The sequence below is a fragment of the Puma concolor genome, chromosome C1 (assembly GCF_028749965.1).
Source record: "Puma concolor isolate L17-30 chromosome C1, mPumCon1.1.hap2, whole genome shotgun sequence".
In the NCBI taxonomy this organism is placed as follows: Eukaryota; Metazoa; Chordata; class Mammalia; order Carnivora; family Felidae; genus Puma; species Puma concolor.
In genome coordinates this window covers 18,388,280-18,459,919 of record NC_141674.1, presented here as the reverse complement: position 1 = coordinate 18,459,919, position 71,640 = coordinate 18,388,280, and the positions used below count along the sequence as shown (strand labels likewise).

General features: G+C 44.6%; 1 protein-coding gene across 9 annotated transcripts; it reads right to left on the bottom strand.

Annotated features, from left to right (window-relative positions):
- Positions 1 to 22,559: 22,559 nt before the first annotated feature.
- On the bottom strand, positions 22,560 to 54,653 carry SRRM1 (serine and arginine repetitive matrix 1). 9 transcript variants are annotated; one of them, XM_086716062.1, is made up of 18 exons: positions 54,500 to 54,653; positions 51,523 to 51,612; positions 51,147 to 51,269; positions 48,851 to 49,021; positions 48,162 to 48,277; positions 46,639 to 46,842; positions 45,806 to 46,000; positions 45,107 to 45,226; positions 42,984 to 43,258; positions 37,759 to 37,839; positions 36,646 to 36,732; positions 33,754 to 33,898; positions 33,321 to 33,362; positions 29,221 to 29,331; positions 26,696 to 27,160; positions 25,927 to 26,122; positions 24,204 to 24,413; positions 22,560 to 23,389 (listed from the first exon to the last, which is right to left on the bottom strand). In XM_086716062.1, the coding sequence occupies exons 1-18, from the start codon at positions 54,518 to 54,520 to the stop codon at positions 23,285 to 23,287; spliced, it is 2,757 nt and encodes a 918-aa protein (XP_086572188.1). In that variant the 5' UTR covers positions 54,521 to 54,653; the 3' UTR covers positions 22,560 to 23,284. The 9 variants fall into 9 exon arrangements, with proteins under 9 accessions (XP_086572188.1, XP_086572192.1, XP_086572189.1 ...); XM_086716066.1 differs by having other exon boundaries at positions 33,754 to 33,874; XM_086716063.1 differs by having other exon boundaries at positions 36,646 to 36,729.
- Positions 54,654 to 71,640: the final 16,987 nt, after the last annotated feature.

Here is a 71,640-nt window from a genome sequence, read left to right as displayed (position 1 = left end):
CCCGGCCAAACTTGGAGAGCTGTGGAGGGAAAGGCAGGGCAGCGAGGCCGTCCAGGAAAGGTTGTGAGGTTTGGGGGTGGGCGGTGAGAAAGGAAAGAGTTTCTTACGGTGTCAGCCCAGACTGCCAGAGACCTTCCAGACTGGGCCTGTGGTGATGTGTCATAACAGCTCACTACTATTTCTTGAGTACTTTACTAAGCGTTGGGCGCATTATCTCATTTAGTCCTCCTAACAACCACATAAGGCCGATGTTATCCGTCGAGCTTTCTTGTACAATTGTACAGGTTGTTCACTGCACAGGGGACCCAGGCAAGGGACGGGTGAAGGCCCAAACGCACCCAGTGCTGTACTCACCAGCTGTATCCCTGCAGACCTGTGTCTGTACAAAGGTCCCATTCCCCTTACGTTTCAGCTGAGGGAAGGCAGGCTCTGAGAAGACGAAATGACTTGTCCGAGGGTCCCGTAACTAATAAAACACAGAGAGGGGCGCCTGGGTGGCTCAGTCGGTTGGGCGTCTGACTTCGGCTCGGGTCATGATCTCACGGTTCGTGAGTTCGAGCCCCGCGTCGGGCTCTGTGCTGACAGCTCGGAGCCTGGAGCCTGCTTCGGATTCTGGGTCTCCCTGTCTCTCCGCCCCTCCCTCACTCACGCTCGTCTCTCTCTCTCTCTCTCTCTCTCTCAAAAATAAATAAATGTTAAAAAAAAAAAAATTAAAGAAAAAAACTAATAAAACACAGAGGATTCAGACTCAAGGTCTGTCTGACTCTGAAACCTCTCACTTAACCACAACACTGTCTGTGTCCAGGCCTGTTCACTTATCCCCCTACCTTCCTCTTTCCTTAGGACCCAACTGTTCCCAGTCTGCAGTGCGGTGGGAGGCAGGACACCTGGGTCACACTCCGAGCTCTACCTCTTATCCACGTTTCCTCTCCACACCTCACTCTCCTCATCTGTAAAGTGGGTATGTCACTTAGAGCTCTTTAGGAGTAAGCAACAGAAACCAACTTGGGCGGGGGAGGGGGGCGGCACTTGGGTGGCACAGTGGGTCGGTTGGGTGTCTGACTCTTGATCTCGGCTCAGGTTGCGATCTCGTGGTCCGTGAGTTGGAGCCCCGCTTGGGATTCTGTCTCCCCTTCTCTCTGCTCCTCTCCGCCTTGGGCTCACTCGCTCTCAAAGTAGATAAATAAACTTCAAACGAAAAACAAAAAAGAAACCAACCTTGGCTTGCTTCAGCGACGACGGCAGCAAAGGAATGTGCTGGAAGGATCTGAGGCTGCCTATAGAATGGAGGGAGGACGTAAACCAGGCCTAGGAAAGGCCAGAAATCTTAGCCACTCAGGGATCCAGCAGTGGGGATAGGGACGGGCACCTTTAGATTAGTTCTGGAAGGAATCAACCAGGCTCCGTTATCGGAAGGGGAATGGTTGTAGCAGCCCCAGAAAACTCATGCCCACCTCAGGGAGGAGGACGGCCTGTTGGTAGGGACAACCTGAATCAAGTGAACTCTGGCTGGGGAGAAGCCCCTCGAAGGCGGCAGAGTAGCATAAGACATACGGAAGCATCATGGATCCCTGCCCTTCTTATCCAGTCATTTCTGACTTTGCCCCCGACTGGTCATACGTCCTTGGGCAAGTCACTTTTCCTTCTGGAGCAGAACTTTCCTCATCCATAGAAAGAAAGTGATTATCTTTAAGGCCTTTAGTAGCCCATCCCAGAGGAATTTGGGATGCGAAAAGATATTCCTGGGAGCAATTCCTCAACCCGAAAGAATGAATCAGGAACAGTGGAATTTCAGGCATCCGTGAAGATGGTATTGGGCGGGGTTCTGTTTGTCACACCAAGTGGAGACACCCTCGCGTCCCCTGGGAGGCTGAGCGCGGAGAGGGGTAGCACAGGCACGGTGCCCCAACCTCCTGCCTCCAGGACTTTGCCATGAAGGGGCTCCGGAGCTTCTCGCTCAGGGGCAAGGGGCGGGTCACTTTTGAGATTTCAGCCACTGGAAGTTTCCAGGCAGAGGAAAATACAAGCCGGCCGACAGGAGACACGGGGCCTCTGGACCGCTCGTGTCACAGAGCCTTTGTTGAAGGGACACACGGATTTGGGACAGTGGACTGAGGCACTGTGCGAAGAGGGCATCAGTTCTCTCTGGGCCTCGGTTTCTACTTCTGTCAAACGGGGTGAGGTCACTGTTGTACCAGCCTCCTGGGGCCTTTCTGAGGGTCAAATAGGAAAATACGTATGAAAGGAAACCTGAGGTGGGGGTGGTGCCTGGGTGGCTCAGTTGGTTACTGCGCCTGACTCTTGATTCTGGCTCCGGTCATGATCCGGTGGTTTGTGAGTTCGAGCCCCGCATCGGGCTCTGCACTGACAGCACGGAGCCTGCGTGGGATTCTCTGTCTTCTCTCTCTCTGTCCTTCCCCCGACACGTGTACTCGCTCTTTCTCAAAAAATAAATAAGAAAGAAAGAAGAAAGAAAGAAAGAAAGAAAGAAAGAAAGAAAGAAAGAAAGAAAGCGAAAGGAAGGAAGGAAGGAAGGAAGCCTGAAGAAACATAGGGCGCCCAGCTGCTGAATAAGGACTTGAGCGTGAGCTTCATGGGCCAAGGCCTGTATCCGCCTCGTTCCCTGCTGTATCCTCAGTGCAGTTTCGCATCCAGCATACAGCAGGTGCCCCCAAATCATTTGTCGAATATTACCAGCTAACACGTCATATGGACTTATGTTCTAAGCACTGTTCTAAGAATTTTCCACGGATGTACTCCTTTAATCTTGATGACCACACGGGTTCCGTTGCTGCCATCTCCATTTAGAGGTAAAGACACTGAGGCACAGAGACTGAGTCACCTGCCCACGGCTGTGCCCTTGTAAGAGGGGGAGTGGGGCTTTGAACCCCCGGCGGTCTGGCTCTAGGGTCTGTGATCTTACGCCTAACTACACCTGTGTGAATGGCTAACTCACAGAGTAAATACATGAATTAACGACTGTGGGTATTTACGAATGAGCTCGGGGGTTCAGACTTCTCAGAGCTTTGCTTTGGGAACGGGAGCTGAAGCTCCTCTCTCTCTCTCTCTCTCTCTTTTTATTACTCTGTCAGCAGGTTCTGGTATTTACGGAAGGCACATTGCAAAGGCAACGCCGTTTGTCCCCAAGTGGTCTTATCACCTTCCTCCGAACCTGTTCACCCACCCTCTCCCTCCCCCCAATTTCAGCTCCAGCTGCCACTGAGGACAGTTGCCCAGGACAGAAACTTCTGAGTCACCGCTGACACCTTCCTTTCTCTCACCTGGACAGTCTCTGGGCCCTCCTCAAGGTCACAGCAGAAACCTTATCTCATACCGAGTTCATCCAGATGTCACCCCGGTCGTCCAGGTATAACGACTTGCTGAGGCCCCCCTGTGTTTTAAGCTTTCATGAAAAGTTGGCTCCCCTAGGGGCATCTGGGTGGCTCAGTCGGCTGAGCGTCCGACTCCAGCTCAGGTCATGATCTGACACTCCGTGAGTTCGAGCCCCGCGTCAGGCTCTGTGCTGACAGCCCAGAGCCTGGAGCCTGCTTCAGATTCTGCGTCTCCCTCTCTCTCTGCCCCTCCCCTGCTCATGCTCTGTCTCTCTCTGTCTCAAAAATAAATAGAAACATTAAAAAAAAAAAAAAAAGTTGGTTCCTCTAGCCTATCCCACTGTGACAGGATTCATAGCTTGTCTCCTGGTCCGGTTAGACTATTGCTGCAAAATGAATCAACTAAAACTTAGCAGCGTGAAACAACATCATGTTATTATTTTTTTCTCACAGCTCTGTGGGTCTGGTGGGCCTAACGAGGGGCTCTCTCTCTCTCAGGGTTTTTCGCGTGTATGCAGTCACGGTGAATGGAGTTGGAGTGTTCTAGAAGCTTCCTCACGCACACATCTGGCAGCTGACACTGGTTGTCACTAGAATCGCAGTTGGGACTGTTGGCCAGCACACCTACACGTGGCCTTCCAGTGTGCCCTGGGCAGAGCTCGGTGGCTGGATTCCAAGAATAAGTGTCTCTAGAAACGGGAGGTGGAACCTACCAGTCTCTTAAGATTTAGGTCACTTCTTTTTTTTTTTTTTTAATTTTTTTTTTTTACATTTATTCATTTTTGAGAGACAGAGAGAGACAGGGCACGAGTGGGGGAGGGGCAGAGAGAGAGAGGGAGACACAGAATCCGAAGCAGGCTCCAGGTTCCGAGCCATCAGCACGGAGCCCGACGCGGGGCTCGAACTCACAAACTGTGAGGTCATGACCTGAGCTGAAGTCTGACGCTTAACCGACTGAGCCACCCAGGCGCCCCAAGATTTAGCTCACTTCTATGGTATTCTATTGGCCAAGCAGTCACAGAACCAGTATTCGAGGGGAGGGTCAGAGCATTTGGGGGCCACGTTTCAGAGCCACCACACCTGATCTCTCTGGGGACCCTTGTGGAGGGGTCGTTTCCCCTCATTCACTGCAATCCCTCCTTTCCGTACCACCTTCTTCTGCTGGATATAACACCCTGCAGCTCTCAACTCCCTTAAAAGCTCTTTCTACTCCACTGGCAGCCCAAAGGTCAACGCCCCTTGCTCTCGATTTTTCCCAAGGTCATGTGTCGAGATGCAGGAGACTCGTACTGACTCACCGAGGGGTGATTCACGCATGATGGGCGAGAATCCCTACGCTGCCTGCGGCTGCGTGCGGATGACTTCTAGCCGCACGTCGGCCCTCTCTGCCCTCCAGCGTCCTTCAGCCACCCTGGGGCCCCCATCCTCCCTCCTGCCTGGGCTGCATCTTCCCACCAGGCTGCCAGACCCTCCCCCACCCTCAACACACCCACCTCGACTCTTTCAACTGCCTCTCTCAACTCCACACCGTTTAGCACCCTGAACAATGAACTTCTCAGCCCCCTTCTTCCCAGTGCATCCCAGCTGCCCTCAGGGAGGGCTCTCTTTCCACACAGTATCTTCGTAGCCAAGAGAGCTGCCGAACACAGGCGGGTCCCTCCCCTAAGGGGAATCCAGCTACCAGAATGTTCCCCCTGCTTCACTTGGATTTGGAAGGACCCTAAGAGAGCCTCTCACTCAACATCCGACCCCTGGTCCTGGGAGCGGTATTCCTTCTCACACTGGTCACAGATGTGCCGTAGGGGTAGTGTGGCCAATCGTGTGCGGGGACTTCTGGTTAAGGTGGAACGGCCCCCTCTGACTGCAGTGCCATTAACTAGCACCTTCTACAAGCAAGGAAACCCTCTAATCACTTCCATGCTACATGGTAACCACCAGCCGCACATGTCTATGGAGCCCTTGAAATGTGGCTGGTGAGATGGAGGTAATGGACTTGAAACTTTAACTGATTTTAATTAATTTTAATTTCAGTAATCACATGTGGCTAGTGGCTACCATGTTGGACAGCCCAGCGTCAGAGTCTTTCATATTCCAGTAAGTGTTAAGTGGTTTTTCCCAACATGTTTACCAAGGATTCTCTCTCTCTCTCTCTCTCTTTCTCTCTCTTTCTCTCTCTTTATGGAGTGCATTTAACTCGTTTGTTTGTTTGTTTGTTCATCTGCAGTCTGGGAAATGCTCCTCTGGTCCGATCCTTATTTGGCAACCGATCCCAGGGAGCAGAAGGGACTTTCCCAAGGTGACACAGCAAGTCAGTTGCCCAGCTGAGACTTGAACTCAGACCTCTTCTCTCTCCTAGTCGAGCTTTGCCTCTCTGGCCTTTTGACAGCTTTCAGGGCCGAAGCCCAAAGAAAGGACAGACATTGAGTTTGCTTAATGTTCAAGTCTGTGACAGGACCTCACACATCCTTTCAATAACCCTGTCAGGTGGGAATTAGTCGCCCCAATATACGCATGGGGAAACTGAGGCTCAAAGAGAGGAAGCGACTTGCCCAAAGCCGTGTATGTGGCCATGCCTGAAATGAGCAGAGCTGAGTCCAAAACGTGCAATCAGCAGGAAAAAGGTGGGGAAGCGCCAGGAAGGAGAAGAATAAGCCTCCGAAAACAATGAACAGAGAATTGGGGTGGGGGCAGGAGCCCAGGGAACTGGCCCAGGCCCAGAGGAAAATCAGGATAAGCAGAGAAAACGTTTGCGTAAACCAGAGACAAAAACGACCCCGACCATCACAGCGCAGGGATGGGCAGGCCTCCGGTCTTGGGCGGCCGTTCTATAGGTTGGCTGGCACCCAATGGGGGGGGTGGCCGGGGCAGCTGGTGTGAATGCTCTGGCCAACAGGGGCTGCTCTGACAAGTTGGCGAGTGGGAGAACCAATCGGATCCTCTCTTCTGTGGGGTTTGGAGGTGAAAAGTTGTTTATAGCAGCCAAAGACACAGAATGAGCCAACGGTTGGGTAGCCTTGACCTAAACCTGTGTAAACGCTGCAGTCACAGACTTGAGCAAATGAGCAATGGCTCGTTGGAAAGAAAGGATGACATAAGAGCCTTCCACGAGTAATGAGTAATTAGGGACAATGCATAACATTGTGCTGTGTGGGTAGTAAGAGCTCCATCATGGAGATTATTCAAGACTTCTTGTCTGGGAAGATGGGGGCTGGGATGGGATCTAGACCAGCTGAATGGACTGGGGAGGCATCACTTCCTCCACCCTTCACATTGATCTTAGAGAAGCCGCGCCTGCTCCCACAGCCCTGGTCGTGGGCGGTGGGCGGTGGCCACCTGGGGGTGGCTGCCAGCCCCAGCTGGTCAATCAGGTTTATTCTTCTAGAATTTTCGATTGAGACCTAGACACCGGCTCCCGCTGAGTGCTTGAACTGAGGAGACCCAAAAAGCTGGGCTGGAGACAGCGGGGAGCCCTTCCAAAGCTAGTGGACAGGGGCAGGGGTAGGGGGTGGCGCGTAATGGCATTTCTTATTTTCTGGTTTTGTTTCTGGCCCCTTGGGAGCTCTGGCTGCAGTGCCTTGCCCTTGCCTCGCTCAAGGATCCTGCCAATATCCCCCATGCCCCCTCCCCCATTTATGCCTAAGTGGGCTGGGCTGAGCGGCCTCTGACCTTGCAGCTCGAGCAAGGCCTATGTGACCTTGTGTGTCTGGGTGTGAAGGGATAGGGTAACTTTTGTGCCCGTGAGAGCCCATGTGCTTGGTGAGGGTATATCTTTGTGGACAAACCACTTTTCTCTGACCCCCAGTCTTCCCACTTGTGTGGGAGGGGTTGGGGGAGGAGAGAAGAGGCTCTTATTTAAAAAAAAAAAAAAAATTAATGTTTATTTTTTCAGAGACAGAGCGGGAGTGGGGGAGAGGCAGAGAGAGAGGGAGACACAGAATCCAAAGCAGGCTCCAAGATGTCAGCATAGAGCCCGACGTGGGGCTCGAACTCACAGACCGTGAGATCATGACCTGAGCCGAAGTAGGACGCTCAACCGACTGAGCCACCCGGGCAACCCCCGAAGGGATTCTTCTGATGGCCAGCTTTCTGTTGCCAGGCTACGTGCCCTAGGAAAACCGCATTCACTCATTCATTCTGCAAACGTTCACTGAATACCTACTATATGCCAAGCATCGTTCTAGGCAGCAGGGATGAAGCAGTGAAAAAAACAGACAGAAACAAACAAAACCCTTTGTACAGATTGCCCTTAGTTTCCTTATCTGGAAAATAGTTGAACCAAAAACTCTTTGAGGTAACCCTAGGCTGTATCTGTCCACAGAACGCACCTGCCCCCGCCTATAAAACCCGAATCTGTACTTCAGGCTCCTGGAGGGGGTTGGGCAGGGGACCTGGAACCCGAGAGGGAGGCGGGTGGGCGGTGATGGCTCCTGGGCTCAGGTTGCAGACTCCGCCGGGCCTGCCAGCTGGCCTTGCCCTAGCCCCATTCCTGGCCACCCTTCCCCTGTTACTGCTCAGCTCTCCCTATTTGGCCCAGGGGCTGCCCCACCCACCCTCTCTGACTCACCTACCCGGGCTTCCCTCACACTCCACCCTTGACCTTTTGGTGGGGTGGGATCCTGGAACACCAGGCGGTTAAAATACCTGCCCCACCACTTTCTGGCCGTGTTACCTCAGGCAAGCTTCTTCTCCTCTCCTCGCCTCTGTGTTTCCCTCTGTGAAATGGGGATAATAATAGTACCTTACATCATAGGTGATGGAATCATACGTGGCTGGCACATGAAGTGTTCACGTTTTATGACACACAGGCTCCTAATGGAGCAATGGCGCTGGCCCGGGTTCCACAACAGGAGCCTCAGTTTTGTCCTCTATGGAATGAGGATAACGAAGATGTTGGAAGGATAACAGGCAAGGCAAAATGCCTCTGCGTGTTTTAGAATTCAGCTCTGCCTTGAACCAGACGGATCACTTTGAGCGAGTCTCGTCTCTTCTGAGGCAGACCCTTCCTTCCCCTCTTCCTCCCCCCCCCCCAAGGGGACTCCAGGAGAGCCCCGCCCCGGGAGAGCTCCCCTCTAGGAGAACCTGCCCCAGGAGGACCCACCCAAGGAAAGCCCCGCCCCAGGAGAGCCCCCACCACCCTACGCCCTTACCTCCCACCTCCACCCCTGCTCCAGAAGAGGTCTTGTCCCCTTACTCAATGGTTGGTTCAGGCAACCCTGGCCAATGGGAGGCAAGAGGAAGTCTGCGGGGCCGCCCTGGGAGGGTCTCCCCTCTCTTACAATGTGTCACAGGGAAGAGAGAGTTAGTTCGATGCTTGCCTCCGGACCGCCGCTGTGGGTCCCTGACACCTTTGCGGCCATTTGGGGACTGTGAGAGAGAGATGCGCCAAGGAGCCAAGAAAGGAGCTCACCAAGAGGGTAAGAGCCCTGTCCTGGTGGCCCGTGGAGTCCCTGAATTACTGAGTTGGAATTCGCCAAATCTAGAACTTTGGGGGGTTTGTCAGATAAATGTCTTTATCGTTTAAGCCACTTGGGGTTAGCTTATCTGTTGCTTGAAGCTGACAGAATCCTAACAGATAGACTCTCCTGAGCCTCAGTCTTCTTCTCTGGAAAGTGGAGATGATTCCCACCTCACGGTTGCTGTAAACATGATAGGAGGGCACATGTGTGAAAAGTCCAGTGGCCTCTGCATAAGCAGGGGCTCCCTCTTGTTTTTCTTCCGTGAGGCCAGGACCAGGTGCCCCTGGATAGCACGGCTGACTCACTTGCTCCCGCTGGGCTGGCCCCAGCTCCCCAGCGGGCGTCCCAGGCTGACTGGGTGTTCCCCATGGGTCCAGCACCGGGAGCGCCAACGCAAATATCACCCCCAACCACACCGTGAATCGAAGTAAGCCAGGGGACCGGCGCTGCTTCTCTCCACAGACACGTGGTGGCTAGGGGCCTGGACTCCGAGGCAGCCAGACCTCCGGTCTGAGTCACAGCGGTGTCACGGCCAAGATGTGTCATGGTTACATTCACTGCCTTATGGCTCAGCTGTTTGGTCTGTAAACTGGGAATAACAGTGGCACCTGCCTCACAGATGCGATTGAATGAACAAATGTGGTCAGATGCTTGGAACCAGTGAGCAGCTTCAAAACGGCAGTTCCCTTCATCCTCGATTCCCTAGCTTGGCCCGCGTCCAGCTTCCAGGTCCTTAAAAGCCTGTGACTTCAGCGGTCATCTGGTCCAACTTTGTCCTTTCTTTCTTTCTTTTTCTTTTTCTTTCTTTCTTGTCTTTCTTTCTGTCTTTTTTCAGTCTCTTTTTTCCTGTCTTTGTGACTTCCTTCCTTCCCTTCCCTATCTCTTTTTCTTTCTTTCTTTCTTTCTTTCTTTCTTTCTTTCTTTCTTTCTTGTCTGTCTTTCTTTCTGTCTTTTTTTTGGTCTTTCTCTTTCTTCCTGTCTTTCCGTCTTCCTTACTTTTGTCTTTCCTTCCTTCCTTCTCTCCTTCCTTCCTCTTTCTTTCTTTCTTTCTTTCTGTCTTTCTTGTCTTTGTCTTTTTCTTTCTTCCTGTCTTCTTTCTTTCTGTCTTTTTTCCAGTCTTTCTCTTTCTTCCTATCTTTGTGCCTTCCTTCCTTCCTTCCTTCCTTTTTCTTTCTTTCTTCTTTCTTTTTCTTCTTTCTTTCTTCCTTCCTTCCTTTCAGTAGTGCAACTTCTTCAGATAAAATCTTATGTGAAGGAACATTCATAGCTCTTCATTTATAATAGCTAAAAACTGAAACAATGCAAACTGCCCTCAACAGGTCAATGGATGAAGAAACTGGCATTTCCATGCGACAGAATACTACTCGGCATTACAAAGGGATGCGCCACGGATACATGTGCCAACAGAGATGAATCTCAAAGTACTTACGCTGAGTACAAGAAGTCAGACAGAAGAGAGCACGTACCGCAGGCTTCCGTTTACATAAAATTCTAGAAAATGCAAACTGGGATGCCTGCGTGGCTCAGTCCGTTAAGCGTCCACCTTTGGCTCAGGTCATGATCTTGTGGTTTGTGAGTTGGATCCCCGTGTCGGGCTCCCTGCTGTCAGCGCAGAGCCCGCTTTGGATCCTCTGTATCCCTGTCTCTCTGCCCCTTCCCCGCTCACGCTCTCTCTCTCTCTCAAAAATAATAAACATAAAAAAAAGAAAAGAAAAGGCAAACTGGTATATAATGAGAGAAGGCAGATCAGTGGTTCTTGGGTCACGGAAGGAATTAAAGGGCATGAGGCAACTCCTGAGGGGGATGCATATGTTCACTATCTTGATTGTGTTGATGGACAATGCTTTTCAAATTGTACGCTTTAAATATGTCAGTTTATTGCCTATCAGTTTCCCCCCAGTAAAGCTGTAGAAAACAAAACCAAACAGACATCTCAGGTGAAAGCCGAGCGTGTAAACGTTGAAAGTGAAGAACGGAGCCCCTCTGGGCGGTGGGAGCCGGGTCTGGAATGCCAGCTCGTGCCCTTGGCCTCTCCCCACCACTCAGGAATATCCACGGCACGCCTGGCCTCCACTGAGCGCAATCTGAAAAACCACAAAGGCTTCCGAGAAAGGGCCTTGCCCAAAGTCAGGCAGACCGAGCCGGGTGCAGCCAGGGGCAGAAGCCGGGTTTCCTTCCTGTGCAGCCGGACTCTTTCCACTAGACCCTGGGGGTCCAGTGGGTGTTCGTCAAAGACCTCAGGGAGGAGCCGGCGACACCGTCAGTTACTGGTCTGCTATACTCTGTGCTCAGCCCTACCCTGGGCTCTGAGGGGAGCACAGAAGCAAGCGGGCCCCGGTCTCTTGTGCTTAAACGAGCACTCAAGTCTCGCTGGAGGCAAGAAAGACCTGGAATTCAGGAGGAATCAGAGACACAAAATTATAAAGATGGCTTGGTGTCGAATCCCCGGGCTGGAGCACTGGCGACGGCCAACCAGGAGGACAGCGTGTGTAGAGGAAACTTTCTCAGGGCGCCTGGGAGGCTCAGTCGGTTAAGCGTCCGACTTCGGTTCAGGTCATGATCTCCCAGCTTGTGGGTTCGAGCCCCGCGTCGGACTCCGGGCTGACAGCCCAGAGCCTGGAGCCCGCTTCGGATTGTCTCTCCCTCCCTCTCTCTCTCTCTGTCCCTCCCTGCTCACGCTCTCTCTCCCTCTCTCAAAAATAAAAATGAACATTAAAATAAATTTTTTAATAAATAAAAACAAACACTGTTTCTCCAGCAGCCCAGGAAGAGGGACCGAGGGGCAGCACTTTGTGACAGGTGTGGGAGGTGGCTATTGTGGGAACCCAGGACGAGACTCAGGCCCCAGGACTGCAGTAGGCCAGTCCCCTCAAGCTAAAGTTCCTTATTTCAAAGTGCAGACACTGAGGCCCAGAGAGGGGAAGGGGCTGAACCAGAACTAGGACCCCGGCGTCCCCACTCCAAAGCTGCTGCCCCTCAGGAGGGCTGGGAAGTGGGTCTTCCCTCCTGGAGTCTGGTGTTTCTCTCCGTAGGACGGATGGTGGGGGCTGGACCTCAGGCTGGGTCCTGGTCAGTCAGACCAGGGCAGTGCAAAGACAGGGGCTGAGAGGGGAGGAATATAGCCAACCCATCCAGGCCTTTCTAGGGCTGATGCTGGGTCAGGCGATGACAGACTTCCTCGCCAGTGAGCCCTCTGGAATGCTTGGAACTCAGTGGTGACAGTCCAGAAGTTTCCCTTCCCCTAGAGGGCCCTGGAATGGAGGGAAAGTTCTAGATAAGCACCCAGGGCTTTGGCCTTTCATCCCGCCCTGCCTCCTCTCTCCCGGGGACTTTGAGTGTGCGGGGGCGGAAAGAGCCCCTCTGGGACGCGCGGCTGGGCCTCGTGAGCCTGCCCACTTCCTGCCCCACCTCCTGGGCTGGGCTTAAGGAAAATGACGATCTCTTACATTTAGACAACGCTTTGCAGCCCACAAGGAATGCTGACATCCTTCTTCACTAAAAATGTTCCTCCCCAATCCTCACAATGCAGGGGAGAATCATTATCCCCATTTCACAGACAAGGAAACAGAGGCCCGCAGAGATGCGTGGTTTTCCCTGGCCGCGGAATGAGTAAGGGCTCAGAGTTTGTTCAAGAACCCAAGGCTCCGGCCTAGCTTTGCTCCGGCCAATTCCTACCCTCACGCCCCTGTAAATACCAAGAGGGGGCGTCGCGTGATGAAAAGCACGGACAGGCTCTGAGACATTCAAGCTGCGTCGAGTCCCAACTCTACTGCTGACTTTTGCTGCATTTTCTATAGTTCCTTCACCCTCCGGGTTTCAGTTTCCTTATCTGTAAAAGGGGGTAATAATAGTAACCACCCATTAGGGTTGACGTGAGAATGAACACGACGGTCACACATGAGGTACTCGGCACATGGTGGGCAGAGAGCACTCAGTAAATGACAGTGGCTGTTTTGTCACAGACCCTGGAGGTGAAACCGTGTCGGGCCTGCGGCTCTCTGCCTTGTCCCGGCTCCTCACTGGCTGCCGGGAGGATCCAGCGGGACGGCAGCGTGTGGATTTATCTCCACCGTCATGTGAAACCACCACCCAAGACCCGACTGTCTGAAGTGAGGCTTCCTCCTTAAATTTCCGGTCTCCTTTGGACAGAAGGGAACTAGGAAGATCCCGAAGCATCTCAGACACGTGAAGTCCAATCTGCTACTTTCATACGGAGAGAACCCCGAGGCCCGGAGAGGAGCGGGGACTTGCTCAAGGGCACACAGCAAGGCAGGGTGGGAGACTGACCTAGAATTCTTGTGATTCTTCCGTCCCCGTCCCCTAAAGGAGGACTGACCAGGAGAAGCCTGCAAATTGTTGCCCAATGTTTAAGGGCAAATCCAGGATGTAAAGGTCGTGTCTTAACAGAAGCGGCAAGTGGAGAGAAGAACGTGCTGGGTCAGGAGTCAGGAGCAGTGGGGGTTTCCCACGGCCGCCTTCACCGGTGGCCACGGAGCCGGGGCACATACCTTGGTGTAGGATAAAGGACCAAAGGCACGGAGGGCCTGTCCTGCGTCTCCTGGAGCCTGGGCCCGGCGCTCAGCACCGCACTTCAGAGGGACACAGTCAAACCAGGCAGATCTAGAGGCGATAATAAAGATAAAACCACTCCCCGTGAGGCACTGGGGGCATTAATTAGGGTTCGTTCATTTGCGTGGATCAGAAAACCCAGCTCAAACTAGCTTAAACGATAAGGGGACTTAACCAACACTAACAAACTACCTACCTAACTCATAACGTATCAGAGAGTTCAGAGAAGGGTCCCGAGGTATGAGCTGCTCCAGAAGCTCGAGTGATGGCGCCACAACGATGACTTAAAACTAGTCTACAGGTTCTTTGACACTCCCTTCACAGGAAGCCTCATTATCCTCCCCCTCGAATTGTGGGTCCGACTTAGTCACCAGAGCCTAGAAAAAAAGTGGAAATGATAGCACACCGCTTCGGAGACTAGACCGTTGGTTCCTTGCCTCGTTCTTTCTCCTCACTCACTCCGGTGGAAACCGTCCGCCACGGAAAGGACCACCTAGCGAGGGACTGAGGCCTCCCGCCCGTGGCCACGTGAGTGCGCCATCTTGGAAGCGGATCCTCTGGGCCCAGTCAAGACTGCGGATGAGTGCAGCCCTCGCCGACCTCTCCCTACGAACTCGTGAGAGACCCCGAGCCGGAACCACCCGTCTAGGCCTCTTCGACCGTGTGGAGTGATTCGTTGCACAGAAATAGTTAATAAAACCACGGACTGGCTTCTATGCCTCTACAGAGTCTCCGGGTGCTGCCTTCCTCTGTACGTGGGCCTCATCCTCGAAAGGAATTCTCTTTTGGCAATGGCTGCCGTGCTTCTGCCCTCCTATCCCTGGCCCGGGTTGTCCAGGGAAGCAAGCCCTGCTGCTTCTCCGGACAAATCGCTGGCTCTGACTTAAGTGTCCACTGTTGTCCCTGGGAGTGTGGTGATGTGGTGCTTGGCCTAAGCCCTCTGAGCCCACTCTGGAGCTAGAGGTACCACCATCACCCAATCACACGGCCTCCCAACGGGGTCGAACACGGCTCTGATGGCTGGGGAGATGGGGAACCGATGCTGGGAAGCCGCGAAATCGCCATGACATCAAGGCAGTGGTGGTGGAATGATCAGGAACAGGGGGGTCCTCACCGGCCCCACAGCATCCTCCAGGGTATGGGGATAGCGGGGCTTAGAAGTTAAGGTGTGAGCTCTGGAGTCAGACAGGATCCAAATCCTAGTTCTACCGCTCACCAGCTTATGTGACGTCTCTGTGCCTCAGTTCCTTCATCTGTAAAATGGGGCTGGTGCGCCCAGGAACACAGGTGGAAGGAGGAGATGAGGTGCGGTGAAGGTTCGATAGATAAGTCCTATTATTCAAAATATTCACCGAGGGCTCACTACCGCTCAATTGTCTCTTGTCCCGGCCAGACCGAGAGGCACCCCCAAAGGAAGAAACTATGGGGTTGTCTTTGTCTCGGTAACCCCAGGGCCTGGCACACAGGCAGTACATGTGTGCATGGCCGAGATGAATCATTTGGAAAGGGAGTAAATGTTCTTTGTGCCTCCGAGGGACAGAGGGACAGAGCTAAGCCCAAGGCCAGTGCATGCAAGTTTTGGGAATCAGGATGCAATTTGCTCTAGAAAACTTTTTTTTTTTTTTTAATGTCTCTTGATCTTTGAGAGAGAGAGAGAGACAGAGTGCAAGCAGGGGAGGGGCAGAGAAAGAGGGAGACACAGACTCCAAAGCAGACTCCAGGCTCCGAGCTGTCGGCACAGAGTCCGATGCGGGGGTCGAACCCATAAACCGTGAGATCCTGACCTGAGCCAAAGACGGGACACTTAACGGACTGAACCACCCAGGCGCCCCTAAAGGAGAACTCTCAAATAAGAGTGGAGCTATCCATAGGTATACAAGAACCCAAAATGAAAGACGTATTTGCTGAGACTAAGCCTGTTTGCATGTCGTCTCCTTCGCTCCTCACAACCTTATGAGGTAACTACTCTGATTAGCCCCATTTCCCAGGTGAGGAAACTGATGCTCAGAACAATGGAGCTTGTTCACTAACTCGTTCACCAAATGAGTGCCCCGCCTGTGCCAGGCCCCGGGGATTCACTCATAAACAAAACAGACGGGGTTTAAGTGACACCTGCTAAACCAGGGGCAAAGCTGGGACGTTGGAGCCCAAGTGCATGACCATTACACGGCTTCCTTCCAGAAGAGGATCCTCCTAGAGTAGTGCGTTTCCAGCCACCAAAGGTGTGCGGGGTCAGAACTGGAGAGAGCTGGGGGGTAGCCGGGAAGAAATTCCAGTTTGGGATGTACTGGAGCCAGGGGGCTGCGAGGGCCCCTGTGGCCGTCAAGCTCTGGAACCCTGCGGGCAGCCTCTGAGCACTGGGGCCTCCCGCGGCCAGGAAGCAAGACAGGGATGGAGGGAAAGGGAAAAGAGAAGCCGGGGAAGCCCACCGAGGACTCCCTTGCAGGGCGGCAGCTCCCGCTGCAGGCAGCCGGGGTCGGGGCGCCACCTGGTGGAAGAATGTTAGAAAGCCGCTGAAACAGGCGTTAGAGACCCCGAGATGGAGGGATGAGAGGTGGAGCGACACACGAGTGTGTCGCAGGGCTGGGTCAGGAGCCCTTCCTCGGCGTGGCAGACCCTTCTGTGCACAATACTGTATTGAACGTGACACAGCGTAAGAACTTTTTTCCCCTCTACGTTGTAAATTCTCTGAAATCGCGACGCGTCTTTACAAATGAGTGGGATGCAGAGCGTAATGGATGGCATTGCAGCCTACAACGGCCAGCCCCCGGGATTTGACGAAACATGGTCGCAACTCCCGTTGGTGGGGTCCCCCTGATGTGCCGGGCACAAGCCAAGCCCTTCATCGTCTTAACTGAATCCGTGCCCAACTGACGGGAGAGGAAAGGGAGGCTGAGGGAGGTGAAGTTACCTGCCCCGTCCCAGCGTCCGTGGTTGAAAAGCTGGCCGCAGAACATTGTCCTTGTTCATTTCTGCACGGCCTTGCTGTCTCGATCCTATGCCTCCAGTCATATGGTTTTACTGCTGACTGGCCCTCTGTTCCCACCCCTTTCCTGTCAAATGCCGTGAGCACCAATGGGGCAGGGACTACGTTTTGTTCATGTTGGTCCTCCCCCAAGCCCTATGAGGGGCATACCATCGTTACTAATTTTCCTACAGAGCTAAGGGTTTCAACAGAGAAGCATCTAAAAATCTTTTTAAATCACTAGGTAAGACGTATACAAAAGGGAGAACTGTAGCTGTGGTTTGCTAATGGCATGGGGTGTTTTATCGAATTTCCAAATGTCCTGGTTATAGAAAACATTTACAATGTACTCTGCAATTTTAGTTTAGGATATGCCCAATGAAAAAAAGAACTATTAAACATTGTATATATACGGTATGAGCCTGATATGTCCTTCTAAATAGGTAAGAAAAAGACCTGGTTTGTTCCATGTATTAGAAGGGGGGAGCTCAGTGGTCACTGGGCGTAGTCAGGTAGAGAACTTAACCTGACACAGGTGCCCTTGGTTATATTAGGACGGTATGATTGCCAACAATTTTTTCTATTTTTGTTTCCCAAATTCTCTGAATGTCAGCATATATTTTCCTTATAATTAGAAAATATCATCTTATATACATTCCTAAGTCCAAAAAGGATTTGGACATTAGGAGAGAACATTCCAGAGAATGGCAAGAGAAAAACAAGAGAATTGAAGCGGGCGATCACAGGATAGGAGCCCCGAACCGGCCTTGAGCACCTGCCAGGTGCTCAGCAAACCCTGGCTGCTTGGGTAGATCCTGCCAGTCTGGGTGGGCTTCTCCCTCCTGGTGGGGCTGAGCCCAGTTAGACTTATTACCCCCCACTGGTCATGTCGGCTGTGTAGGCCAAAGCCTCTGTGCTTAAAATGCCAGAAGGGTCCCTGCCTGGTTGTGCACTAGGGAGGATCTTGAAAGAACAGATGTCGGGCTCTTGGATCCACCAACCTGCATGTGTCTAGATGGGGTTTCTCCTTCCATATTACCGATACCCACGGAAAGCTGCTTCACCCCTGCTCCCGAGGCACTTGGCAGATCTCGGTGGGTCTGCTTCCTCCCACCACAGCGTAAGGTTGGGTGCCATTCACAGCCCCCAGCCGAGGCAGGGCGATGAAGTGGGAAAGTACCTGGGGGAGTATTATTTACTATGATGTGTAGGGCCCTGGGGCAGTCTGTTCCTCTTTGTACTTTTTCTGTAGAAGACACGGGCTAGGCTAGATGGGTGGTTTTCACACGGTGTTTGGTTGCAGATCCCTTTATTCAGACAGAACACTACAGGAAAAGCCCAAAGTTGAAAGAAAAAAATACGTGTTTGTATGTACCTAGATACCTACGTATCAGAGTCAAGCACCTGCAAGGCTTACCTTTATCATCTCTCTGTCCTTCCACAAAGGTAGGTACGACCAGCAGCCCCGGTTTACAGAGAAAATCTGAACTGTAACCCCCCCCCCCCCACTTAGGGTGCTGCAGGGCAGTTTAAACACTGGTGGACCAGATGATCGGCGCGTGCGTGCGGCAGTGGCTTTCCACTTTGACTATGAATTAGACTACATTTTACATAGTAGCCCACTTACACATGTGCGCGTGGGAATAGACACGTCATGAAACGATACTTAGCCTGCTACAATTCACAGCCATGCTGGTTGTGATCCAGTAATCGTAAAATTATAATCCCCTACTGGCTCTCAACGTGCAGACTCCAAAACACTTCCTTAAAGTAGCTCCTACCCGAAGAGATTATGACTGCTTCCTCTGGTTAGCAGAGTCCACAGCCCTCTGCACGGATGCTGCCACTCTCCAGGATCTTGGGAGCATGCTGGCTGCCCCTCCCCTCTGATACACCTGCAATAAAAGGGGATCTTGGCAAAAACCTTTTAGGATATACTAGACAGATCTATTGAGAAAAAGATTGGGTTCTTTATCAGATGGTAGGAGGGACAGTATTTTTTTTTTTTTTTTAGTGTCTTTATTTGAGACAGACAGAAACAGAGCATGAGCAGGAGAGGGGCAGGGAGAGAGGGAGACACAGAATGTGAAGCAGGCTCCAGGCTCTGAGCTGTCAGCACACAGCCCTACGCGGGGCTCGAACCCAGACTGTGAGGTCATGACCCAAGCTGAAGTCGGACGCCCAACCGACTGAGCCACCCAGGTGCCCCGGGACAGTACTTTGTTTTTAATTTATTTTGAGAGAGAGAGAGAGAGAGAGTGAGAGTGAGAGTGAGAGAGCGAGCAGGGGAGGGGCAGAGACAGAGGGGGAGAGAAAGAGTCCCAAGCAGGCTCTGCACTGCCAGTGCGGAGCCCGACATGGAACTTGAACCCACAAACCGTGAGATCATGACCTGAGCTGAAATCAAGAGTTGGATGCCTAACCAGCTGAACCACCCAGGCGCCAGAGGAAGGACAATATTAACTAGACCTGCATCTACCCCTTACCTTAAGCAAGTCACACTGTCTGAGTCTTCTGATCTTCTTTATAAGAAGGGAACTAATTTTTGTTTAGCCCCAACCTGTGCAGGGAGTATGAGCACATGTCAAAGCACTTTACAAATGAATTATTAGCTCTCCTCTACAGACCCTGAGAGACCTGGATCCAACCTACAGAAATTTCAGAAAAATCTTCATGTAGATACAAACCAGCTTAAAAGAGTGCTATGGTGTATCGACAAATGAAGAGATGCTCAACATCACCAGCCATCAGGGAAATGCAAATCAAACCACAGTGACACCAACTAGGCTGGTGATAACAAATTGATACATAACAAGTGCTGGTAAGAATGCGGAAAAATTAGAACCCTTATACACTCCACGTAGGAATGTAAGATGGTGAGCTGCTTTGGGAAGGTCTAGCAGTTTCTAAAAAAGTTAAGTTACAGTATGACCCAGCAATTCCACTCCTAGGTGTATATACCCAAGAGAAAACATGTCCACATAAAAACTTACATGCAAATGTTCTTAGCAGCTTTATTCTTAATAGCCTGAAAGTGGAAACAGCCCAAATGTCCAGCTGATGGAGGGACAAACAAAATGTGATATAACCACATAAGGGAATACTATTTGGGAATTAAAGAAATGAAGTCCTGGGGTGCCTGGGTGGCTCAGTCGACTGAACGTCCGACTCTTGATTTTGGTCATGATCTCACGGTTTGTGGAATCGAGCCCCGCGTCTGGCTCTGCGTACTGACAATGCAAAGCCTGCTTGGAGTTCTCGCTCTCTCAAAATAAATAAATAAACTTAAAAAAAAAAAAAAAAAAAGTACCACCATGGTTGAACCTTAAAACATTATGCTAAATGAAAGAAGCCAGATACAAAAGGCCACATCTTGTGTGATTCCAATGAAATGTCCAGAATAGATGGATATATAGATGGGAGGTAGTTGTCAGGGGCTGGGGCTGAGGGGACTGTCAAGAGAATGAGAAGTGAACGCTACTGGGCAGCAGGTTTCTTTTTAGGACAATGAAAATGTTCTGGAATAGACAGTGGTGATAGTTGCACAACCTCGTGAATATACTAAATACCAATGAGTTGTATACTTTAAAATAGGAAATTTTAGGCTGAGTTACAACAAAAAGGAAGAAAATTGCATTGAATAGGGCGGTGATTGGTTAAAATCTTTTGTAGACGTGTAAACTAAAATTTGCATTACTAAAATGGATCCATGTGCTTAGCTAAAAAGTTGGGAACCTTTCTTTGTGCTATCAGTGGATTATACGTATCAACTAACACATTTAAAAAACCCTGAAACCACTCTGAGGTAGATTCCACCATTACTTCCCTTATAGAAGAGGAAATGGCAGGACTTAGGTCAAGTACAACTTGATGGAGGTTACACAGAAGGCTACGGTAGAAACCTTGGTCTACCAGAGTCTGTATGACGTTCTGTCCACTACGAAGTGTCTGCATGGTTACAGCCCCAGCGGGCAAATACTCCTTGGTGGCAGCAATCGCGGTCTTTTCATTTTCTTTACCTCAAACCCTACTTGCACCTGGCAAGTGCAGAGACAAGTCAGTTAAATGCATTCATCCATTTGTCAAATATCTGTGCTTCTACTGTGTAGCAGGCACTGGGAACACGGTCAGAGTTCCTAGGGACCAAAAACACGATCATTTCAGGTACTAATAATTGCTATATATGAAGACAAAGAAGGGGAGTTCAGGAAGACTGAGGAAAGCCAAGGAAGGAGATAAGCCACAAGGTCAGGAGCAGTGTCTCCCAGATGAAGGAACAGTGGCTGTGAAGGTCCTGAAAGAGCAACCAACTTTGATGGGTCACAGGGAGAGCAAGGTAGCAGGTTCGGCGCGAGACTGAAGGATGGAGGAGGTTGCCAAAGCAGACTCAACCCGGTGTGTCAGGTCTGGGAGGCCACAGTAAAAAATGTGGATTTTCCTCAGGGGCAGGAAGCTATCAGAGGGTCTTGAGCAGTACTGTGATCTGACTTAGGACTTGGGAACGGGATGGCCTCTGTGCCTAAGTACTGGAGCGTAGACGACACTGCTCCTAACAGTAGTCACTCCAACTCTGAGTAAATGAAGTCGACGTGGACCGAAAGAAGAAGATGGGGAGAAGACCAGAGGGCGGCATCAAAAATACTCTACTTTGGATACGTTCAGTATCTCTTTTAGACCCCCGAAGCGAGGTAACCAGTAGGTGGCTGGACAGGGTCTAGGTGAGGGGGAAGTTCAGACTAGAAAGTAACCGACAAACTAACAGAAAGAGGACATTTAAAGTCAAGGGATGAGGAATTAAATGTAGGGAAATCCACCAAGGACTAAGACAAACTTCCATCACGTTATGTTTGAAAGAAGCCATTAGATATAAAAGGACCAACTGATGAGACACGAGGGAAACTAGGGTTGAAACCAGTGGCATCTCCTAGCACCCAAGTGCAGTGTTTCAAAGGAGGCATGAGCGACTGAGCCAAATCCAGCCAAAGGCCAGTAAAGGATCAAGAACCGATCTTTCAGTTTGGCAGAATGGAGGCTACTGCTAACCCTACCGAGCAATCTCAAGTGGAGAATGAAGGCATACTGAATGAACGGGAAAAGTAAATAAATGGACCGACCGAATGAATGACTGGCTAGATAGGTCCAAGTACCCAGTGATGCACACTGGTTAGCTCACACTGGAAGGGATTAAGTCATCAACGACCATTTTAGAAACTGCACATTCTGCGCTTTCCTTAAATAACAGAATTATAAAATCGAAAGGAAGTTACGTGAAAGATGCTTAGACTTAAGTTACAGCACACACATAAGATTCTGTTACGATCATAGATTCTAGTTCACTACAGAAGCAGCTTCATTAACTGAGCTTCTGCCTTTTTACAAATTACTCTAAAAACCCACGGTAAAAACAGCCCCTTTATGACCATGTCCTTCAGGTAAAAACCATCCCACAGAAGTTTCCTGAAGTTAAGATGTGTAGGCATTTTCTTTTTTTTTTTTTTTTTTTTTTTTTTTTTTTAATTTTTTTTTTTTTTCAACGTTTTATTTTATTTTTGGGACAGAGAGAGACAGAGCATGAACGGGGGAGGAGCAGAGAGAGAGGGAGACACAGAATCGGAAACAGGCTCCAGGCTCTGAGCCGTCAGCCCAGAGCCTGACGCGGGGCTCGAACTCACGGACCGCGAGATCGTGACCTGGCTGAAGTCGGACGCTTAACCGACTGCGCCACCCAGGCGCCCCGGCATTTTCTATGTGTAGGCATATACATAGATACTGCTCTGCTTGAGGTGCCGAGTCGACTCTGCCCTGTCCGTTATATATTACCATACACTCGCCCTTCATAGCACGTACCACATCAATTAAAATAAAGACGGCAGAATAATTTCACCACCTTTTACTTTCCTTGCTCAATCTTTACTGTGTCAAAGGTGCCAAGAGGGTAAAAATATAGGCTTAACTGTAACATTTTTTTAAAAAAGGCGAGTTCCCACAGTATTGAGACGATTAAGTAAAAGTGAGTGGCAAACGTTTTTAAATTTAGAAATTTATTCTGTTTAATCCACAAGCTTTATATAGCTTTAGTTTAAAAAAAAAAAAAAACAAAAAAACAAAACAAAAACAGTGAAAACAAGACACTATTTCAAAGTCTGGGCCCTTCCAGCCTTCCAAATATGAGAGAGCTCTGAAAGTTGTATATACCAGTTGGAAGAACAAGACAAAATTATGAATGGAGCCGTGACATTTCATAAAACAAACTTTTATATAACTGAAGGATCCTTCCTGGGACTAGTTAATTGCCTTTACACAAAAAACACAACAGAATAGAATGAAATTCCAGTGTTCCAAATCAACTTGTTACACATCCATATAAACCCACAGTGTCCTGGCAAACAACATGCTTTCATTTTCCGTCTCATCCTAGAGCTCGAATCTGGATTCATTTCAGCAGAGACTCCACAGGCAACAGGAAAGATTGTGGCATCAAAATGTTCATTTATACTTTTGTGGTAGTTCAACAGTGGTCTTATTTCTGGGCTAGCTTGCAAACCATACAAGGTTGGAAGCATCATAACTTAAATGGGTGCTAAGACTCAAATGAGAAAAAATAAAGGGGAAAAAAAAAACCGAAAAGAAAGGAAAACCTCTGGGAATAGCCAAGGCCTTTAAAGAAACCATAAGAATGCCAACAATATTGAAACCCCCTTTTTTAAAAAGGGGATTTTTTTTGGCTTAAAATATTTCACTCTAAATGAAATTTATGTCAGCTGTCAATGAAAGAATGTCACTAATACACTGTGGACACCTTTTGCAATGTAAATCCATGCCCTTTTTTTTTACATGGTGAACTTCAACCTAGCAATTATTACAACAAATGTTATAGTCTAAAGCTCAAACACATTTTAGCAATTTTGAAATTGAATTGCGTACAAACCAAATAAAATGTACATCGTAACACACATTCCCACCTAAGACTGTGGGGACACTTGAGCCTTCCGCATCGACCTCAGCGCCTTTTCACGCAGGTGCTTTTCTAAGTCATCGAGGTTGTCTTCGGGCTCACTTTCGGTCTCCTAAAACCAGAGGAGTCACACTGGTGAGTCTTGAGAAACTGGCGAAAAGGTGTGGGGTGCAGGGCAGAGCCACATCGTGGCAGCAGCTGCACAACTCTATGAATACACTAAAAACCCCTGAATCATATAGTTTCTTTTTTTTTTAAGTTTTATTTTTGGGGCGCCAGGGTGGGTCAGTCGGTTGAGCGTCCAACTTCTGCTCGGGTCACGGTCTCATGGTGAATTCAAGCCCCGCATCGGGTTTGCTGCTGTTGGCACAGAACCCACTTTGCATCCTCTCTTCCCCCTTCTCTGTCCCTCCCCTGCTCGCGCTCTCCCTCTCAAAACTAAACTAAAAAAATGTTAAAAGCGTTATTTTTAAGTAATCTCCACCCACAACGTGGGGGTCAAACTCACGACCCTCAAGATCAAGAGTTGCATACTCTACCAACTAAGCCAACCAGGTGCTTCTGAATCACGCACTGTCAATGAGTAGATGGCATGTTAATTATACCTTAAAGTTATTTTTTAAATACACATTAAGCTTTTGGTAGCCATTCATACTCTTTTCCTTAGTCTTGGCAAATTCCTGTTCTTGGTAGATCATCAAGGAATAGACCAGAAGACAGCTAACAGCCAAGGAGTCAATTACTGTAAAAAATTAGTTAGGATGCCTGGGTGGCTCAGTCAGTTAAGCATCTGACTTCGGCTCAGGTCGTGATCTCACGGTTCGTGAGCTTGAGCCCCGCTTCTCCGTCCCTCGCCCACTTGTGCCCTCTCTCAAAATCAAATATCTGGCCATCTGTATAAACGGCAAGACAACATCCATACACACCTTCTTAGGCTCGGGCTCCGCTTCTGGTTCCTCCTGTGCTGATGTGGTTGTGGGAGCAGCAATGGCTGCAGGGGTTACAGCAGCCGCAGCGGCTGCAGCCACGGCCTTTTCCTTCTTGTGTTTTTTGTGCTTCTTGTGCTTCTTATCCTTTTTGTGTTTCTTGTCCTTCTTTTTCTTCTTTTTCTTTCCACCTCCTTCTGGGTCTGAGTTCTAAAAATCCAGAAAAGTAACAAAAATAAAATCAACCTAAAATTTTGGCCAACTTAACATTTTATTCCTTCAAGATAATAACTAAATGGACAAATCCCAGGATTTCTTAAGGCTTCGGGGAGTGGAAAAGCCCAAGGCCAATTCCTACCAAGAAAACGATTTCTGGAGAGGAGAACCACAATGAAAGCAAAGATGCTCCTCGTGGATTTTAAGAGTCAGAATGGACCCCGAAGGAACGGATTCTATATGATTTTCCCCAACTAACTTCACATTACACCAGGTCTCCAAGCCACAAGCTGCAAGTCAGGGCTCCAGGATCCGGGGACACCTCCAGATGTAAGGAAAAGCAGCACGTGCAAAGGAAAAGATGTCTCTGAACTCAACTGGGTCTGAGGTGAATTCTGGCTCCCGAACCTGTTAATCATCTGACCTCAGACAAATCCCCTTTTTCTGAGCCCCTTTTGTCAACCTAAAGTTGGTTCAGCAATCCCTGATAAAGCTGTTAGAAGAATCAAATGGGTATATCTGTAAACCATCCACAATAAGAGCCCAAAAGGTAGCAGGATTTGAAGAAATACAGCTATTGTTCTAAACATACGCTTGTATGAATGCCAGGTCTCTAGCCACCGTATGGCTTCTCTTATCTCTAGAATGGAGGTAGCGTGCTTGTCAATGCATACGGTTGACCCTTGAACAATGTGGGGGATAAGGGGTAAATCCCCCACATAGTTTTGAAAATCTGCAGTAACTTTGGACTCCCCGTCCCCAAACTTAACTACTAACAGCCTAGGTAGACCAGACGCCTTATTGGTAAGTTGATTAACACGTATTTTGTATGTTAAACATATACTGTATTCTTACAATACAGTGAACTAGAGAAAAGTAAATATTAAGAAAAGCGTAAGGAAGAGGAAACACATGCACAGTGCTGTTCTGTACTGATCAAAAAGACTCCACAGAGAAGTGGCCCTGCCCCACGTTGCTCAAGGGTCAGCTGTTTCCCACTTCAGCCAGTAATTCTCAGGCTTTACGACTCATTTTTTGTTAAAGAAGTAAATGTATTTCCTATTGAAGAAAAAAGAAGAGCACTACATGCAAAGAAAAATTAAGATTACTCATCGTTTCTCTTTCTAACATATAACCACTGTTAACATTAGAATTTTTTCCTTTATGACAAAGGAGCCATACTAACACACACGATCTAATTTTGAAAGTTTTACTGATTCTGTGATCTTAAGAGTCCCCAAATGTGTCGAAAAGCAGAAATACAGTCCAATTTTAATCACCAAGGTTACAAAATTTAACAGTATTAGACATAATGTCAATTAGTGGGTGGCTAGAATATTAAGCATGGACTATGATGCAACCACCACCACTTAATCTGTGCTTCCTTGAAGTCCATCTGAACTAAAGAAAATGCTGCTGCTCTGAGCCACAAAAAAACAAAAAAAAACTGTCTTTGCTTCCAAGTGACCACATAAAATTATAAAGATAAAACAGGGCAGACACATACCCTTGCCGGAGATGGGCTTGGTGTCGGGCTTTTAGCCTTTTTGACCGGTACCGCTGGTGACCAGTTGGTAGAGGGTGACTGAGACTGGACAGGAGACTGAGGTGCTGGGGGTTTTTTAACTGCCGGCTCAGGAGATCCTGAGACAGATCGGGAGGATGAAACCCTCCTTACAGACTGAGGGCTTGGTGAGGCAGCCCTAGAAATAGAGGGGAAGAACAAAACATTTAATATCCAAGGACAAAGGTCTTTCCCAAGAGAAAATAACCCACTTCCATTATATAACCAAGTCACACACTTTTAAATATTTTAGAGTACTTAGTTTGCTAGATGATTCTACTAACATGTATCACCTAAGTCTCCTGGAGAGTAGTTTAAGTCCCATAATCCTCTATCCATTGTTAATACTTCCTATATGAAATTAAGAATGCCCAATTCCTTGTAATCAAGACTGCTTTTATCAGTCATACATAGCCGTGCAAGAAATGTTCTATGCATTACTTCAGAGTTCAGTTTTGGAAACACACATCCCTCAATAAACCAGACAACCCCTAAGAACCAAGTAAAATCCTATGGCATTTAGTGTGTGCCAAAAGGAACTATCCTGAAAACAGAAAACGAATCTGCAAATAGTACCTTTAACCTGCCTCACAAGCCTGTATTCCCACCAGCTTATTTTCTGTAATTTCTCAGTGAAGGGAAAAAAGGCTTCCAAACATAAAAGGCTATGCAAATTAGTGTTCCCAACCAAAAAAGCATAAAATATTTTTACTTCTTTGTCTTTTTGGGTTCCGGAGTCCTGGAGACTCTCCTAATGGGCCTAGTACTTGGAGATGGGGACTGCCTTCTTTGGGGTGATGATGATGCTCCTCTTCGAACAGGTGGAGGACTTGAGGAGGTTTGAGGAGCTCGAGGCCGTGGTGAGGGCGAATGCCGTTTGTTTGGTTGTGGTGACCGGGGCTCCCGGGTAGATCGGCTCGGGGAAGACCCTTTCCTATGCTTTGATGATAACGAAGGCGAACGTCTCTTGGTGACCGGGGAGCTTCTTTGTTTGGGAGGTGGAGAATGGGAGACCCGGCGCTTTGGTGGTGGAGATGGCGATGCCCTACGTTTAGGAGGGGGAGGTGGAGAAGCCGTTCTTCTCTTTGGAGGCGGAGAAGGAGAGTATCTCCTCTGTATTGGAGGAGAGTATCTTCTTGGGGAAGGTGAGCGGCGCCGGGGGGGAGGAGAAGGAGTCCTAGGAAAAATACACCATTAAGTCGGAAGGGCCAGTAGAATAAGGCAACAGGATGCACAGAAAACTAACCAGCAGTTATGGCGCCACTGTAGTTAGCACCAGGCAGAAAGTGTTTCCAATTAAAAATTGGAATTAATTAAAAATTAATTAATTTAAAAAATATTTAATTGGAAACACTATGCCTTTATCCTCATTTAAAGAAAAAGAAATCACTTAGTGGGTTTATCCTAGATGACTATAAAAGAGGACATTCTGCTTAATGGAGAAATCTGAAGTTTTTGGAATTAAAGTTTATTATGTCATTTAACGTAATCCATATGGAATCTGAATGTTTTTTTGAGAAGAGAATCTTGCATAAACTGAACATCCTTATCATCATGCAATAGCTAGCCAAATACATTAGCAGGACTCTACTATGGGCAACTTAGGATATCTGTACTTTATTTTATTTTTTTAGTGTTTACTTATTTTTAAGACAGGGAGAGAGAGAGAGAGCGCGCGTGCGCGCGGGGGGGGCCAGAGGGCAGAGACACACGATCCGAAGCAGGATCCAGGCTCTGAGCTGTCAGCACAGAGCCCGACGCGGGGCTTGAACTCACAAGCTGTGAGAACATGACCTGAGCCAAAGTCAGCCGCCCAACCGACTGAGCCACCTAGGAGCCCCAGGAAATCTATACTTTAAAGAGCTCTTCTATGTGGTGCTCTCTTGAGCTGGCATTTAGACTTAGTATTAATAACAAGAGTTCACTTGCACAAGTTTTAAAAGATATCTCTACACCCACCCCACCCTGCCAAGGACAGACTTGCATTTTATGTCTCAAAAACCACTTTTCACTGTAAGTCTACCTACTAGAACAATGCTTCGCTGAGGAAGTCCAAGCTGGACTTCCTCTTAATGCTTATTTCCTACATAATCCTCACATGCCTCTTTAAAAATTAGACCTGAATAGAACATTCAGTTCCAACTGCCTAATTTGCTCCTGAAATGTTCAGACCTTGAGCTAAAAATATCTTCAGCTTTACAATAGACCACTTTTTGTTCAACATGGTAATGGGAACCTCCATTTCCTCACCTGAAAAATGGGAACAATACCACCTACCAAGCAAGTTCACCTCAAGGACTAGAGATGAAGTATATAAAACACCTACAGCACTTTACCTGGCATATAACGGGCACTCATATTGCTTGGTAACGTATTTGAGTAATATCATTACAAATCTTTTTCCCTTTATTTTGAAACCATTTCGATTTACGGAAGAGTTACAAAAATAATGGAGAGTTGCCACTTAACAGCTCACGTAACCACAAAAAAATTATCCAAATTATGAAATTAATCCTAGCACTAACTTGGTATTAACTAAAATACAACTCCACAGTTTCCCACTAATGCCTCTTTTCTGTTCCAGGTTCTAAAAATCAGAATTCTACATTATATTTAGTTATCATGCGTCCTTAGTTTCTGCCAATACATAACTATTCCTGTCTTACGTGACTGGTGTTTTTAAAGAGTACTAGTCGGTTACCTTGTAGAATATCCTTCAATTGGGTTTGTCTGATATATCCTAATAAATTTGACTGAGGTTCTGTAGAATTGGTAAGGCTGCTACAGAGGTATCTGGGAATTATATAATACCACTATGTGTTACTGCTAACTTTGAATCCTTACTTAAGGAGGTATCTGACAGAATTCCGCACTGTAAACTTAGTATTTTTCCCTTTATAATCACTAAATAGAGTGACTTCACCTTTTAATTTAACATCTTTGTTGACATGTGATTCACACACCTTAAAATATAACCATTTTAGGGGCGCCTGGGTGGCTCAGTCAGGTAAGCATCTGACTTTAGCTCAGGTCATGATGTCATGGCTCATTCGAGCCCTGCGTCAGGCTCTGTGCTGACAGCTCGGAGCCTGAAGCCTGCTTCCGATTCTGTGTCTCCCTCTCTCTGCCCCTCCCCTGCTTGTAGTCTGTCTCTCTTTCTCAAAAATAAACATTAAAAAAAAAAAAAAAAAGTTAAGTTGTTCCCATCAGCTACAACTAGCAAATCTGATAAAATACCTTCGTCGAGGTGGCGGTGTGGGAGACCTGCGCCTTCGAGGAGGAGGGGCAGGAGAAGGAGAACGGCGCCTTCTGGTGGGTGGTGGGGAGGGGGTCCTCCTCCGTCTACCACTAAAAAAAAAAAAAAATTACAAGTTATTTGGAGTCAGCAGCATTTACAATTAAGTGATCCAGATGATATAGTTTTAATCATTGTTAACCAAAAGTGCAGTCAACTGTTCCTCTATCCCTCAGAGCAATGTTTTTCATACTAAACAGGATCATTAGCAAGGCTCTGTCTGAGAACCAGCATTTTAGAAAATCATAATTTTACTTGTTAACGGTAAATTTTGTTTTGTAAAATTTTTGTTTCAGTATATACATATGCAGAGTCTGGGTCATGATATAGAAATTCTCAACATGACACAGGGTAAAAAAAAAGTTCGAAAACACTGCCTGAAAGCATTGGAATGCACATCAGTTACCTAGGAGACTAATCTGAGTCTGTGCTCACCAGGCCCAGACTACGTATGGTCTAGCCAGTATATGCTAAAAAGGCTCTCTAGGTGATTGTTTCCTTATTAGAAACAGAACAACTGCTTTAAAACCCAGAAAAGTTCAATGTTCTAACTCAGAAATTTTAAATTTGGGGACTTATGGCCCCAGATCTATATGTCACTGTTCCAAGTTCTCGATTTTTAAAAATGTATTTCCACTATTCAAGAGTTGGCTTACTATTAACTAAAAACACTATCTCAAAAACAAAGGATTAAAAATTGAGCACTAAAGCTATCATTGGGAGCAGTGTGGTTGAAACACAATCTTAGGAACCTTAATTCTGAGCTGTTACACACTTAACAAACACAAATGCACACATGAAAAATAAAATTGTATCAACTGGACTAACTCATAGCAATCTCCCCAGATTTATATTAAAATATACACCAAGCCAGTTTGCCATAATCACATAATGTAGTTTTCAACTTCTTGCCCAGCATAGGACTGAGGTTTCCTGTGAATCTGGAAATGTTTTCTACAGTTTACTAGTCTTGATCTCCCTTTAAAACTAAAGAGTGCTCTGTTACTAACAGAACAGAAAAAATTCTGAAATTCATTTAAATTTTATTTTCACAATTTAATTTTCAATTTCAATTTGTTTATGCCTCGTGGGGACTAAGACTTCACTTGGAACAGATTTATAATAAACTACAAAAGGCAATCTATCTAGACAGAAGAGCTTTGGATGAAATGAAATGTAGATACTGAACTACTAATTATACGAAAATACAGTAAAGGAGAAACCACTTTACTAGCGGGGTTAACCTGAGAATTACAGGACCTGGGGAGACAAGATGACCACAGTACTGATTCAACAGGTAAGTAAGATTTCAAATAGGAGAAGACATTTGGGTTTTAACTTAAAAAGAAGAAAGAAAAGTTTACAGGTGCAAACTTAGAAAATGAAGTGATATAAAGAACTCCCAATGTTATCAGTAAATATAATAACCTACTGTTGATATATGTTGATTACTGTTGATTATGTAACTTCTCTTTAAATCTAACCAGAAACTCTCATTAAAAAATTGGGACTCAGATTAGAATCTATTATGATACACTAATGGCCTGAGATATTTATTTTGTGCCTCATCTTCACTTGTAAAATGAAAGGCTCAGAGGAACCAAAAGGTCCCTTCCAGTGAGGACCTTCAATGTCCTGTTTCTATGTAGGAAAATAACCAAAAAGAACAAATAACACCATAACCAAACTAGCATAACTTAAGGAATGCCAGAAAAATCTAAAAATCGCTTAAGACTGGAGTCTTGACACCACACGGTTCTCTATGATCCGAAGGCTACAGAGTTCTACCTGAGCTGGTAAGGCACACATTTTAAGAGTTAAAACAAAAAGCTGATTTCTTTGAGATCAATCTATTTCAATTTTTCCGTATATGCCAAAAAAAAAAAAAAAAAAAGAAAAAAAAAATGACATAAATGTCAGGTTTAATGTATTTCCAAGATTTGGTCAAGCTTGTTCACTGTATTATTCGAAATTCTGAATCCTGAATAGATTTCATCCGCTTAATCTAACAACAGAAAGCTAAGCATTTTCTAGTGTTACTCTGAATGATGCCAAGCTAAGCTTTCAACTGCGTGCAGAAATTGAGTAGGAAGTGTGCCCTCAAATTGCGTGAGAACCGGTTTCAGTAAGTCTCAATATGTGATGTCACTAACCCTCAAGTATGCAGGAAGACAGGTTTTATCAGAAAGGGCCAGCCTGCTCTCAGAACAACCTCACTTCACTAGCCATGCTGGTAATGAAGACAAGAAAGAGAGATGTGATGCCAACCTCTTAATACTATGATCAATGTACCTCGTTATCCTTTAAGTTGAGGAGTGTTCGATCCCAGAGACACTCCCAGAGACACGTGTTTCAAACATGGAAAATGTTACTTTGTCAAAATTTAAACTTAACATAGGAAATAATAAAAAAAAAAACAAAACAGGCTGTATGTCCCCTCTTAAAAATACAGTAACTACTGAGATGCCTGGCTGGCTCAGTCAGTGGAGTGTGTGACTCTTGATCAAGGGGTTGTGATCAAGCCCCGTGTTGAGTGTAGAGATTACTTAAAAAAATAAAATCTTAAAAATAAACAGAATAAATACTGAAGCATGATTCCAAAGAATTCTTCCTCCATCTTTAAATCCTGGACACCTGATAGCCAATTTCTAACATCACTAAAACTCGAGGCCTTTTTAAAGAGGAAAACCAAAACACCCTGGAGCAGGATAATAAACGTCAGTGTTGCGGAGAAATTGCTTTCTAACATAGAAAGTAGTTCCCGAACAGGTGGAAAAAAGAAATCTTACCACTAACCTGATTTTGTAAAGCAACTTTTTAGCTGCTGTACTAGACTTTTCACAGAAGTCAGGGGTAATTATGGCTGGAAACCGAATACCTTAGCATCTAAGTTTATCTTTCTCTTAAAGGTTTTTTATTTTTTATTGTCAAGTATTCTGCAGCACAAATACACTACTTTGTTCCATCGCAAACATTGCTGACTAGTTCCTAAGAATCTTTCCAAGAGAACTCTTACTAATTGAGACTACCTAAAACAAAACAGTTTCAAAAAGTGAGCCATAAATAGGACAATGTGATCATTTCAGGAAAGATACTCAGAAATTCAGCAGCAGCTTAAGACCCCCCCTTCCCCCCAAGCAGAAGACCAGTGAAGACAGTATAACGGTATAATGCCAATAGCACAGGTCGAAGATCTGGCTTTGTCACTTCACTTACTACCCTAACAAACTCCTTTTACCACTTCTGGGCCTGTTTTCTTTTTCTCACTTAATGGGATAAGCTACAATTAGAGATTTCTATTTCTATTTATTAAGCTCTAAAATGTTATGTTTTACAATCCCACAGATACCTGATCAAAAAGGTTCAATAAAAATATGCAACCTACTTTCCTACTGTGGGAAACACTCAACAGAGCCAGAGCCTCACTTTCATCGTTAGTCTTTCTAGTCTTTCCCAAATTTTTGTCTACCCTAAAGTCATCACAAAGTCCCTCCCCACTAAATCTAAGGAGCAATTTTTATTATCCTATCTCTTGGAAAATATCCAAGTACTGTAATTGCACAAAAATCTAAGCTCAAATGGTACTCTAAAATGAACACTGTGACGGGGGTGCCTGGGTGGCGCAGTCGGTTAAGCGTCCGACTTCAGCCAGGTCACGATCTCGCGGTCCAGGTCATGATCTCGGGGTCCGTGAGTTCGAGCCCCGCGTCAGGCTCTGGGCTGATGGCTCGGAGCCTGGAGTCTGTTTCCGATTCTGTGTCTCCCTCTCTCTCTGCCCCTCCCCTGTTCATGCTCTGTCTCTCTCTGTCCCAAAAATAAATAAAAACGTTGAAAAAAAAAAATTTAAAATGAACACTGTGTAAGTCTATCATTAATTTGACATGTAAAGAAATATACTTTTAATAAACTTAAACATCTGAGGAACTTCTCCACAACCATACCCACTGTATACCTAGGAATGGCATCAGGTTACCTAAACAGCAAATTAAGTCACTAAAACTTTGACATGTAACCCTAATTTACAAAGTAGCGTCTAACCAACCTTTTAGTCATTGGCGATTGCCATCGCTTTCCCATTTGCATCCTGAGAGCAGTGGAGAAAAACAAAGGTCAAGAATTCCATTCACCAAATTATTTACTTCAATGGAGTTAAGTATCACTAATGAAGATTCATTTTTTTTTTTTTTTACATGTTCAAAGATATTCAGAAGTTAATGCTATGATTTAACTGATCTAGTCATGCAGACATATGACATGGTGGTACAAAACTTAACATCTCATTACTAGTAGTAACCACCAAATAAAGCAAAGAAAAATTCCAAAACCTCCCAAATCTGACCACCTCCTTCTAGGAGCCCTTGAAATGAAGGAATTAACCAATTTCTAAAATAAACCTGTAGCCCATCCCATAAGTTATGAAGTTTCATCACAACTACACAGAACACCAGTGAAGACTACTGAAGAAAAGACATTACCGAGGGGAAGTCTCTTTCTGGCGCTTTCGAGGTGATGGAGAGGCACTCCGGGAAGGGGAATGTCTCCGCCGCCTGCCTACCTCACCATTCTTCACATGGGACCTTTTGGGTCGCTCATCTTCTGAGGAAGAAGAGGAGCCAGAATCTATAATTACACAATAAAGAAAAAACCACATTACACCTATGCTTAAGAGTCTGCCCACATTTTCTGAATCTAAGTAGATAGGAGTGTCCAAATTAGCAAGTTAAGTCCCTAATGTAGCGAGCACGTATGTAAGCCATCAGTTCTAAACAAAGGTTACTATCAATATATGGCCAATGACTTGAAAGCCAAGCATAAACATATATTATTATACAATCATATAAATCATTCCCATAGCACACTCCAACAAGACATAAGCGTCCCTTAAGAATCTAGTCATCTGCCAAATAATTAAGCTTAAAAAGCATTTCAAGTGGGGCACCTGGGTGGCTCAGTCAGTTGAGCATCTGATTCTTGATTTTGGCTCAGGTCATGATCTCATGGTTTGTGAGTTCAAGTCATGCCATCGGGGATCTCTCTGCTTGGGATTCTCTCTCTCCCTCTCTCTCTGTCCCTTCCCCACTCATGTGCTCTCTCAAAATTAACAAACATTAAAAAAAAGCACTTCAAGCAATTACTTGATTCTTTTACTTTAAGCACTTATTTTTAATTTTTAATGTTTATTCATTTTTGAGAGAGACATAGTGTGAGTGGGGGAGGGGCAGAGAGAGAGGGAGACACAGAATCTGAAGCAGGCTCCAGGCTCTGAGTTGTCAGCACAGAACCTGAAGCGGGGCTCGAACCCATGAACTGTGAGATCATGACCTGAGCTGATGTTGGATACTTAATCAACTGAGCCACCCAGGTGCCCTGAGCACTTATTTAAAAAAAAAAAAAAAAAAAAATTTTTTTTTAAGGCACTTTTAAAGCTACTGAAAGTCATCTTAGGGTCTGAAGAACTTATTTCCACATCCCTAGCACTTATCATACAAACAAACAAAAAAAATGTATGTAACAAGCCTTTCCTTACAGGCCTGGTAGCAAACGTCCAGGACTGCAAAGAGAAAAACTTCCAACTGTTTGCACAGGGTTTCCTGAACTTAAAATAACAATTATTCCCAAATATCAAAACTTACATTTGAAGTAAAGTCCCAAGCACCAAAAAACACCCAAGACCTACATGCATTTTAAAACCTTTCTATGATTAACTTCATGTTAAAAGAACTGCAAAAGCTCTATGGCTTTTAACAGACCCAATGCCGCTGTGGGGTGTTTTTGTCTCTATCTTATAATTGAAAAGCAAAAATAGCACATCTAGACTTGGTCACAAAGACCCACTGAGCTAATATAATTAATTTTTATTAATTAAATAACAAATATTATTTACTCATTACACACAGAAAAACCCAGAAACAACCTAAATGTCTAAGTAGGTGACTGACTCAATAAATCACAGTACGTTATTATAATAAAAAAAGTTTTGGTGATTTAAAAAATTAGATCTATGAACAGGGAAAAATATCTCTATTAAGTTAAAAAGGGAGACAACATAATCTAAAGTTTGAGCTTACGTACTTTTTTTGTTTTGTTTTTTTGCCTATTTTTTTAAATGTTTATTTTTGAAGAGAGACAGAGTGTGAGTGGGGGAGGGGCAGAGAGAGAGAGGGAGACACAGAATCCAAAGCAGGCTCCGGGCTCTGACCTGTCAGCCCAGAGCTGATGTGGGGCTCGAACCCACAAACTGTGAGATCATGACCTGAGCCGGAGTTGGGTCGCTTAACCGATTGAGCCACCCAGGTGCCCGTTTTTTGCCAATTTAAACCACAGATCCGCATACGTGGCACAGAAAATTTCTGAACGAAGACTTTAGGGAGGGGCACCTGGGTGGCTCAGTCAGTTGAGCGTCTGACTCTTAATTTCCGCTCAGGTCATGATCTCGAGGTTCATGGGTTCGAGCCCTGCCTCACCCTCTGTGCTGACAACGTAGAGCCTACTTTGGATCCTCTGTTGCCACTCTCTCTGCCCCATTTACGCATGCAGGCGTACTCTCTCTCTCAAAAATAAACAAACATTAAAAAAAAAAAAAAAAGCTTTAAGGAGTAACACTAGAGATTGGGAAAAGAAATCCACTTTTCCTGGGCACCTGGGTGGCTCAGTTGGTCAAGCATCTGACTTCAGCTCAGGTCATGATCTTACAGTTTGTGGGTATGAGCACCACATTGGGCTCTGTGCTGACAGCTTAAAGCCTGAAGCCTGCTTTGAATTCTGTGTCTCCCTCTCTCTCTCTGCCCCTTCCTTGCTCATGCTGTCTCTCTCTCTCAAAAATAAATAAAAATGTAGGGCGCCTGGGTGGCGCAGTCGGTTAAAGCGTCCGACTTCAGCCAGGTCACGATCTCGCGGTCTGTGAGTTCGAGCCCCGCGTCGGGCTCTGGGCTGATGGCTCAGAGCCTGGAGCCTGTTTCTGATTCTGTGTCTCCCTCTCTCTCTGCCCCTCCCCCGTTCATGCTCTGTCTCTCTCTGTCCCAAAAAAATAAGTAAACGTTAAAATAAATAAATAAATAAATAAATAAATAAATAAATAAATAAAAATGTTTAAAAACATTAAAAAAAAAAATCTACTTTCCCAAATTTTATACCTCTGTTTTTACTTTTGTACTATAAAGGTCTACTATGTTCATAACAACTTAAAAGAAAATTAAACTTTAAGACTGAAAACTAAAAACCAAAAACTAATACTTCCTCCCCTTAAAGAGATTTCCATGTAAGCACATATTTTTCCTAAGTACACTCACTACACTGATGGATATTTATATTTTAAGTAGTTTTCATCAGGAAATACAGGTAGAAAACAGATGAATCCATGTCCATACCAGATGAAGACTGCTGGTTCTGTCGTCTGTACTGACGTCTCTGCTGCACAGAATCTGCTGCAGCCATTTTGCCACCTTTCTCTTCTTCTGAAAGATGGATGCATTTAGAAAAGTGTTTCTTTAGTTACACATACAGAACACGTAACATACTTGAAATGGAAAATGGTCTCTTACACTTTTATCCGATTGGGTCAAGCAATACAACCACACACACACACACACACACACACACACACACTTTTTAACAACAACCACAAAAAGCTTAAAATCCCAATTTAAAATGCTGACTTTAAGGGTGCCTGGGTGGTTGAACATCCAACTTTGGCTCAGGTCATGATCTCATGGCCTGTGGGTTCGAGCCCGTCTGGCTTTGTGCTGACAGCTCAGAGCCTGGAGACTGCTTCGAATTCTGTGTCTCCCCATCTCTGTCCCTCCCCCACTCACACTCTCTCTCTCTCTCAAAAATAAACATTAAAAATACAAACAAATAAATAAAAATAAATAAAAAGCTGACTTTAGACTATGTTCACTAAATATAATAAAAATAAACTTATTTACTATAGGTCAAGTTAAGCACTAAGAACTTTATAAGCATTATTTCAGTTAATTGTCAAAAGCCTAAAGGATGATACTGTTACCTGCATTTCAGATTTAAGAAATGAGACTCAAATAAATTAAGTAATTAAACAAAAAAAGTAGTTACGTAGTGGGGCACCTGGGTGGCTCTGTGGGTTAAGCCTCTGACTTCAGCTCAGGTCATGATCTCACGGTTTGTGAGTTCAAGCCCCACGTCAGGCTCTGTGCTGACAGCTCAGAGCCTGGAGCCTGCTTCGGACTCTGTGTCTCCTTCTCTCTCTGCCCCTCCCCAACTTGTGCTCTTTCTCTCTATATCTCTCAAAAAATAAATAAATGTAAAAAAAAAAAAAAAAATTAAAAAAAAAAAAAAAAGTAGTTAAGTAGTGAAGCTGGGGATTCAACCCAGGTAGGTCTGACTTCAGAACCATAGCTCTTAACCACTAAGTCATATTCTATAATTAATCTTTAACCAGAGGGGCTGACCAAATGTGCAAAAAATATAATTCAGCTCAAACAAAAAAACACACGAAAACTTACCCGATTCAGATAACTCTACTTTTCTAGGCTTAGGTGCTGGTGAAGGGGACTCTCTTTTCTCAGTACCTTTGTGTTTTGTCACTAAAAATAATGAGAAAAAAAACCACCTTACATATAAGGAATAGCAAAACAACAAAAAACAAAGCTACCTCACAAGACACTGTCTTAATGGCAGAAAGACTATTCTTATAAAGAATTTACTGCTAATTACATAATTCCACGAGATCTTGTCATTATCTCAACACTACCTGAAGGGAAGCAAGCATTTTTAGACGTTTGGTGAAAAGCTTAAAAGGTTCCATAATGATTTTTGAATCTTAAGATTCTCCCAAGAGAAATGCCAGTTAAGAGAAATCAGGAGTTGCTGTTTCTCAGCAACAAAACCTCTGCATAGAAGATCTGTGTAACCTTCAACTCAATAAACCTCTGGGTTCCACCCCACAACCTAAATCACATGCGCTCAACTACACAGGCCCCATCAGCACAAGAGCTTTCAAGCACCTGCTATAGGTGGGTTCAGAAAAGTAGTAAAAAATGATACATGGTTAAGAAATAAGATTTGATGAAATCTTCAGAGAAAGAAATTTGTTCCGGAGAAGAGGGAGGAGTTGGCTACCAAGAGACTAAAGACTCTATGTAGAAATACAACCTTCATAATAGCATGAGGGATTTAAACTACCTATAAAAAAAGTAAGCCCTCACAATAACAAAAATAATTAAACACTATGGCTGAAGGATTCTTGCCAAAGCTTAAAAAGGGGGGAGGGGGCAGGAGCTCTGAAATATACCTAAGGTAGTAAGAGAGCTATGAGCACCTTATAAGTAACCCAACCTCTCTTTTCCAAGTTGCATGGAAAATTATTATGCAACAATCTTTTGTATGCTTGCTGTATTAAGTAGTTGTTGCTGTTGCTAGTAATACCACCTCCCCCACCCCCCTGCCCAATTTACAAGAGGAGAAATGTGAGGCTTAAAAAGCAGTAACTTCAACCACAGTCACATAGATAATTAAAGTGAACTAGGATCTGAACCCAAGACTCTATTTCTAGAGCATAGGCTTTAATTTCCACCAATTTATAATTTCCGCCCTATTTATAATATCCGTCCACGCCTTCAACTAAAATCAAAAGTATACACAGATATAACCAGTAAGCTTACCACAGATTAACCTGAAATATCATTTGAGAGCATCCTGCTAAAAACTAAATTTGAAGACAGATATGATCCCCTAAGGACCCTCATATCTGTTTTGTTTGACTAAAGCAATTACCATGGGATGTTGACCTAGAATGCAAATATATTTCATTTAACACTCTTCTTCAGAATGCTGTAAAGGCTTAGTCTAAGGGGCAGTAACTTAGAGAGCTAGTGATCTAAAACAGAAAGCTCATCTTTGCTAAAGTACTGAAACTGAAGAATTTACCACAATACTTCAAAAATGATCTGCATTTTACTAATTATTCTAACTAGTGTTTTGGACAAACTACTGGATTGGGTAAAAAATGGTTAATATCTAATCAGTTATCATGAAATATAGCAGCAAGGGGTGCTTAAGTGGCTCAGTCAAGGCATCTGACTCTTGATTTCAGATCATGATCTCATGGTTCAAGAGTTCGAGACCCATGGTCAGGCTCTGTGCTGGCAATGTGGAGCCTGCTTGAGATTCTCTCTCTCCTTCTCTCTCTGCCCCTCCCTGCTCACTCGCTCTCCATCTAAATAAATAAACTTAAAAAAATATTTAAAAAGGGGGTGCCTGGGTGGCTCAGTTGGTTAAGTGTCCCGACTTTGGCTCAGGTCACGATCCTGCAGTTCACAAGTTCGAGCCCCATGTTGGGCTTTGTGATGACAGCTTGGAACCTGGAGCCTGGCTCCAAATTCTGTGTCTCTCACTATCTCTGCCCTTCCCCCGCTCGCGTGTGTGTGCATGTGTGTGTGCACGCTCTCTTGCAAAGATAAACATAAAAAACTATTAAAAAATACTTTAAAAACCACAGCAGCAAAAGTGTACTCAAAACGTGTATTTTAACAAATTCAAAGACATAAAATACACATGCTTTTAAATAAAACTTTTAAGGACTTGAGGCTATTTTTCTGGTCTGTATTCTCCACTTCAAAGTGTCAGTTAATCTTCAATTCTTGAAAAATTATTAGAGGCATCCAGTTACTTATACCCCCCCCCCCCCATGTCTAAGTTACTTCCTAAAAGAACTGGGTTCTAAAATGTGTTTAGAAGCTGTCTAAATGTCAGAATGCATTTTCCCCTATGATACACTAAAAATGTGGTTATATCTGCAAGATAGTTGGCAAATGCCAACTGAATAAACACCACTGAACTAGAACATACACATTTTTCCCCCACAGAAATACACATTTGGAGTTTTATCTTGATCCAATCTCTTTAGCTAATGGTTTAAAGTCTATTATCAATATATTCATACCATTAAAATAAGTATCTATTATATATGCCTACTCTGGCTTAATATGACTGAATCATTGCATTATTAACATAGTTAATGTTTCATCAGAGTTTGTTGATCTAAAGAAGATCTGATAGTTTATTATGTTAATGTTTTATTTTTAGTATTCAAGGGGCAAAATCATTCTAGCATAAAGTCAGAAATCTTCTAAGTCAACTGTAAAACCAGAACTTTAAGTTTACTTCAATAGTCCTATTAATTATTAATCTCCCAGACTTGTCCAAAAGATCACTTGTAAAGTTACTGTTACTAGAACTGGTAAAATAATTTTGTCTGCAGAATACAGTTTATATAGCTAAATGGATCTCATCCTAAAATCACAATAGATATAGATCCTCTGTAAACATATTTCATTAAATATCTCACTGATTTCAACACACTGCTTTATGTACTAAGATAATGCCAGTTTAACTAACATGCCACTGATTACAAAATGCTTCCTGAAGACCCTTTCGGATGAGAATGTACAATGTACTCCACAAATTATTCACCTTTAAATTCCCCAAAATACTTTGCCTGCCTCCCTCCCACTCCATTTGCTCAATATTAAAAGTCCCGATTGGTAACTACTACAGTAAAATCTATTATATTTCAATGGTGTCACTGATCTTATAAGCAGTGGAGTGTTGCAAGAAAGGAATTTCTGAAATCATCCTACCAGGTACAGAATCTAAAGTTAAAGTTGCACCTTGCCCTCCATCTCCCCACTCCAGACATCAAAACAAGCTTTTTGAGGTAGGAAAGCTGGGCAAAGTATACATTTTTCAACTGGGAAATGAGAACCCAAATTTTAGACCTGGCTGGTTGACTTTGACCAAATCACTTAACCTGAGAACCTGTTTCTTGATGACAATCTCAAAAATCTGTTCTACCTCTGAAATTTCATCACCGGGGACTGGGATCGTTTTACCATAAAAAGTTACCTCCAAGTAGTCAGAGCCAAATTCAGCTTAAGGACACGAGGCAGTCTCTGACTCTACTGCCCACAGTGCCTTTCTTTGGTTGTGTTTTGTTTGCACATGGAAGACCTGCTCCAGAATCCATAGGAACATAACTAGCTCTTCGTCTTCACCAGGACTTATTTTATTTCTCTCCAACGTGCGTATCTACCATGAATTTTTTTTTTTTTTTTAAGTACTGGCCCACTCCCTTGACAATGTATCAGGACACAAGAGGTTAGTGCCTATGCCCTCTGCAAAAAGTGAACTCTTATCTACTTTAACAAAGACTCAATCCTCCCGTTCAGATACTTTTATTACTCTTTGGCTATATCATACCTTGCTATGTTTTTTGCAAAGGAACAGGTGGGAACTTTTATAATAATTTTTCACTAGAGAGCTTTCTGGCTCCAAAGGAAGGACAAAAAAATATGCAGAAGTACAAATACTTAACATACTGGACACAGTTGCTAGAAACCACTGAAATTTTCCTATTTGTCATCCTTGTCAAAAAGGTACGAACTGAAGGTAATACGGGACACGAGGTTATGAAAATAAGTGATCCTAAGGCCCCCTCCCATACTTAAATTAGGTCTAAACCTGGAAGACTCAAATGTTTTTCTGTTCTTATCCAGGTGTCCATCTAGGTCTAAAGAGCCAAAGCAACAAAAATGACCATAGAATAATTAATTACCCAATTAAGATTCAGAAAATAATCTACACATTACTTGTTATAGGTGACAGCATTACCTGCCAGTTCCCCTGTCACTCTGCTAGCTTGTCTATACCTCAAAGTCAAAATTTTGCCCATCCCCATTTTCTTTGTTCTAACCTGAAAATTTAGATGTGATCAGAGCAAGCCCAGTATATATTAACCTACAGGCTGCTTCTTAAAGATCAATTACTACAGCAGCTTTTAGGATTTCCCCTGCCCCACTACTCACCCTTCAGGCTATCATCTCAGCCCTCAGCACCAGAGGCCCAATTCAAATAGATCCTACCGCCTTTCTCCATGTGTATTTAACCCAAAGGAACAAACTCCAATACACCACAACCTTCACTCAGACTAATACGGCATTCTACTTGCCTGGCCAGATCACAGATCATAAATTCCTCAGAAATCAATCTGCAGAATAAAGCAAGGACAACACTCAGAAGAACCCTGCCTGGAGCCTAAATTAAAAAACAAACAGGCTTTTAAGGGGACACCATGTTCTTCCCTAGCGAGCACAATGTGGCCAAGAAAGAACTCAAACAGAATATGGAGTCCTCAAATAAGATATCAAACAAAAAAATCTTCAGGGGAAAAAAATTAACTGGTCTCATAGTAATAAAATGATCCCTTATCATGACAACAGGGACTTTGATAAGCTCCCCCAACTCAGCCCACGGCTGCTAATGAATGTATTTCTCCACCTACTCAATGCCAAAGGCAACTGCTAAAAACAAGTTTACACATAAACTCTGTTTCAACAAACCCCAAGAACTTAAAGAGGAAAGGGTGAAAAGCAAATTTACAAAGAAATCACATGCAAATATTGGGGCTGGTAATGTATTTCTCCACTTACTCAATGCCAGAGGGCAACTGCTAAAAACAAGTTTACACATAAACTCTGCTTCAACAAACCCCAAGAACTCAAAGAGGAAAGAAAAGGTGAAAAGCAAATTTACAAAGAATATCACCCACAAATATTACCCAGCTCCTTCTTACCGTGAAGGGGGAAGGGGCAGGAGCGACAACTGACTAGGCACTTTGTAGCCAAACAGAGAAAGAACGAACATATACTGTTTTTGTGTGTTTGATTTTTACCTTTACCTGAAGTTCTCCCTGGAGAGACAGAAACACGACTTTTTCTTGTACGGTTTGACTGCTGGGGTGTTGGGGAATGACGAGTTTTTGGCGGTGGAGTTGCTGGAGGTGATGGCCTATGCCTTCGCCTCGGAGGACTTGCTGAAGGAGATAACCTACGAGTTTTCCGAGGGGGGCTGGATGTCCTCTTAGGAGGCTTCTTTGGCGGTGACCGGGAACGAGACGAAGAAGATGACGAACTACTTCCAGACAAGGATGCTGATGAACGCCTTCTTCTGTGGAATAAAGGATTCACGTTCGTTAACCGCATACTTGTCAAAAACGACCTTACAGGTATGTACAGTTTACACAAAAACAGCTATTTTTATCCAACTTTTGAGTTTATGTAGCTAAGCACATAATTAAGTTTAAAAAAAAAAATGGGAAACAAAACCATGACCTAGGACAGGAAACAGCTAGTTCTGAGACTAAATACTAGTAACTTATTCTGATGAATGCTTCTGTTTGAGTTGTCTGTCCAGTTATAAAATATGTCATGTTGAAAGCTATAATACAGTAACTAGCCAGTCTCTTTCTTCCTTAGGAGTGATATCATTGTTTGGAGTTTGCATACAAAATTTGGGTGGCGAAGTATTTTCCGTTTAAGAGCACAAAGTCAAACAACCTTTAGGCTGCGTTTTTAAAAAAAGATGTGCAGCAGTTAGGAATTCATTTAGCTACATAAACTTAGAAGCAGGGGCCTCTCGAATTCTGCGGCAAAAACTGTGGTAAGTTCTGTTGCAATTATGTGTACCTGCAGAATTCACCTTTGGCAGAAGAATTCCTGAGAACCTGAAAAAAAGAAACCCTACCTTAAGTGTGAGATAAAAGCTGGCTGAAAGGGAATCTTACACAATCTGCAAAATATTTTGACTGCTAAATGGCTCAGTAAGCACAATTAAAACACGCTGTTTGCAAAACTCCAATATAAGAAATAGCTGTTTCCACTAATCTCGTACTAGAGAGCACCGGCATTAATTTTCTCCTAGAAAAGAATATAACCAATTTTAGAAAAGTGGGATGCCTAATCAACTGACCATTTACATCATCAGTCTCATTTATCAGCAGTAACATCAAGTCTATCATTTTTAGCAGTAGTCATAAAGAGTTCACAACAACCACCTCCTCCCCCCAAATATTTTCTTTTAAAACAATATGGGACTCCGAAAAACCCGACTACAGAAACAAACAACTATGGACCTTATTATTTCCCCCTTTTCTCCAAGTGGATTCATTTTCCCGCAAATAACTTAAAGACTCAAACACAAAAAACTTCTGTGCTAACTATAATCTGAAACGCAATCATCATAGCTCTTTCCAAGGAGGTCAAGAAGGCAGAAAACTCTATCGGTGCACCAAACCTCTACTTTGGGCAGATTTAGCAACAATCTTTTTGTTAAAACGGATAGACCCAAACGTTCTGCCTTATGCCAATTTTAAAATGACTCTTTAAAAAAGAACATTGGTACTGACAGGGTTAGTTTTCTGACTGATCTCTTCAAAAATGACTAGATGCCAAACTGCTAAAAATGGCTATATCCATGGAATAGGATTATGGGTAATTTTCAACTTATTTGTTTGAAATTTTATAAGCACTCATTTCTGTAATGGGAAAAAAACACTTCAAACAAAAATGTAATGCAAATAGGTTATTCTAATATTGGTGAAAGTAGCTTACTGGCTCTGTAGTTATCTGCTTTTTAGAAGCCAGTGATAATTTAAATCCAAGGAAAGTGAGAGGGCCGCAGATTCCCTCATTGCTAGGAGATCTGGGTGGGGTCTCAAAGGGTAAAAGTTAACGTCAAGTATCAGTAAAATGTGAATTTCTTGTTTCCCACCCCCAACACTGCACTAGTGTGGTTTTTGTGACATAATTAAACCTCAAATGAGAGGCTCTTTAGGCATCACCTTGTAACACTCCTGAGCTTTCTTCAGGGGAACACAAATACAAACATGAGCCTAAAGCTAACACGTGCTGCATTTTCATATACTGACACTTCCAAATAAAAAAAAAAAAAAAAAAAAGAAGGAGGAGGAGGAAAAGAAAATAAAGGAAAAAGTATAAGAAAAAAGAAAACCCTCACCGTCTCACTGGAGATCTACTTCTTCTATGCCTGGGTGGAGGTGGCATTCGTCTTGGTGGAGTTCTTCTTCGAGGAGATGGCCGCCTTCTCGGGCTTGGCCGCCTTCTCGGGGAGTATGATCTGCCATAACAAACAGAATTAGGGCCTGAATAAACAAGAACAAGGAACGAAGTCCCTGAGACAGCTTTCTCAACACCTACATTTTATTTATTTATTTATTTAAAAAAAAAAAATTTTTTTTTTTCCAACGTTTATTTATTTTTGGGACAGAGAGAGACAGAGCATGAATGGGGGAGGGGCAGAGAGAGAGGGAGACACAGAATTGGAAACAGGCTCCAGGCTCTGAGCCATCAGCCCAGAGCCCGACGCGGGGCTCGAACTCACGGACCGCGAGATCGTGACCTGGCTGAAGTCGGACGCTTAACCGACTGCGCCACCCAGGCGCCCCAACACCTACATTTTAAAAACCGACTTCAAAGGATTCAATTTTCCATTTATGTAGAGATTTTTATGGCAAAGAGTGTGCACACAAATTTCTACAGCACACAAAAGTGACCTCAAATTCTCTCTGTAGGTCCAAAGAATAACATTTGTACTAATTAAATGCTCTCTACTGCTCTGAAATTATCTACCTAATTCCACTCAGCAGAGGAGCACATAAAACCTAACATCTATGTCACTCCTACAGCCCTAACTCACCTTGATCGGGATCTATGACGCCGTCTAGGTCGAGTATGAGAAGGAGAGCGAGACCGTGTCCGGGATCTTGATTTGGAACGTGACCGAGATCTTGGTCGGGTCTTCTCCTTCTCCTTTTCTTTTTTGGAATTCTTCTCTGGAGAAGGTTCTTTAGGCTCTGGTACAGGTTCAGGTTTGGGAACTTTCAGGATGTCACTGTAGAAACAAAATGTTGATGCAATATGGTTATTTCTCTTTTTAAGACGGTGCCAGAATCCATGAGGACTTCTCCCCAGCTCCAAAAGATATATACACATCAGTGAAAGCCAAAATGCAACTAACAATTCTAACCACATACATTCTTAAGAGTACAAAGCTGTCCACAATACTGGCGAAAAAAGCAAGTTACAGGATATAAGATATCTGAAACAATACAACCAACCAATAGCAGTGGTCACCTTTGGGGCATTTCACTTTTTAAAATTTTTTTGGTGTTTTTATCTTCGAGACAGAGAGCTGAGAGCATGAACTGGGGAGGGGCAGAGACAGGAACAAAAGCAGGCTCGGCGATGACAGCAGAGCCCCACACGGGGCTCGAACTCACAAACCCTCAAACTGTGAGATCATGACCTGAGCTGAAGTCAGACGCTTAGCCAACTGAGCCACCCAGGTGCCCTTGGGGCACTTTATTTACACTCTCCTACAGAATCTGAATCTGTCAACAAGCTGATCTTATGATTTAAAAAATACAAAAGGGAAATAACCAAGTAATTTTATGTTTGTAACTCAGAATTATACTGGCAGTTAGCAACAGCCTAAAATTCTTATTTATAAATAAATTTTTATCTACTTGCCTAGTAGAAGTGGCCTCTTGTACTGAAGGTTCTTTTACTTTCACTGATGGTTCTGGGAGCTCTGGAGTTTTTTCCTTCTTTTCTGGAGCAGGGGAAGGACTCCGGCTCTTGGTTCTGTGGCGGGGAGACCGAGAATGACTGCGCTTTCTCTCTCTCCTGACAGGGGAAGATCGTCTTCTAGGGGAAGGAGATCTGGATTTGCGTCTAGGATAAAAGCAATTTTTTTCAGGTTTGTGTCTAGGATAAAAGCAATTTTTTTCAGGTTTTTGAATAATGTTGGTTGGGGGAGAGGGTCAAGGGCAAAGTGAGAAATTAATCTTTTTGATTATACCACTGTTCTTTATAGGTGAGAGATTCCTTATGAAAAGAAGATATCCTGTCATATTTACTTAATATGGGAAGGGCCAAAAGAAAACCAGAAAGGTAAGTAAACAGAAGGTAACAACACTGTCTGGTATACCAGTTATAAGAGGAAAGCATTGACCTGGAACTCTAGATTTAGATTCTTAATCATTCCCAGAGATGAAGAGACCAAAGACCAACTTTTCAGAGGAAGAGAATGCTTAAAAGTAAAGAGATATTCCCTAACAACAAATCCAAAAAAAACCAACAAAACAAGAGTTGGGGTGCAGACAGATTCCACCATAGAGTTTGTCAGGTAATCTAGGTATTCCAGAAAAATGACTAGTGCAATTAATGTGCTCTTTGGAAGAAAAAAGAAACACGTCATATTTGCATAGCCTTTTAGGAAAAGGAGAAGTCCCCTTTCCTTTTCAATAATAGTTTCCCTAAGGTAAAAGTAAAACAGCAGACCTGGTTCATCAATAGCCTAGTTACCACTGTGATGTGCTTAACACTAGAAATAATACTGCTTCCCTAGTAAGGAGGTTTTAATACCAAATATACAAATTAAAATGGATAAAGAAATTACCTCTGCCCTTTAATTCCAGATTTGTGAAAAAATTAGCAGAACTCTAAAAATGAAAACCCTAGTAGAATTCTCACCTTTCACCACAAATACAGTAGAAGCTGAGTCATGGGTTTAAAAATGGAAACCTAACCATAGTCTCATCGGAAGGAAGAAGAAAACAAATAAATGATCTGGTTTGGGTTCAATACAACCATCTAAGAAAAGCAGAACAGGGCATTAGAGAAGTATAACATGAATGGCTAATGGGTACAGATTTGTAATTAAAAGGAAAGAAAAAGAACTGGAGAAGATTAAAATAATTAAATGCTATATTTAAAGAAAAGCAATATGGAAAGCAAGTCTAGATTCTGATTTAGAAATTGAGAGTTGTACAATTCACCAAGATTTAAGAGACAATTATTATAGTCCAATGATCTGCCTCAAACAAACCTTTAATATTTTGGGCCAGAGACCAGCCTTAGTTCATCATGAAAACTACATGATGGAAGAAATTCTGAATAGTGCTGGTAGCTTCCTTTTTAACTGTGTAACTTTCTACACACAGAATACTATCTGAAGTATTTGTAAAACATATGCATCCATTGTATTATACCTTCTTGGGCTCCGAGACCTCTCCCTTTTTTCTCTGCTGCTTTCTTTTTCTTCCTTATCCCTCTTATCCTTGTCTTCATCTTGCTTTTTCATAGATGCCAACTTTTCTTGTTCAATCTGCAAAGATCAAGTTTTCAAAGAAACATAGCTGAACATCTGAGATCACTAAACACATTGAGGAAGACTTTGCACCTCTGATAAACACCAATGCCGTATAAATCATTTCATCAGCCTCCTGCTTTTCAACAAGACTATTCTCGCTGAAAATTAATCCCTAACAGCTGAATGAAAGAGAATAGTTATTTTCAAGTTTACTTAAAAAAATAATTTTCATGTTCAACTTATTCTTTTGTGATTTAACATACACTGCCCATACGAAGAAGCCATGCTTACACTTTTACACTGTTACTAAAGTTCAATTTTCTTAAGCTAGAAGTACTCACATTAAAAAAAATGTACACACACACACACACACACACATATCTGACTGTGGGAAAATGACATCTTAAACTTCAGTGTTTGGATTAGGGTTGGGGAGAAGGAGTGGAGAACCAAAACTGAATGTCCAAATATATTACAGCAAAGCAAAACAACATGCTAATCCTAGCCAGGTCACATAAGATTTAAAGTGTGTTAGCAGTCTGGATACCATGCCCTCAAATCAACATTACAAAACAGAAAGGCTATTACTTGTCTTTGTTTTATTTCTTCTTTCTTCAGTTCTAGAAAAGCAGAAGGGATTCCAGCGATGTTTTCTTGTGCACTTAAGAGCAGGGGCCACAGTTCTCCCATAAATTCTCTAGCATTTTTTCCATTCAAAAACCCAGTCAGGTTGATTTGCATCATTTTGGAGTCTGGATTCTGCAAAAAGACATGACAGGAAGAGAAACAGGTTACTTCAAAACAGGCCAACCAACCAACCTAAAACTCATATAAATTAGTATTTTTTAAGTCTACCATAGGGGCTTAAATACATATATATATTCTTTACTACTTAAAAAATAGTTTTCTCTAATAGCTTCTCAGCAATATAATCTCTAGCACAGATTACCAAATTCTCTCTCACTCTACCAAAAGCATCAGAGCAGCCTGTTAATCCTTTGTGGATTTCGTAAGTATTTTTAGACTATGTGGCTGTTAGTGGGCCTTACATTTATTAACTTTAAAAACCATCATGAACATCCACAAATTCCTGCATTTACTAACAAGGAAAGTGTTTGCTTGCCTGGAAATTTTCCCCCAATGAGAAACTGAAAAAGTACATAAACTATTCACTTCTCTACCACTATAAGACAGCTTTCTATAAAGTATCTACCGTCCAGTTATGAAAACTAACAAGTTATGCATGCACTCTGTAACTTTTGAAGACTAAGCTGAAAGCCTGACTTCTACATAAAGAAAATCTACTATAACAATGCCTCGAATTCTCAACTGTCCACAAAGGGCTAAGAGGTCAAGTTTTCTCAAAAATAACTGGGTTTTTAAATGCTAAATCTGTTGGTCAAGCAACAAGGTCCATATAACAAGCACAGCTCAATAGCACAAAGCAAGTACAGATTCCAGGTGTCTTCAGTTTCTTCTTGGAACCTTGGGGGTTTGGAATCGCCAAGTCCCCTGTAGAGAAAGATGTTCCCTTGGCTTGCTTCCGACTCCCTACTGCAACTCAACCACCTTGAGTTTAATGTTATATCATTTATCTAAATTGCAAAAGACGAACAAGCAATAATGAGTACACAACCACAAAAAAAGAAAAGATTGTTTAAAAAAGTTCTAAACTTTAATCTCATGCTCACTACAAGGGGAATACTACCAGATACTTAGGTTTTAAAAATGCACTAAAATACAAATCAGTAAAGCATTTCTCCAATAAAATCTATCTTTAATCATCATTTTAAAAACGTTTTCCCATGTTCCTGGTTTTCTAAGTAAAATGTATACATTTTAAAAGAAGTGCTTTCTTAAAATTAATCTTTAAAAATATTCACAACAAAATGTAATTACCAAATTATTTTTAAAATAGAAATACCTTATCAGTTGAAATGCCAACTGTTCTGTCAAAACACAAGGGCGAACTCTTTGGGAAAAGGATTAACGTAAAGGTAAATTCACATTGGTATATTTGCCAAAAGGTCATATGGTACATCTTACTATCCTTTGGGTTGTTGTGGCAAAATAACAAACTATCTTATGATAAAATCGTTTTTAAACATCAGTTCTATCATCATCTCATATTATCTCACGTATGAAGAAAGGAATGATTATATTAACTGGTTCTAATAATGCTGCCAATTTATTTCAGTCTGAAGTTTAAGCATAACGTAAACAAAAAGTCTGTGCCTAAAATGTTAATCGATGACTAGCTGACATGCAGCTACAACTAAAGACTTCAGTTACTTGATTATTTTAAAAACAATATCCAATCAAATCAGAATTGCCCCTCATGCTTCACATAAACGTCCATCTCATAATAGTATTTTTAAAGAGCAGTGTATAGATTTACCCAATTGCTCTTTCCTGTTTGTGTTTTTGTTGTTGTTGTTGATGTTCGGCCACTTTACACAACTCACCTCCAAACACACACTGCATCATCAAGGGAGTTGGGTCAGAGCGACATTGGGACACTCACTCTGCTGTGACCTAATAAGGTGATGGTGCTATACTTCAGACGCAAGGAATAACTTCCATTTTGGTTCAGGCCTTTTAAATCATAAATCACATTATCATTAGAAAATTGCTGTCAAAGTAACTTAACATGTAACAGCAAAATTACAAACAATAAGTTTGATTTTTCACCTGTGTAGCTTTCAAAACTATGTACCTTCACTAAACTTCCAGCCTTAATAGTTGTTTACAAAGTGAATTCTTTTCACAACAAACATTGTAAAACAACCCTCCTATATTTGCACTCCATAGAAAAATTCAGTTTCCATAGATTCACAAAATTATGTCACATATTCAGAAATAAGAGCCATTTGTGTATTATTACCTTCACTTCCAGCTGGTTGAATATAAACTCAATCACAACATCATCTTCAAACCCAAGGATTTCCGTTACTCGTTTTGTTATCCAAGGCTTTATAACCTCCAAATTTACTTTGCTCATATCCACCTGATAAAGCATACAAGAAATGACTGAGTACAGGGTTCACAATCCTAAAAGAAAGCTCACTGAAGAGTTTTGCCCAACAAAATTCCTTTTAACCTATGAAATTTTTTTGGTGTAACACGCTACAATATGGCTCATTCTTATGTGGCTGTGCTATTCTGTGTTGTTGTTGCTAAAAGGTGGAAAATGTTTAACGGTCCCAAAATGAACCAACTGTGCTATAAAGGTGCAAAAACAGTTTTATCTAGAAGAATACCTTTTTTTCTAGGCATTCTGCAAATTTCAGCTGCTTCAGTAACTTCTTCTGTTTGTTGCTGAACCGATTATCCTGTTCTGCACTTGTTCCCTGTGGGAAGAGAAACACATTTTAATTAAGAGTTCAAAGTTAAATTCCTGATTTTTGTCAGTTAATCATGGCCATGACCTTTACAGTAGAAATAGGGTAATCAAGTAAATAGAAAACACCACAGCTAATATTCATAGGTGCAGAATGCATACTTTTTTCCCAATGAAGCTGACATTTTAAAAATTTGACTGTATTTAAAAATTACAAAACATAAACTTGTTGTAACAGGTCAATATGGCAATATTGCATAAAGCTAGCACCTCCCCCACAACCAAGTTAAGTTTGATGTGTATCTTTTTACACCTTTTTCTATGTTAAAAGACATTTAAGGCTTTTTTGTGTAAATAAGAACACACTGAAATATTTACTATACTTAATATACTTCCAAACAACACCATTAAATTTCATCCTCTTCTGAAAACCAGTAGCAATGCTTGCAAATTATGGTCATGCCTATGAACAAGCGGAAAAGGAAAAAGAAAACACCCTGGGACTGTATGTTGGTTTTCATAACTTTGAGAACATGGAATCTGTTACAGGTCTACCCTAATAATTAACTTAATTTCAGCAATAAATTTGGAAAAATGAGAGCTTACAAATACTACATGAGATTATCAAGTGATCACTAGTTAATCTGCATTTTCTCATTCCAAGTGGACCAAATAAAAAAATAACTGGCTATGTGATGTGAAATCTGATTGGTTCACGGAGTTGGCCACTGTCCCTTGGAAAGTGATCGGGAAAATTTTTAGGAAGGTAAAGAACCTGGATTAGAATCCCAATTCTGCCACTACTTAAGCCACATGACTCAAAGCCCATTACTTAACCTCTTTTACAATGCTTTCTTACTTGCTAAAATCTACTTTGCAGGGCCGTATAACTCAAAATAATATATGAAAAGTAACTGGCATGTGCCAGAAGTTCAACAAATGAAAGCCATCATTTTGATCTTAAATGCAAAATTCAGTTTAGTATCTTGTTGGCAGTGTACTAAAAAGTAATTGCCCTAAATTATTGCAACTCAGTTTAAATCCAGTCAACTCCTTGAAGAAATTATAGGTAGTATATAACTCCCCCTCCTTTCGTCCAGGTTTTTAGTAACACCAAAAGCAAACTTTGTCTTAAAATTTATCAACCACCGGGGTGCCTGGGTGGTTAAGCGTCTGACTTTGGCTCAGGTAGTGACGGTCCATGAGTTCAAGCCTCACATTGGGGGGGGGGGGGGGGGGCGGGGGGCTGTGCTGTCAGTTCCGAGCCTGGAGGCTGCTTTGGATTGTGTCTCCCTCTCTCTTGGCCCCTCCCCCACTCAGGCTCTCTCTCAAAAAATGGACAAACGTTAAAAAAAAATTTTTTTAATTTATGAACCACCTTGTTCTTTTTCTGTTGGAACTCCTTTCCACTAAAGGTCATAACAACAAGAAAAAAAAATCAAAATAGGCTTTTGTGTCAAAATATTACATTGGATCACAGGAAATATTGAGTACTTACTACAAAATACTTTTCTGAAAATTAGAAAATAGAGTTCATTAACAGCATGAAAATGTGATAAGTACTCTCAATTCAAACTATCATTATGGAAATAACTACAGTTATCCTTCGCACAACCTAAGAAATCAAGTAACTGGCTGGGAATAATACTGCAACTTTTGATGAAAAACTCATCGGCACATTTAAAGCCAATTCAAGAATCTCAACGTCGGCTTCAGCGTGTCCAGAGTTATGCTCTCTCAAGTCCTGGTCTTCCCCTCTTTCAACTTTCCCTTTTAAAACATGCAAACTGCATTATTATACGCCCCAGGGAGTAGCGAGGCGCAACGTCTGTTACACAAAGTATGGATTTTGACCAAAACCACCGGTCTCTATAGGGTCGGTTCTGCACTGAAAAGCATTTGCAAACTCTAGTCCTATCAGTGTCACTTCCCGTCCATCTAGGTCTCTCCTAGGTACTCGTTTCCTACAGAAGCGGAATACGGGGCAAACGGGCCCTGCAGTACCAGCCGGATAAAGTCTGGGCCCTGAGCACCAACTTCGACGAGGTAGCTCCCCCGCCCGCAGGTGCTGGGAGCGTGGCCCTGGGACAATCTAGGTAGGTAAGGGGCCCCTTTTCTCCAGCGGACTTCAAAAGAAAAGAAACAAACGGGGGTGGGGGTGGGGAGCGGCGTGCGGGAGGGAGAGGGGCTCTACCCCGTGCCCCTGCCTCCATACACGTGCACACTTTTTGTTGCACCCGCTGCCCTTAGAGTCTCAGATTCAAACGTTCCAACGGCGTATTATCTGAGTTCCCCTCCGTAAAGGGATATCAAATTGGGCGGGAGTTCCCGCGAACTCTGACCCCGCGCCTTCGCGAAGACTTAGGACCAGGAGAGACGACGGGGGAGGGGGTGGTTGGCGCCGCTCTCGAGAGAGAAGCCGCTGAACGCCGTTTCCTGTCCTCTCCTCTCTCTCTAACACGCTCTCCTGGGGCGGTACCCCTAGCCCGTACTCTCCAGAATCCTCCCGCCGCCAGTCACCTCAGGGCTTCCCTCCGGCCTCCCCCCAGGGACTTCCTCCTCGCGGCCCAACTAGGCCCCAGGACCCGGCGGCGCGCGCGGCTCGGCCTGCAGGCCCCACTAGGCAGGCGAGCGCCGAGGTACGGCTCTGGCCCATTCCCGCCGCCATTTTCCGGCGACCGTCGCTGCCGCGTAGGGGGGACGATCCCGGAGGAGGAGACTGCGCAGGGGCGCACCGGTCTCCGCCGCAGGGCAGGGGGGAGCGTCCGCCGGCACGGAGGGCCGTCAGGATCTTCGAAGCCTCCCCTCGGTGGCCACACCGTCCCGAGTTTAGGCCTGCTGTCGGGCCTCACCGATGAGGCCCTCACCTCACCCCAGATCCCCGCGCTTCTACTTACGCGGAAGAATCCCGCGTCCATCTTGCTGCCTCGCTCGGAGATCGCTCCCTATCCCAAGATACACCGCGCCGCCGCGACGGAGGGCGGGACCGGCAGGGAAAGCCGAGCGCCGGGACGCAGCGCGCGCCGTTCCACCCGCCCCTTCGGCCGACACGAGGCCGCGCCTGCTCAGTGCGGGGAGCACCCGCCACGCGTGCGCATGCGCGCCCAAGGGGCGAGCCGCTGCCGGACTCCGAGACTCCCGAGTAGCCAGGCCGGGGAGGAGAGTCTCGCGACCGCAGCCAATAAGAACGAGAGAAAAAGAGAGAGAGGGAGACAGAGAAAGAGAGAGAGAGAGAGAGAGAGAGAGAGTTGGGTAGCCCCGCCCTGCGAATCCTTTTGTGGCACTGGATCAGCCTTGTTCGCGCAGCGCCACTTGACCCATCCTTCGACCCGTAGTGGAGGAGGCCTCCCGCCCTGGGGGCTCCATGGAGCGATTGAAGAGAAAGGCTGTTACCTCAGAGTGACGCGGGCGGCGCGGCCCGCGCGCGGAAGAGAAGCCTGCCGGCCTCTCCTGTCATCGTGAAAGTTGTGACTGTGTTGGTTTTACGAGTCCACGGGTGACTAAGATCGGCTCTAACGTAGTGAAGCTGTGTAGTGTGAATGAAGTCCACCCCGTGGCCCCGGTCTCCTGGGCTTCCTCCCCCGGTCGGCGCACAGCTCCCTCGTTTTGGGAGCTGGCCGAAAATGCAAACGCCCGTCGGAGGAGTTTCGGCTCCGGCCGCCCGGTAACCACGCCGACGGGCAGGAAGCGGACGAGAGCGCCCGGGCCCGGGGCTGCGGGTCGGGCAAGGCTCCGCCGGCTCGCCGCCCAGCGCGGGAAGGCGCGTGTCCCTCTGGCCATATTTTATAAAGTTAGCTCTCCCTGCGCGCTCACGCTCTCCTTGCCCGCCCTGCCATGGCCCGCATCACGCCCCGAACCGTGTGGATGTCGTTCCCGCGGCTCTGAATACGAGTTCTGTGCTAACAAAGTCGAGCTCAGGCTCCTCTCCCGGTCTTCCAGCTGGTACAGGCAGCTTCCTGCTTGGCATTTCCACTTGGAGAGACATCCCCAACTTAACGTGTCCCGGAACCGAACCCCTGATGCCCACCCTTCTCCTCCCCCTCACTCCTCACGCACCCCAGAAGACCGACCTGCCCCTCCCAAAGATCCCCCGCCTCCGTCGATGGCAACATCTTTCCTGTGTTGAGGCCACGAGCCTTGGTGTTACTCCCGACTTCTTTTTCTCTTTCACCCCACTTCCAGACTGCCGGGAAACCCACTCAGCTATGATCCTGGCTCGAGGTGCCGTCATCTTTTGCCCGAACCTCCGCACCGGCTTCCTAACTGGTCTCCCTTCTTCTACCCTTGTCACTGAGCATCTTTTCTAAATGCAGCAGTCAGAGTGATCCTATTAGAAACCCTTAGTCATGTCGCTCTTAAGCCCCAAACCTCCCCAAAGTCCCTCATTTTTCTCAGAACAAAGGTTAAAATCCTACCTGATGGCTCCCCTATTTCTGTGATCCTCTTCCTGGGGCCCTAACACTGCTCACTGCTTGAACTTTCTAAAAGCTTGCTATTGCCTCACAACCTTTGCACTGGTTGTAACTTCTGCCTAGAACGCTCTACCATCAGATAATCTCCTTGGTAAATTTCAGGGTTTTACTCAAGTATCACCTAGTCAATGAGGTCCACCTTGACTATCCTCCTGGAAATTGCTTACACACTCTCCAGAACCCTGATGCCTCTAATCTACTTTGCTTTTTCCCATAGCTTTTACCACCCTGTAATATTTACTTACCTATCTTTAACGTTTATTGTGTGTTCCCCACACTAGAACGTAAACGCCTTAAAGTCAGGGCATTTGTCTTTCTTGCTCACTGATGCGTCCCTAGCACCTAGGACAATGTCTGGCACGTCGTAGAGGCTCAATAAGATTTATTTTTTTTAACTTTTTGTTAATGTTTATTTTTTTTTTAATTTTTTTTTCAACGTTTTTTATTTATTTTTGGGACAGAGAGAGACAGAGCATGAACGGGGGAGGGGCAGAGAGAGAGGGAGACACAGAATCGGAAACAGGCTCCAGGCTCTGAGCCATCAGCCCAGAGCCCGACGCGGGGCTCGAACTCCCGGACCGCGAGATCGTGACCTGGCTGAAGTCGGAGGCTTAACCGACTGCGCCACCCAGGCGCCCCAATGTTTATTTATTTTTGAGAGAAGGAGACAGACCACGAGCAGAATAGGGCAGAGAAAGACAGAGACAGAATCGGATGCAGGCTCTGAGCTCTCAGCACAGAGCCGGATGTGGGGGCTGGAACCCATGAGTCATTAAATCATGACCTGAGCCAAAGTCAGACGTTTAACCCACTGAGCCACCCAGGCACCCCTGCATAAAATTTATTGAATGAATGACAGCATTGTCAAAGCATCAAAGATGGGGAGCTAACTGGCTTCCACAGAACAAGCCAGTTGACCAGTTGGAACTATGAAATCTCACTGTGATCTGTGGTTCTGATCAGTCATTGTGTTTTATCTTTACTATCTCTGCTCTTGTGCTGCCAACCCCATAAATGTTGCTTTCTTACAGTCCTGCCATTGACCCTTTTTACTTTTTACTCAGCAAAGATGACCTATCTGTCTTCTCTTGGTTCCATGACCATTTCATCTTCCAAACCTATATATGTGAGACAAATTTCTGCCCCAGACCCATATGTGCAACTTCTTGTTGACATTCACTTGGGACGTCCTATAGGTACCTCACACTCAACATGTCCCAAAATGTCTTCATCTTCTTTCACTTGCCTCAACCCTTTTTTTCCCATTTTTCAATGAATGAGCCTACCTTTCTATCTGTCATCATTCATACTCTTCAGACTCTTGCCTTTTCATTTCTGTTGCTTTCCTTCTTGCCCCATTGCCTCCTTAATTTGGATTACTGTCTGGGCCATTGCAGCCACAACCTATTAAGATTTCCCCTCCCTTCAGAGTTGATGTCTCCACCCTATATTGAGAGTGATTTTCTAAGGTAATAGTCTTAATCCTTTCACCCTTCAATTTGAAAACCTTTCTGTGGCTCCCTATTGTCCTCTAGATAAAGCCCAAGCTAGTTATTTTGGCCTACAAAACCCTGTATGATTTGTTTATTGCTCCCTTCTTCAGACTCATCACATGGACCAATCCTCTTCCTGGCCACATCCTTCACTTCTAAGCTGCAGCCACACTGAACTACAGATGTGGTCTAATTACGAACAGGTTAGGTTTCAAAAGTCAGTTTCTTGTCTGTATGTTGGTAAATCTAAAGTTACTAGGAGGTGACTCATATCACTTCCTCAAACGAGCCTTTTCTGACCAGCCTTCTGAAAATAGCTGAACCCTCTCCCCACTCACTCTATCATACCTGGCTTTATTTTTTCTTCATAGCAATTAATAGTATCTGACATTGTTATCTATTTTGTTTACATGCTTACCGTTTTGCCCCCATTAAAAAAAAAAAAGAAGAAGAAACTATGAGTTTCTTGTTCACCATCAAAGCCTTAGTGTCTAGAAGAGTATCTGCTACATTCTTAGAGCTCAGTAAATATTTGGTGAATAAATGCGTGAGTAAGAGTCAGGACCAGTAACGACAGGCATTTCTACCAATGAGTGAGTCTGTTCTTTGAAATAGTAACCTTTGATTCTACAAGGGGAGTCCACATTGAAAACTCTGCTGAGGCAAATAAGCCTTCTCCCAGCAGGTGCAGTGTAGAAGTACTTGGCAGTGAAGGTATTTGCAGATGCTATCTCCTGCACACTTTGATGCTGTGCAGATCAAAATGGGTCTTAAAGCCAAGAAGCCATCCCCAGTGAGCCTCTGGTGGTTCTTTGCTAGGTCTGGTCTTTAAGTCCTCAAATATGTTCTGAGCCTCTAAAAGCTAATGGGCAGCCAACCTGAGTGTTGATCCTCTAGGCCCAGAGTCCAAGACTTCTTCATTTCATCAACCACTTTTCCTCATTGTTCATTGATTGCTGTTCCTGATAGAAGTGTTTCACCTGGTCCCTATTCCCTCTGTCCTTTAAAGCCACTGGTCCTGAAGATAACCATCCCTCCAGGAGGTGCATCTTGTGTGATTTTCTCACCCCTTTCAGCTTTTGTTCTCGTCTCTGCATCTGTCTCTGTCATTTGCTTCTTTCTTTCAGCTCTGCATTTGTGTTTCCTAGATAAAACAGATGAACAGTCTTCACAAAATATCTCAAAAACCAAGTGCAAATTTAGCAAACAAGCCACGGACTAAAATAATCCCATAACTGAAATGAAAATGCCTGATGGATAAAAGCTGATGCATTTTGCTCTGGAAGGTGTCTTTGAGCACATCAGTGAGTGTATTATCTATTGCCGAATAACTCCCCACATTTAGCAACTTGAAACATTAAATATTTGTTATCTATCATGCACTATTTCTGTGAATCAGGAATCCGGAGTGGCTTCTTTGGATGGTTCTGGCTCAAGGCCTTTTAAGAGAATGTAGTCAAGATATTGGCCTAGGTTACAGTCAACTGGGCCTGGAAAATGTGTTTCCAAGAAGGTTCACTCACATGGCTATTGGCATGAGGCCCCAGTTCCTTGCCACAATGACTTCTCCATAGGCTGTTTGGGTGTCTTCATGACCTGGTAGCATCCCCCAGAGCAAATGATCCAAAAGAGAGCAAGACAGAAGCCATGGTGTCTTTTAATGCCTAACTTCAGAAGACACACACCATAGTTTCCACACTATCCTATTGGTGACACAGGTTACTCGTAATCAGTTTTGGAGGGGACAGCACAAGAGTGTGGATACTAGCAGCTGTGGATCATTGGGGGCCATCTTGGAGGCTGGCTACTGGGATAAGTATTACTGGGATAAGTAAGTTGCAAATGTAGGGGCACCTGGGTGGCTCAGTCAGAAGAGCATGCGACTCTTGATCTCAGGGTTGAGTTTGAGCCCCACGTTGGGTGTAAAGATTACTTAAATAAATAAAATAAAAATTAAAAAAAAATATGTAAGTACAAGAGTTTGTATACTTTTAGATTTAGAAAGGATTGCATTCTTTCTCTCTCCTCAGAAACCTTTGCACGTATTCTGTTCCCTTGATCCAGAACCACTGTTACCTCCCTTCCAAGCTTTGCCTTGCCCTCCCCACCTTGTCCCTCTACCTTTAATCCTTTTTAACTAGCCAGCTCTAATTCTTCCTTTAGGGTTTAATTAATTAATTAATTTTAATGTTTATTTTTGAGAGAGAGAGAGAGAGAGAGAGACAGCATGAGCGGGGGAGGGGCAGAAAGAGAGAGGGAGACCCAGAATCTGAAGCAGGCTCCAGGCTCTGAGCTGTCAGCACAGAGCCTGGCAGGGAGCTTGAACCCACAAACCACGAGATCATGACCTGAGCCAAAGTCAGATGCTTAACTGTCTGAGTCACCCAGGCGCCCTTCTAATTTAGATGTAATCTCTTCCAGGAAGCATTTCTGGTAGTGGGACTTAGTACTTGCCATCTGAGTTGTTTTGTTTTGTTTTTTTCCATCTGAGTATCTTTTAGGGGGTTGCTGAGCCCCCAAAACCCCAATGGTAGACCTTCCCAAACAGATTCCTCATATTCTACCTATTAGCATATTTTCCATTATATTCTAATCATGTATGTGTTCATCTCTACTCCTACCCCATCGACCCCCTACCACCACACAAAACTATGTCTCCTCTCTTTATCATCAGTGCCCAAAACAGAGTTTGACAAATAATAGGTTCTAAGTATATGTGCATCAAATACACACTTTGGCCATATGCACAATAGTTGAGTATTAAAAACAATATTCTGCTAAAGCTGAAGATTGCCATCATAGAGCAAGTTTTTGGATACAGAATAAACTTGTATCAAGAAAGTATAAAATTTTAACAACAGCTGTAATTACAACTTTATTGTTAAAGTCTTTAGTAGTCAAATTAAGTCTGGCATTATAGTACAGGCAGGAATAATAGCTTCTTGGCACTATAGTGTTCCTGCACTCACTATAATGCACATTAAAAAAAAAAAACAAAAAACAACTCTACACCCAATGTGGGACTCAAACTCATGAACCTGAGAACAAGAGTTGAATGCTCCACTGACTGAGCCAGTCGGGTGCCCCTATGCTGCACATTTTTTTTTTTTTTAATTTTTTTTCAACGTTTTTACTTATTTTTGGGACAGAGAGAGACAGAGCATGAACGGGGGAGGGGCAGAGAGAGAGGGAGACACAGAATCGGACACAGGCTCCAGGCTCCGAGCCATCAGCCCAGAGCCTGACGCGGGGCTCGAACTCACGGACCGTGAGATCGTGACCTGGCTGAAGTCGGACGCTTAACCGACTGCGCCACCCAGGCGCCCCTATGCTGCACATTTTTAATACTAAATGGACACTTTATGATTGCTGAATTTCTCATGGCCGTCTCCATGTTTATTTTATTGTCATTCATAGTTGCATGACACTTTTACTTATGGCATTTCCATTCTATAAATAATCAGATTCACTATGAGGTTAACTCTACGAAAGCCAGAAATCTCTTGGCAATAAAGGAAAATAAAAGCTTACTTGAATTTGTCATTAATATATCAAGCTGTCAATAATAATATGAAAACAGGGAGGGGGACAAACCATAACAGACTCTTAAATACAGAGAACAAACTGAGGGTTGCTGGAGGGGTTGTGGGGGGGGGGGATGGGCTAAATGGCCAAGGGGCATTCCAACACTTGTTGGGATGAGCACTCGGTGTTACATGTGAGTGATGAATCACTAAATTCTATTCCTGAAATCATTATTGCACTATATGTTAACTAATTTGGATGTAAATTTTAAGAAACTAATAAATGAAAAAATATCAAGCTCAAACTATAAGAGATTTCTAGTTGCTTTTGCATATATAAATATCAGCTATGTAAGACATGGAACAACAGTCTGGGATTTTCTGAATCTCACTTTCTGAGTCTAATACAAGATTCACTAGATGGCGTTCTATCCTCTCAGAAGGAAGTAAACTATCATAAAGACAACTGTGGTTTGGTTGGTTTTTACTGAGCCCTATGTGCTCACCATGTAGTTCGTGGGTATAACAAGGGAAGTTTTAAGGTAGTCCTCAGGGAGCTTATAATATAGCCAGAAAGGTAACAGCAACAGGCACATGTAATAACAACAGTGTAACTGCCTGCTTTGCTTTCCATCCCGTAGAAAGTTCCCCCACAGATGTTACATTCAGGCACTGTGTTGGCATATTAAAAAAAAAATTGTTTAATGTTTATATATTTTTTGAGAGAGAGAGAGAGAGATAGAAGGAGAGAATGAGCGGGGGAGGTGCAGAAAGAGAGAGGGAGACACAGAATCCGAAGCAGGCTCCAGGCTCGGAGCTGTCAGCACAGAGCCCCAGGTGGGGCTCGAACTCACGAACTGTGAGATCATGACCTGCGCCGAAGCCGGACACTTAACCGACTGAGCCACCCAGGTGCCCCTGTGTTGGCATATTTCTTTAATTTTAATTTTAATTTTAATTTTTACTTTTATTTTTATTTTTTTATTTAAAAAATTTTTTTAATGTTTATTTTTGAGAGAGACAGAGAGAGACAGACATGAGTGGGCGAGGGTCAAAGAGGAAGACACAGAATCTGAAGCAGGCTCCAAGCTCCAAGCTGTCAGCACGGAGCCCGACTCGGGGCCCGAACTCACGAACCGTGAGGTCATGACCCGAGCCGAAGTCGGACTGAGCCACCCAGTGCCCCTGTGTTGGCATGTTTTTAAAAGAGTCAGTCAACCATTTACTTCCTTTCCTTTCCCCTGTCCTTGGGCAGCCAGGAGTGTCTGAGGAATATCACATGTATCCCACCTGGTGTTGGCGGGGAGGTGCTCTTAGCCTGTACTTTGCCCTCAGCTTGCCCCACGATCCCGCGTCAGAGATCACAGTCACGCAGGACAGAAGTCTCCTTCAGTTTACGGATAACTTAGTAAACGGCAAGAAAAGGACAATCTTATCCATAGCCTATTCTCCAGAAACCTGTAGACTCCGTTTCCTGGAGGCCTCATATCACCCTCATCAAGATGGAAGGGGGTTTAGGTGCTTGCCACGGTGATGTGGGAAACAAAGGCAAATGAAAAATTAAATTCCCTTACTGCCTACAGCCCACTGAAGAGTCCTGAAACAGGCAGAGTGACCTCCCTCTAGGAGCTCAGTTGCCTCGATGATGACACCTTGCTAGGGGCAAAAGGGAATCTTGGCTTAACATTATCCTGACGCCCCCAGGATCCCGTGAGTGTCCCTAAACACATAAAAATTCCTTTGCAAACTTCCTTTATCGTTAGCCCCCAAGTATATATTGGCAATTATACTCCAGGCATATGGCCCCTGATATACATCTGAAGGGTCTCATGACTGAGGTTTCACTAAACAGTAATAAATGACATTTTCCTAACAACACCTACCCCCTCAAGGTCCTGGAAACCTTGTTTCCAAAATTCCTTTGAGACTTATGCTATCCCTAACCGCCTTGCAACCTGAAGGTGTGTAATCAGTCACCCTTCACAGCCTCGGTGCAGCTCTTTCTGTCCTGTCCCCCGTGCTTTTTAAAAAAAAATGTTTTTAATGTTTATTTTTGACAGAGAGAGAGAGAGAGAGAGAGAGAGAGACAAAGCATGAGCAGGGGAGGGCTAGAGAGAGAGGGAGACATAGACTCCAAAGCAGGCTCCAGGCTCCGAGCTGTCAGCACAAGGCCTGACGCGGGGCTCGAACTCAAAGACTGCGAAATCATGATCTGAGCCGAAGTCGGACGCTCGACGGACTGAGCCACCCAGGCGCCCCAATCCCCCGTGCTTTAATAAAATCACCCTTTTGCACCAAAGACGTCTTCAAGAATTCTTTCTTGGCCGTCAGCTCCGAACCCCCAACATCACCCCAAAAACCCCATCATTAGCGCTTTAAACGCATTAGCTAACTCAGTCCTAACAATAATACCTAGTAGGCTGTTGCGGGCTGAATTGTGTCCCCCTACCCCACATTCACATGTTGAAGTCCTCACCCCTTGGTACATCATAATGTGACTGTATTTGGAGATAGAGTCTTTAGAGAGGTAATTAAGTTAAAGTGAGGTCACTAGGTGGGCCTTCATCCAATACGACTGGGTCCTTACATGAGGAAATCAGGACACAGACACACGACAGGAACACCATGCAAAGGTGCAGGGAGAAGGCGGCCATCTACAAGCCAAGGAGACAGGCTTCGGAATAAACCAACCCTGATAACACCTTGACCTTGTAGTTCTAGCCTCCAGAATTGTGAGAAAATAAATTTCTGTGGTTCAAATCGCCCAGTCTGTGGTCATCTGTTACAGCAGCTCTTGAAAATTAATACATCGCTATCCCAACTGTAGAAATGAGCAGAAGGAGGCCCAGGAAGGAGAAGTGCGTTACCTAAAGTCACACAGCCCGCATACGACAGAACTCACTTTTAGGGTTTGGTCTGTCTGCTGAGAGTTGGGACCAAGACATCACTAATGGCTTATCTGTAGGCGTTTAAGCAAATAGCTGGAGGAGGGAATGTAGCCGATCATCAAATGCCTCCCAGTCTGCGCCCAAACCGGGTGAAAGAAAGGGAAAGCCAGAGGGGCTTGGGTGAATTTTCTTTGTGTTGGGCCCTGGACCATCAGGGCAGTAGTGGCCCTAAGCGATCAGTGATTCAAATCATTCTTGACTTCATTTATTTTTTTTTTTTAATTTTTTTTTTCAACGTTTATTTATTTTTGGGACAGAGAGAGACAGAGCATGAACGGGGGAGGGGCAGAGAGAGAGGGAGACACAGAATCGGAAACAGGCTCCAGGCCATCAGCCCAGAGCCTGATGCGGGGCTCGAACTCACGGACCGCGAGATCGTGACCTGGCTGAAGTCGGACGCTTAACCGACTGCGCCACCCAGGCGCCCCTCTTGACTTCATTTATTTATTTATTTATTTATTTATTTATTTTCAATTTTTTTTTTAACGTTTATTTAATTTTGAGACAGAGAGAGACAGAGCATGAATGGGGGAGGGGCAGAGAGAGGGGGAGACACAGAATCGGAAACAGGCTCCAGGCTCTGAGCCATCAGCCCAGAGCCCGACGCGGGGCTTGAACTCACGGACCGCGAGATCATGACCTGAGCCGCAGTCGGCCGCTTAACCGACTGAGCCATCCAGGCGCCCCTTGACTTCATTTAAAATGAGCAACAATTGGGGTGCCTGGGTGGCTGACTCAGTTAAGCGTCCGACTTTGGCTCAGGTCATGATCTCATGGCCCGTGAATTCAAGCCCCGCATTGGGCTCTACACTGACAGCCCAGACCCTGGAGCCCGCTTTGGATTCTGTGTCTCCCTCTCTCTCTCTGCTCCTCTCCCTCTCACGCTCTGTCTCTCTCTCTCTCCGAAAAATAAACAAGCATTTACAAAAAAATTAAAAGCCAACTTTTTGTTCTTAAATTCTTAAAATGTCCATTGACTTTAAAGCATGTTTGCTTGTCCAAAGATACCACAGAGTAAAAAAGACAAGTTGCAAACCGGGAGAAGACATTTGTGACAATGTCACTGTAACTGAACACTCTTTCAAAACGGTCACACGCCAGTAAGAAAAAAGCAGACAACCCAATGGAAAGATGGGCAAAGTCTTGAACCGGCCAGCGTTCCACAGAAGAGTCTATCAACCTCTTTAGCGATCTGGGAAAAGCAAATCAAGATCACACGATGCCAATTGATATGGACTGGACTACCTCTTCCACGTTAAGAAGTCTGGTAATACGAAGTGTTACCGAAGATGCAGATTAACTGGCAGGAGAGTAAATCGGTGCCCACACTGTGAAATACTATCCGTCATTTGGCATTATCGAATAAAATCAAAGATGTGCAAAGCCCATGACCCAGCATTTCCACTCCAAACAGTGCATGTGTGTACCGGGGCCATGTGCAAAATATGCAAAGCAGTATTTTTCCTACTGGCAAAAAACCGGATATCACATAAGTGTCTGTCACCAGGATCATGGATATAAATAGATGGCAGTATGTTTTTTTTTTGTTTGTTTTTTTTTAATTTTTTTTTTCAACGTTTTTTATTTATTTTTGGGACAGAGAGAGACAGAGCATGAACGGGGGAGGGGCAGAGAGAGAGGGAGACACAGAATCGGAAACAGGCTCCAGGCTCCGAGCCATCAGCCCAGAGCCTGACGCGGGGCTCGAACTCACGGACCGCGAGATGGTGACCTGGCTGAAGTCGGACGCCCAACCGACTGCGCCACCCAGGCGCCCCGGCAGTATGTTTTTAAAATGGAATTTCAAAGGAAATGGAATGGAGTACAGGTGCATGGCACAAAATAGGTAAAAAAACTTTAAAATTGACTGGAAAGGGACACCTGGGTGGCTCAGTTGGTCGCATGTCCGTCTTCCGCTAGGCCCGTGTCTGGCTTCAGATCCTCTGTTCCCTTGTCTCCCTGCTCCTCCCCTGCTTGTTCTCTCTCTCTCTCTCTCTCTCTCTCAAAAATAAATAAACATTAAAAAAATTAAATTGAGACTGAAAAAAAACAAAACAAGTTGCAAAAGACTATGCACAGTGTGAGCTCATTTATCAAAAAATGAAAAGAAAAAGCTAGCAAGGGGTGCCTGGGTGGCTCGTCGGTTAAGCGTCTGACTTCGGCTCAGGTCCTGATCTCACAGTCTGTGGGTTCGAGCCCCGCATCGGGGGCTCAGAGCCTGGAGCCTGCTTCCGATTCTGTGTCTCCCTCTCTCTCTGGCCCTCCCCTGCTCATGTTCTGTCTCTCTCTGTCGCAAAAATAAATAAAAACATTAAAAAAAAAATTAAAAAAAAAAAGAAAGAAAAAGCTAGCAAAACTCAACAACGTATTGTTTCAGGGAAGCATGCCCTTATGACAAAATTATTTTTAAGGTGAAGTACGTTCGGGAAAGTGGTTCCCCCCGGGGTCAGAATGGAGGAGGAGATAGGGAAAGAACACAGAAGTAAATTATTAAACAGTATTGATAATGCTCCAACTCTGGAGTTGAGTGCAGTGTGTTCAGAGCCATTTTTTTTTTAATGTTACATATTTTATTTGGTATTTTACAAATATAACACAGTATGGCGGGGGTGGGGGAAACACCTGGCAATATGGTTAGATTGTTGACAGAAGGACTTCTTAAGAGCTGCTATGCAAAAAGACAATGGAGTAATATTCCAAAGTAATGGAGGAAAAGAACTCTGAAACTAGAATTTTATCTCTAGTTATACTGTCATTTAAATACTCGAGTAAAATAAATATTTACTCAGGGCCTCAGAAATGTTGCCACATAAAAACCTTCTTTGAAATCACTCCTAAAGAAGAGAACTGAATGCCGAAGAAAGCAATGACATATGCGGGGGTTGGTAAAGGCGAATAAATGACTTAAACAATTTTATTAGTGTCTAAAAACTTGAACTCCTCCCCACCCCACCCCCCCCCCCCAAAATCTAAAATATCACAGATTCTAGAACTAAAACTCTAAGTGCCCTTTCTTGGTAATCAGAGAAATTCAAACTAAAGCAGCAATTAGATAATATTTTATAACCATAATATTGCCAAAAAATTAGAAACCCAAGATAATTCAAAGGGCCCATAAGGATATGGAGGAAACAGGGTATTTTCCACTAATTGCTGATGGAGGTAGAAACTGTGTGTGCTTTTTCCCTGTTTATACCTGGAGGTATAAACTGTGTGCCTTTCTAGAAGGAAGGCCTTCCGGCTGTACTTAGTCAAATTAAATATAATGTGTGTTCTATGACTCAGCAATTCTACGCCAAGGCATAAAAATGTTCCCCCTTCTCCACCCCCATACCAAAAAGACCTCACATACAGATGAGTGAGGGTGTATATTTGAGAATGTTTCTTTTATTTTGTGTGTGTAGTTGGATCTGGAGGCAAACTGTGTAGATGATGGATGAGAAGAGGCGCCTGGGTGGCTCAGTGGGTTAAGCGTCCGACTTCAGCTCAGGTCATGATCTCGCCGTCCGTGAGTTCGGCTTAGGGCACGATCTCGCAGTCCGTGAGTTCGCGCCCTGTGTCAGAGTCTGTGCTGACAGCTCAGAGCCTGGAACCTGCTTCAGATCTTCTGTCCCCTGTCTCTCTGCCCTTCCCCTGCTCCTCTCTCTGTCTCTCTTAAAAAATAAATACATACAACTTAAAAAAAAAAAAAGAACATTGTATTTTTTTTAAGGCACATTCATTCATTCAATTATGGATTCGTTAAGTATTTTTTCATTATTTGTTATGTGAGGCACCACCCTTGACATTGGGAATACAGCAGCAAACAACAAAGTTCTGGTTTTTGTGGAGCTTCTATTGCAAGATGACAGATATTCAGGAAGACTTAATGAGGTGCACGAGATGGACACTGTTGATGAACAAGATGTACTGTTTTGACAAAGGGTGGCCACGAAAGTCCTCTCTGATAAAGTGACCTTTGAGTCTGCTTTGAGAGGAGGAGCCACACTGTGGCTATGTGGAGGAGGAGAATTCCAGGCAAAGAGAACAGTAGGTGCAAAGGTCCTGAGATGGGCGTGTGTTTGACATGTTTTAGAAGCATTAAGGAGATCGGTGTGTGGCTGGAGTGGAGTGAGAGAGGGAGCTACAGGAAGTGAGAGAGGTTACGGTGGCCGGGATTTTGCTTGGAATGAAATGAGAATCCCTTAGAGGCTTTTTAGCAGGGGACTGAAGCGATCCAGCTTAGATCATCGTGGTTACTGTGCAGAGGCAAGACTGGAGGCCAGAAGAGCAGGGAGGAGGCTATTACAGTGACCCAGGACAGAGGTGATGGTGATTTAGAGTAGGGTTATGGAAAAGATGTCAAAGGTGAAAGGAAAAGAAAAGAGAAGAAAAGAAAAGAAAGAGAAGAAAAGAAAAGAGAAAAGAAAAAAGAAGAAGAAAAGAAAGAGAAAAAAGAGAAAAGAAAAAAAAGCTTCAGGAGAGTATCTTTAAGGACTAGGGATAGGGAATACCTCTTGAAACAAGATGGTTTTAAAAGTGCTAGCCATAAAAAAAAAAAGACATTGATAAATATGACTACAGTCTGTTCATCAAAAGATACCACAAAGAGGAAAAAGACAAGTTGCAAAGTGGGAAAAGATACACAATTTAAAAATAGAGCAGATGATTTACTAATGGGTGGGTGTGAGAGAAAGAAAAGAATCAGGGATGCGGCTGAGGGTTCGGGCCTGAACAACTGGGAGAACCGAGTTGCTCTTCACAGGATGGGAAAGACTGGGGAGAAGTAGCTTGAGGTGGAAAAGCAAGAGTTTGCTTTGGGCTGTTTGAGATACGCGTTAGATATCCAAGTGGCGCTATTACGTGGTTTGTTGGCCATGTATGTCTAGAATCTGGGGAGAGGTCCGATGATGCTCAGTTGAGAGTTGCGGCATATAGATGGTACTTACATCACGGGATCAGAGGAAGTCACCAAGAGAGTGAGGACAGACGGCAAAGAAGTCTGAGACCAAGCCCTGAGGCGCTCGTCATTCAGAAGTTAGGAAGGTGGGGGCACCTGGGTGGCTCAGTCAGTTGGGCGCCTGACTTCAGATCAGGTCATGATCTCACGGTTTGTGGGTTCAAGCCCTGCATCGGGCTCTGTGCTAATGGCTCAGAGCCTGGGGCCTGGTCGGACTCTGTGTGTCCCTCTCTCTCTGCCCCTCCCCCTCTTGTGCTGTCTCTCTGTCTCTCTCTCTCTCTCTCTCTCTCTCTCTCTCTCAAGAATAAATAAACATTCGGGGCGCCTGGGTGGCGCAGTCGGTTAAGCGTCCGACTTCAGCCAGGTCACGATCTCGCGGTCCGTGAGTTCGAGCCCCGCGTCAGGCTCTGGGCTGATGGCTTGGAGCCTGGAGCCTGTTTCCGATTCTGTGTCTCCCTCTCTCTCTGCCCCTCCCCCGTTCATGCTCTGTCTCTCTCTGTCCCAAAAATAAATAAAAAACGTTGAAAAAAAATTTTTTAAAAAGAATAAATAAACATTAAAAAAAGAAGGAAAAGAAGAAGAAGAAGAAGGAAGGAAGGTGATGAGGAGCCAGCACGGGAGATGGGGAAGGAATGGTCGCTGAGGGCAGAACTAAGAGAGGGAAGGGCCCTGGGGGCCAAGTGAGAAAGTATTTCCAGCAGGAAGGAGTGATAGGCCATCCCTCATCCTGGTGTGAGTAGAGGAGATGAACAAGGAGTAGATCTGGCAAGGATAATTTCTGTTTTTATTAAAACAATTTTTTTTAAATGTTTATTTATTTTTGAGAGAGAGAGAGCACGGGCGGGGAAGGGGCAGATAAAGCGGGAGGCACAGAATCTGAAGTGGGCTTCAGGCTCTGTGCCGACAGCTCGGAGCCTGGAGCCTGCTTCGGGTTCTGCGTCTCCCTCTCTCTCTCTCTGCCCCTCCCCTGCTTGTGCTCTGTCTCTCTCTGTCTCTCAGAAATAAATAAATGTGTAAAATATTTTTTGTAAATCTCTTTTGCTTTCAAGTGACTACCAAGGCAAGAACTGGAAAGCTGCAAAGAAGGAATAAGTTGGTAATTACATTTCTTGGAGATCCATTAAGGCATCACAGCATTCTTGAAGGGGCCCCACTAAAATTCATTCAAGAGGAGATTTCGAGCAGGGAGGGAACGCTCTCTGACAGTACCTGGGCTGTCCCCAGACCGAGGGGTTCATATCACTAGAGATCTGAAGGTCAGTCATGTTTCTACCTGCTTCACCCGAACGTGGGCTGACTGTCAGAGTCCGGGACAGTACTATCTGCTCAACCACAGCAGTTTTCTTCTTTGCCAGGAAATTTTCTGTGCAGGGAATGGGTGTCTTGGGACAAAAGGCTACAGAGCTGACACAATGCCCCTGCTGTGTGCTCCCATCCAGTGGGCCCCAGGCAATTCCTGGAGACATTTTTGTTGGGTTACTGCACACCCACAAAGAGCTACTTAAAAAAGGGAAAAGCACAAAGCTTTACAATTAGAGGGCTATTTAGAAAAAAGCATTTAAAAACTAACAGATACACAGATGCGCCTGTTACTTCTTGCAATGGACTCGAAATTGTTCTCCCGGCCTCCAGTCTCTCCCACGCCAACCCATTCTGCACACTATAGCAGGATTAGTCTCCCGAAAGCACAGATCTGATCTTGTCACTCCAATGCTCGAGCACCTTCGGTGGCTCCCCACTGCCTTTAAAATAACCACGCATTGAAGATCCTTCATACTGGAGCCTCTCTTCTCTTCCCCGCCCATCTCCCACTGCTCGCTTGGACCTGTGCTAGGCTAAAGCTTCTCTGCAGCAGGGTTCTCGCTCTCGCTTTCTAAATTTCCATTCTTCCCTGGACTCACTCCAGTTCAATCTTTCGCTCTTAGTTTACATGTTATTTCTTCTGGGGAGCTCTGCTCCCTACCTACCAAACTCCGAGCTCAACTAGGTACTCCAGCGAGAGGCTTCTATAAAACCCTGAAATTCCTCCTGTCGCAAAACTGGTGGTTCCAAATTGTATTCGTTTGCTTGTTTGTCTTCCCTGCTACACGGTAAGTTCTGCGAGGTCAGGGACCATATCTACCTTGCTTACCGCTGGATCTCCAGGCTCTGCTATGGACTCATGAATGCAAGCAATCAAGAAAGAGCAAGTGAACTGAACAGTCTTCCTTGACTCCCAAGTTTTTCTTTCCCCTACCTGACCATTCCTGTCCATAAAATTCCTACCCAAACCACATGTACTCGGTCCCTTGATTCATGAGAAAGTTCATGCTGCAGTAAAGCACAGGAAGAATGGTGTTCTCAAAAAACATTTCTGGGTCAATAGGACGTCTATCTGGAAGGAATGAATCTTGACTTTACCTTGCACACACACCAAAATCAATTTCAGGTGGACTGTATATTTAAATAGGAAAAGTAAAGCACTAAGACTTTTGGAAGAAAACGTATGGGGAAAAAAAATCTTCAAAACCTTTAGGTAGGCAACGATTTCTGAAACAGGATACAAAAGGTCCTTAAACAGGATACAAAAAAGGAAAACACTGGTAAATTATCATTCACGTTAAAAACTTATTTTCATTAGGGGCGCCTGGGTGGCACAGTTGTTTAGGCGACCAACTTCAGC

Excerpts from the sequence above, each read along its gene's own strand:
- SRRM1 (XM_086716062.1), bottom strand. The coding sequence starts at position 54,520 with ATGGACGCGGGATTCTTCCGC. Across the intron at positions 29,332-33,320 it reads CAATCGCCAATGACTAAAAG|TGGTAGACGGAGGAGGACCC; the intron begins GTTGGTTAGACG and ends TTTTTTTTTTAG. Across the intron at positions 23,390-24,203 it reads CGGAGCCCGAGCCTAAGAAG|GAGACCGAAAGTGAGCCCGA; the intron begins GTGTGTATGGAT and ends CTCTGGTTTTAG.